Here is a 72,089-nt window from a genome sequence, read left to right on the forward strand (position 1 = left end):
AGTATGTGAAGTCAAGCAATTGTTATAACTATTACATGGCATACTGAAAGTGTTTCTTGTTTCATATCAGTATGATAGTATGCTCATAATTCAGAAGATGGCTCAATTGAAATCTGTGAGAAATGTATCGTATTCTTATAATATGAATCATGTCTAAACTGTTCTCTCTGCTAGAGTTGGAAGGTAAAAGACCACAGATAATGCATGATTAGAAGACGATTTAGACCTGGAGTATCATTTATAAAACGTCCTCGGTTACTAACGTAACCTCGGTTCTCTCTAGAAGAGGGAACGAGTACTGCGTTTTTATCAAAACGCTACGGGAAAAGTCTCTTTTCACGAAATACTGAAGCAAAAAATTATCCTTAATTTTCATACATGTAAAGCGCGTTGCAGCAGTAGTCAGCTATGGCGAGACGGCTTGCTCGCTCATTGGCTGCTCTGCGGCAACTGCATAAGCCTATCGAGCGAGGCCTGAGGTGACGTCAGGCCAATGAGGGCGCTTCGCGCCCTCCTTGCCATTTCCCGCCGAGACGGGTGTGGCTAACCTCTATAAAAGGAGCTCGAAAAGGCTGATTCACTTGATTTTCATCGCCGAAGCGAACCAGAGTGAACCGTACGCACGGCAGAGAACGCAGTACTCGTTCCCTCTTCTAGAGAGAACCGAGGTTACGTTAGTAACCGAGTACGTTCTCTTACGAGAGTCCTCTCGTACTGCGTTTTTATCAAAACGCTACGGGAACCCCTTGTAAAACGCCGTGCGTGCTGGGATAAAAAAACACCGATCACTGGAAGCTAAGCCAGATGTACAGTGCATAATCACCAGATAGACTCACAAAGAATCCGGGAATAAGGGATGGGGGACCTTAATTCCCTAAACTGTAACGTCCGCAGACGTAAACATGACCTCACAGAGAGAGTCTAGAGACAAGAGGGGATTCCCTCCGTCCTTATATGGTCGCGCCAGCAGACGCGAATATGACATCACATAGACAGGGTGGGGAACCTGAACTGAATGTGGGAAATGTGGGTCTTACACAATTCTGCCCATAAGACAGTCGGTAGCGCGTTGCGCATGCCATTTCAGTGTTCTAGTTAGACAGCTGAATCGACTACACCGATAGTAGCTTAGCCTGCAAGGCGGGAACTTCTAGGTTGTAAAACCTGATAAATGTAGACGGCGAGGCCCAGCCTGCCGCCGTACATATATCCTGTAAGGAAATCCCGCTGGACCAAGCCCACAAGGAGGCAACGCCCCTCGTGGAGTGCGCTCTGACTCCCAACGGGCACTGAATGCCCTTGACAGTATAAGCCAGCGCTATGGCGTCAACTATCCATCTGGATAAGCTCTGTTTCGAAACAGCCATTCCCTTGGAACGTCCACTGAACGAGACAAAGAGCTGCTCAGTCTGTCTGAAGACAGTGGAGCGGGACACGTAAGCTCTTAAAGCCCTAACAGGGCAAAGAAAACTTGAGTCCCCTTCCTCACTTGACCCCGGCAGGGCAGACAGGGAGATAACCTGAGCCCGAAACGGCGTGTTGAGGGACTTTGGCACATAGCCATGCTTAGGTTTGAGTATGACTTAGAGTCATTAGGTCCAAACTCTAAGCACGCTGGGCTCACGGAGAGCGCGTGCAGGTCGCCTATGCGCTTCACCGAAGCGAGAGCCATCAAAAACACTGTTTTGAAAGACAAATGTTTGAGGCTAATAGATTGGATAGGCTCGAAAGGGGCACCTTTCACGGCCGCCAAGACTGTAGAAAGGTCCCACATAGGAACTGAAGGAGGTCTGGGTGAATTCAGCCTCCTAGCTCCCCTGAGGAAGCGGATGACTAAATCGTTCCTTCCTAGTGACTGACCCAGCGTTGTTCCGGAGAACGCTGTAATAGCCGCCACGTAAACTTTGAGCGTGGAAGGGGATCTGCCCTTATCCAACAGCTCCTGTAGGAAGGAGAGAACCTCCGTCACCTCACAATCGAGAGGTGATAGACTCCGAGCTGTACACCAGCCGGAGAAAACCGACCACTTTGAGGCATAAAGCCGCCGAGTCGACGGCGCTCTGGCCTGAGTGATGGTATTTATCACACCCTCTGCGAGGTCAACGGATATCCGTTGAGCGCCCACGCATGAAGGGACCACAGCTCCGGGTGTGGGTGCCAAATCGAGCCCCCGGCCTGCGAGAGGAGATCTCTCCTCAATGGCACTGGCCATGGAGCGAAGTCTGCTAGCTGCATCAGGACTGGAAACCATGCTTGGTTCCTCCAGAACGGTGCTACAAGCAGCACTGGGCATTCTGTTTCCCTGACCCGCTCTAACACCTGTGGCAGGAGGGGGGGAAAGCGTATAGCGGGCAGCGCGGCCACATCTAGGACAGCGCGCTGTCGTTCTTGGAAAAGAACAAGGGGCAATGAGCGTTTTCGCGGGACGCGAATAGGTCCACCTCCGCTCTGCCGAATCTCTCCCACAACAGCCGGACTGTTTGTGGGTGTAGAGACCATTCGCCCAGGGGAATGTTGTTCCTGGACAGTCTGTCTGGGCCCACATTCTGGAGCCCAGGCACATGCACTGCCCTCAGCGAGCGCAAATTGTGCTGAGCCCATATTAGGAGGCGTTTCGCCAGCCTGTACAGGGATGTGGATTTCAGACCGCCCTGGCGATTTATATAGGACACCACGGCCGTGTTGTCCAAACGGACTACGACGTGTTGGTCCTTGATATGGGGACAAAAACGCGTCAGCGCGTTGTGCACTGCCAGCATTTCCAGGCAGTTGATGTGTTGGAGCTTTTCTCGTTCCGACCACAGGCCGAAGAACGGTCTGCCCTCGAGCAGCGCTCCCCATCCCGAGGTGGATGCGTCTGTCGACACCATCCTCACTCTCGAGGAAGTCCCCAGGCTTACACCTGATTGGTACCAGCCGTCCGCCAACCAAGGTATCAGGGCTGTCACACAGCTTTGATTGACCTTGAGGCGTAACCGGCCGGACACCCACGCTCCGCGCGGTACTCGCGCTTTCAACCAGAACTGCAGCGGGCGCATGCGGAGCAAGCCCAGCTGGAGAACTGATGATGCTGAGGCCATGAGACCCAGCATCCTTTGAAACTTCCTGAGCGGGGTGAAAACGCCGCGGCGGAAAGACCTCGCCGCACGCTGAATGTGCAGCACGCGCTGTGGCGACAGCCGCGCCTTCATAGACTGCGAGTCCAGAACGATACCCAGAAACGAAATCGTTTGACTGGGGTTCAGTGAACTCTTCGCCCAATTGACCGTGATACCAAGATTCTCGAGGTGATCGAGTAAAATGGTTCTGTGCTCCACGAGCTGAGATCGTGATTGAGCTAGGATCAACCAGTCGTCCAAATAGTTCAGCACTCGCATGCCTCTGAGTCTGAGAGGAGCGAGCACTGCGTCCATGCATTTCGTAAATGTACGAGGTGCCAGGGACAAGCCGAAGGGCAGGACTGTATACTGGTATGTCTGACCCTCGAAGGCGAATCTCAAGTATCGCCTGTGATATGACGCTATCTGTATTTGAAAATACGCGTCCTTCAGATCTATCGACATGAACCAGTCTTCTCGGCGAACATGCGCGAGAATTTTGCTGGTCGTGAGCATTTTGAAACTGCGTTTCACTAATGCTCTGTTCAGCCGTCTTAGATCCAGTATTTCTCTGATACCACCGTCCTTTTTGGGAACAAGAAAGTATCTGCTGTATAGCCCCCCTTCACTTTGAGCTTGGGATACATGCTCTATCGCCCCTTTGCTCATCAGTTTTGATATTTCGGCGCGAAGTAGGTGTGCTACTCCTAAAGTCACCGTAGTTTCGACGCGCGCTGTGAAGCGGGGAGGGCGTCGACAAAACTGTAGCGAGAAGCCTCTGTTTATAATGTCTAGCACCCAGTCCGAAACCCCTGGAAGCGCTGCCCATGCCTCTGCATGGCTGGCTAAATAACATAGGCGTTACGCCTGTGACATTCGAGGCGGGGAGCGCGCTTATTACAGCGGGCAGAACGCTCGTCCTCGACCCTACTACAGTGCTTAACTGAGTGAGGGAGGGCTGAGAAAGTCTCGTGGGACTCATGCTGTCTGCGAGTAAATGTGGGCGGGAAACGGGCACATTCACTGCTTTGGACGCGCTGCCTGCCTGCCAGTCTCCCGTTTTTACAGAGAGCCTGTGATCTGTGAGACATAGTGTTCGTGGGCACTGGGAAGTGGGCACTTTTACTATGTTGGAAGCGCAATCGACCTGAGTCGATTTTATGTGCGCGAGCCCTAGGGGGAAGCGCGCTGATCACAGTGGACAGAATGCCTGCGCTCGACCCCGCTGCGGTGTTTAACCGAGCAAAGGAGGGCTGGGCGAGTCCCGTAGGACATATAATGGCCGTGAGTAAGTGTGGGCGCGGGAGAGCGGGCACAGTTACTGCAACGAGTGCACTGTCTGCCTGAGCAGAGTGAATGCACACAGGTTTCGTCTTTACAGAAACCACAAGGCATGCAGAACATAGTGTTTGTGGGCACTAGGCAGTGGGCACGTTCACTATGTTGTGTGCGTGATCGACCCGAGTCGAATATATGAGCGCGGGCTCTGTGTGAAGGGCTGTGCTAGTGTGTAGGGATGGGCACTAGGCAGTGGGCATCTTCTCTACACATATAGCATCATCGGCCGTGGCCGGGACTTCGGTAGAAGTCTGGCCATGTGCCAGGTGCTCGTGGGCTGCAAAAAACACGTCTGCAGTTGCCTCTCGGGGAACAAACAGAGTGATTTGCATTCGGCGGCATAAATATTTTCTGCCGGCAGACCTGGGATTCGAACTCGGATCCCCGCGCCTAAGAATCTACCACTGGACCACAGTGACAATACATAGACAAAGTCAGCGCGAGCATATCCACACTGGCGTTTGCTTGCAGGCATGTACCACGTGCTCGTGGGCAGCAAAAAACACGTCTGCAGTTGCCTCTCGGGGAACAATCAGAGTGATTTGCATTCGGCGGCATAAATATTTTCTGCCGGTAGACCCGGGATTCGAACTCGGATCCCCCGCGCGAAAGCCTAAGAATCTACCACTGGACCACAGTGAAGATACATAGACAAAGTCAGCGCGAGTATTATCCACACTGGCTTTTGCTTGCAGGAATGTACCACGTGCTCGTGGGCAGCAAAAAACACGTCTGCAGTTGCCTCTCGGGGAACAATCAGAGTGATTTGCATTCGGCGGCATAAATATTTTCTGCCGGTAGACCCGGGATTCGACTCGGATCCCCCGCGCGAAAGCCTAAGAATCTACCACTGGACCACAGTGAAGATACATAGACAAAGTCAGCGCGAGTATTATCCACACTGGCGTTTGCTTGCAGGCATGTACCACGTGCTCGTGGGCAGCAAAAAACACGTCTGCAGTTGCCTCTCGGGGAACAAACAGAGTGATTTGCATTTTCAGACGCCTGCAAAATGCCAGAATGTGAGAAGAGTGGATATCGGCCAGCTTCAGCGGGGCTGAAAACACTCCATTCTCCTTTCGCCAGTGACGCACGGGAACCGTAGAAACGGTGTTCGGTTGCAGGCAAGCGGGTACTACGCGCTCGCTGGCTGCAAAATGCATCTCTGCAGTCGCCTTCAGGGGACTGACAGAGCAAAGCATTGGCGGCATAAATATATATGCTGCTAGACCGGGATTCGAACTCCGGTCTCCCATGTGGAAAACCTATAATTCCACCACTGAGCCACAGGGGGATACAGGCTTTTGAAAGCGGCGTCAACATGTATTCTTCGGCGTTTGCTGGCAGGCAAGCGTGTTATAACAGACTCACTTGCTGCAATAATATTTCCAGTCGCCGAACAGGGAACTGAGAAATGTGAGAGAAAAGAGGTCAGACCGACCAACGGTGGGACTAAGAACGCTCTTTTCTCCTTCGCCGGTGAATGACGCGTGTAGAGGCAGGGTAGCTTTTCTTGTAACGTAAAGAAAAACTAATCCCGCCATCCGCTTCCAGGAAGGGCAGCCTCGGAAAGGATGCCCGGCGAGTCCTCAGAGTCACCGTAGGCAATTGGCTCGGAGTGAAGGCGTTTCGCCGTCAGCGAGCGCGAGCGCTGCATTTGAAGGCATCTTGAAAAAGACGCAGCTCTTTTAGGGGTGAGTGTTGCAAAGCGAACACACACACACACACACACAAGAACAAGAATGTAAAGGATATGGCGTCGGAAAGCGCAGCAGGTACGGCGGTAGAAGGCGGCGTTGGCCAGCTGCTTCGAGGGCTCGTCCCTCTGAAGTGCTTGCATCAGACGACGCGTGCTTCCTCGTGATCCAGCGATGCGTGAGCTTCGCTGAAGAGATGAAAAATCAAGTGAATCAGCCTTTTCGAGCTCCTTTTATAGAGGTTAGCCACACCCGTCTCGGCGGGAAATGGCAAGGAGGGCGCGAAGCGCCCTCATTGGCCTGACGTCACCTCAGGCCTCGCTCGATAGGCTTATGCAGTTGCCGCAGAGCAGCCAATGAGCGAGCAAGCCGTCTCGCCATAGCTGACTACTGCTGCAACGCGCTTTACATGTATGAAAATTAAGGATAATTTTTTGCTTCAGTATTTCGTGAAAAGAGACTTTTCCCGTAGCGTTTTGATAAAAACGCAGTACGAGAGGACTCTCGTAAGAGAACTGTGCGTAGGATCCTTACTAAACTTTAAATCCTTACTAAACTTTATAAATCCCAGTCAGTGGAATAAAGTGCGCACACGCATCTCCTCCCCAAAATAACCATATATGGAGCTTACAACGCCTAGTTTTACTATGCATAACCTCATCTGCACACATTTGCATATGATATGACCATTCATCCACGTGATACCATGTTTAACGGTACAAACTATTAGGAAAATATGAAATATGGATGTGCCGACACATTACATTGATAAAAATCATGTGTTAGCCTCTATCCTCCCCTTGTTTTAAAAAAAAAAAAAAAAAATATTGTAAAATACATTTCATAGAAGTTTTTCTCAATCTTCTCCACTGGACAAATTGTATTTTTAAAGGGGTGGATGATTATGATTCCACTTTTTTAACTTAAAGGTATAATGGAGGATTTTTTACTTCCGGGTGGATCACCTATACTATTGGTCCTCCTAATTGTCAATCATTCTGGTGAATCAATCAAACTTATTCAAAAAGTGGAGAGGGCGGGTCTTATCTAAAATTCGGAAAGATCCTCCACTATACCTTTAAGTTAGTGTGTAATGTCGCTGTTTGAGCATAAACAACATCAGCAAAGTTCAAAGTAAAGGGAGATATTTGCTTTTACAGAAAGCATTTTTTAAGGACTACAGCAAATGGCTGGTAGGGACTACACAACATTCCTTATGGGTTAGTGACATCACAAACACAAAAATTTACATAAACGCCGCCCCCGGAAACGCGATTTATAGATTATCGTGACAGAATATGCTAATCAATGACTTGAAGATAACTACACAAAAGCTACATAAATTCATCAACTAACCATTCAGAAATATCCTGTTGTTTCTACATGTTGACACTTCTTCTTAAGTCTCTATATCTTTGTCTCACATATTGGCGGAAGTGAGAGAATTGAATGCTCATATCTTCTAAATGCAAATTTTATCATTGTTTTGATGCACACTAGCTTATAGACATTAGTAAGGCTAACATATTTACACTAAAGCAGTAAGCCCAGTAAAGTTGTGGTTTACAGTGAATTTATAACAGCTAATAAATCATGGCTTCACGGGGCTTTTTGCGTTTAAAAACGGTTATACCATATACATTGCAAGGTTTCATAAAATAAAACAAAATGTAAACATATTAGTAAAAATATTATACTTCGATCCACCAAACAATGTAGTTCCTCTGTTATAAGATCAGATACAATAAGAACAAAAACAAGAACAATCAAATGGTCAAATAAATTCAATAAATATACAATAAAACAAAAATACAAAAGAAATAGTTTAATTTCAGAAAGGTCTATTAACATTACTGTTCAGGTAATATGGCCAACTGAAGTAAACAAAGTGTAATCCAGGGCTCTCAAGTGTCACGCATTGAGCGTGACAGTCACTCATTTCGGTCTTTTGTCACGCACTCCCGCCACACATTGTATTTTTGTATTTCTCACGCAGAAAAACTATTTATAATATATTTAATATGCCGCAGTGGCCAAAATTTCTCTGGCCGCGCCGCTCTCACTAGTATGAAACCAGTCTTAGTCGAGCCTGCCACTTGTCAGCCAATCAAAAAAAGAAAGTGGCTACACAATAGCCAATCAGAAAATAGCAGAAAATAACTGTTTTAATGTTACAACAAATTCACAACTGGTTTGACACAAACAGTGACAACTTGACCGCTGTTAGAGAATGTTTCCCCAGATAATTAGCATCAGCTTTTCATGAGTGTCTGTAACTCAGCCAACAGTTTTACAGCCTGTTCACTGACAACACCTGCTCAGAAGTAGTCTAGGCCTAGTCATATTTTCGTTATCACACGATGATTGACATATTGTCACATTATAAACATCTCTCTCTCCAAATAGGCTTAATCATTTTATTAGCACTAAATAAATGAAAGTGTATTGCATAGTCAATGTTTTAGGTCACTTTTAAAACCATGTCATATTTCATAATTATATCCTGGCCATGGATGCATGAATCATTGCATCTGTCTTTCAAAGATGTCAGGTAAAAAGCAATTAAGCATCTTCTCATTTGCCCTGAGAGGAAAGTCCCCTAAAAAGGCCAGGTTAGAGGATGCTGGCCCAGAGAAGGTGGCGAAAGTGTAGGCCCATTAGAGGAGGAGACAGAGGAAGAGACAGTGCAGGTGGAAGGCAACAAGTCCAAAAAGGCAACAAACACTTACAATAAACAACACCAGTCATAATCTTCTCTCTCTCTCTCTCTCTCTCTCTCTCTCTCTCTCTCTCTCTCTCTCTCTCTCTCTCTCTCTCTCTCTCTCTCTCTCTCACAAACACACACACACACAAACAAACACAAACACACGCGGAAATTGAATAAATGCTTTGTATTTGAGCAATTATTAATAACAAAAACACTAATAATAATATTATTAATGAAACACCCCCACTCCCGCGACCTGTCCAAAAAATTTACTCTGAGTGGCTTTATACATTCGGCCCAAGGTTTTATTTAAGTTATCCTTACATCCCTGTCGGACATTTTGAAAAGTTCATTTACTTGTTCATGATACAGCTTGGTGTTTTCGAGTTTATTGTTAAAAAAATAACTAATTACATTGTTGTAAACTATTTTGAGAAATGTCCAAAATGTTGGTAACAGTTGCAAAAAATTTGAGAAGCAGATATAAAATAAATGTAAAATGAAAAAGCTCAAATAATTAGTTTCAACTGATGTTGACAACCAAGATGAAAGTTTCTCAAATCTCCCTTTACTGATCATTTGTTGAAAACAGACAAACACGTTTTTAACATGAATGTTCTTCAGCATCATGAATGAATGAAGAATAAACACTAACCTCTTTGTTCTTCAGGATCTTCAGTGTGTTTCATTCTGCAGGGTTCTGGATCACTCATGTTCTCACTGTCCTCTTTAATAAACTCAGTCTTTACAGACATCATCTCTTCCTGATGCATTGTGCTCATCTTCACTTGTAGCCGATGGGAATATTCCAGCATTCCACACTGATGATAAAATGCAGTGAGAGGAGCTGATCGGACAAAATCAAAAAATAAGTTTGCTTTTATATTTCTGGAGAACAATATAAATAATGTAATCTCAATTCGTCCAAAAAAAAAAAAATCTCAGAGTCGAAGTTCCAGGTCTCAGAAGAATTTCATCTGACTTGCAGTGGTCAGTCTTCAGCCGCCTTTTTCTTATCGCTAGATACCCAATGGGCATCTGTACATTTATCTTTTCCTTCTTGCTCCTCCTCGGGATGCCGCCATCATTAAAACATTCTCCCCGAGGCCTTCTTTCTATTGGTGGAGAATCTCTGACCATACCATTTTTAAAAAAAACATATTGTAACATGTTTTTCAGTACCGTTACTGCTGTTCACCATACACATTTTCCCATAAGATAAATGTACAGATTTCTCAGGGTACTTTCCATTCTCACAAACCCTGTGACCTAGTTTCTGCTTGGCATTATAGTATACAGACTTTAGCATGAGACAAAAGAAATTCCCCAACAAATACCTCAGTGTGTTGACAACAATGAAATGAGCTTTACGTGGAAATGTACCGGGGATCAGAAGACATCAGCATAATAAATTGGGTAAAAACTGAAACTTCTGACAAAATATACAGCACAGGACTTCAGACTAACATTTAAGTATAAATAAAATGGCAACAGCAACACTTGAGATCGATTCCCATCAATTCTCCTCACAGATCTCAAACTTTAACTTTTGACTTGACATTCAGTAACAGTTCTCACTCCAAACATCGAGACAATCACACAAACGAACACAAAATCGCTCAAGTCTGAATGAACTCCACATATTCTCCTCATGCTCGCTGCTGCTGCACTAAATGTTTATTTCATTGGGAAGACGCCAGAACAGTGTGTGATGGTTGTGTAAATATGAGAAATACTGTGAACTGCTCTTCTCAGAAGACTCCTCTTCTTCTTCTTTTATTGGCAACCGCTCTAAACAGTGCATTACTGCCATCATCAGGTAGCTTGGCTCAGAAACATTTTCCTATTCATCTGAACACTTTCTAACCATCCCCACTACAAATAATAATAATAAAAAAATACTGGCGCTGTGTGTTCAGCTCCTCCAGTTTCCACCCTTTTAACTCCCAATAATTCACTATATCCTTGTTTTCCTTCAGATATTCTTTCCTTTACCTGTACATCATCATCTTATCCGCACCCTCTACCTCTCTTATATATACACTTCTCCTACATTCTCTTAATTAATCCTGTGTTATTCAGAAAATGAAACAACACCTTTACCGTACCATTTCCTATATCTGAGTATATTCTTTAATGTTAACTCTTTTCCTTCATTCTTCCATATTTCTTCTCTTAGCACTTCTATTTATTCATAATCCTTACAATTTATGATCACATGTTCTACAGTTTCACTCTGTCCACATTTCTCACACATTCCCGTTGGATGTTTAGATATTAGATGTACTGTTTTATTAAAACCTGTATGTGCCTTAATCTTGTAATTATATGTTCGTCCCCCCATTTCCCCCACTCTTTCTACCTTTTCCCACTTTCTTTTGTATTGCATATAAATGTCTAATTTAGTCTCATTATCCCAAACTGTTGCCACTTTTTAATCACTTTCTCTTTTATCACTGATTGTATTTCTCTTAAACTATGTGGTAGTTCAATTTCTACCATTTCGTCATCTACTTGCTTGGCTAATTTATCTGCTTCTTCATTTCCTTTAATCTCCACATGGGCTGGAATCCACATAAACTGTAGGCCTACTTCTATCCTACCTTGGTTTAACTCAAAGAGCTTTTGACATATTTCCATTACTATGTCTGGCCTTGATTCTGCCTTTTGGTTATCAATACTGACTATTGCTGAATATGAATCTGGACATATGATCGCATTTTGTTTTTCTATTTCCCTGATTATTTGTATTGCTAGCAGAATAGCCATCAGTTCACCTGTATATGCTGACAGTTGATCACTTATTCTAGCTTTTTTCTTTATAATTTAGACTCATTTATTTTTCAATTGCAAATGAAGGTTACAGACATTAACAGTGAGATAAACAAGAAAAAAAAAAGAAAAAAACAAGGGGGATGTATTCGGACATCATAAGAGACTGAATTAGGCAACACAACACAAATCAATACAATATTTACATTTGTTAGACACTTTTATCCAAAGCGACTTACATTGCATTTCAAAGTACACATTTACATTCATACCAGTTCTAACTTTCTCTGGGAATCAAACCCATTACTTGGCGTTGCAAGCGCCAACACTCTCCTGTTTGAGCTACAGGAAGGCTTATATTACATTTCCTCAATATGAAAAATGAAAGGTTCCTTATAGACTCAAGGATATTATGGCCGTTTCTCAATACCAAGTACGCAAACTTCGGACTTGCGTCCTTGGTAGTTCGGACTTGCCAAGTTCGATTCAGGAGAACGAACTCCCGAGGACGGGAGGACGCAAGTCCGGTTATTCTGCAAATGGAACAGCAGCGTACTTGATAGCGTCACTCAACTCGCTCTGGCTACTCCGGTTAGGCCTATATCTCTTTATATATATTTAGGCTACAATAAAACAAAATATGTTTTAAACCACTACTCTGCCTCTTTTCATTTTCATTTAAAAAAATATATTAATGGCCTCACAAATGTGGTTCAGGCAACGCAATTGATTATCTTCACTGCATAACAACACGAAATATAAGACACAAACCTGACTCTTTTTGTTTTCATTTTAAAAATATGATGCATAAAAAACATAATATTGATCATTAAAACTGACATTTAGCAAAAAGAGACCGGGTTGTCATTTTATTTTATTATATATAGGCCTACAGTGAAGAGAATGTAGGCAACATGTATAACAAAATATTGTGTGTAGGCCTATATATATATATATATATATATATATATATATATATATATATATATATATATATATATATATATATATATATATATATATATATATAATACCATGACATAACCTTTTTTGTTAAATTACAGTTTTAATGATCAATAATAGCCATTATAAAAGTATAAGTAGCCTAAAAGAAGCTAGCAAACGATTCAGTCAAACATAAGTCAGCTCTCTAGGCTACAACGTTAAAGTTAAATAGACTAAATATATAAAAGCTATGAAACTTCACTTTGACCTCAACCAAAACGTTTTGCCAGGGAACAGATTATAGATTAATGAGACAAATAAAATAAATACATAAATAAATCGCCCGTTAGATATACACAAGATGATTTATATATCATGTTAAACCACTAGACTAGAGACATCTGAGCCAGCGGCAAAACGTCAGCAGCACTAGCCGAGGAAAGGCTGTTCTCGGCGGGGTACATGAGCGCCGAGCGTCCGATTGCCTGGATCTCACAACTCCGAAAACGTCAGATCAAATTTTCAAATAGGCGCTATCTTTATAAATAAACCAAAGATTTGAGCTTTAAACAACTACATTCTCGCCTACATACTCTTAAAACTACATTTTGTGACACAATAACAGCAGTATTTTTAAATTACGCGGGGTTTCTCTTCTGTTATTGACGCTTGCTGGTTGGTGTGAGATGCATTCTGGGATACCTGGCTGTCTCAAGTCCGCACAAGTCACCTCTCGATGCATCCTCGGTAAAAGGGGCGGATCAAGAACACATCCGGGGATTTGAACTGGACTTGGCTAGATGTGAACAGCGACTGATGACGTTTGACAAGTCCACAAGAACACAAGAACACAAGTACAGACAAGAACGCATATTGAGAAACGGCCTATATGTTTTTGAAAACTTTGAGTTTAAAGGTTTGGACATTTTCTTAGAGGGGTGGTATAATGCACAAGATGTAAAATAAATCTCTGATGTCCCCAGAGAGTGTGTGTGTGTGTGTGTGTGCGTGTGTGTGTGTGTGAGTGTGAAGTTTTAGCTCAAAATACCCCACAGATAGTTTTATAGCATATTAAAGTTGTCATTTTTTTGAGAGTTAGCAAAAACCCACTGTTTTGTGGAAAGCAAAAAGGGAATTTATGTCAGATTAGAATATTCTAAAATCAGGATTACATTGAATGGTTTTGGCATTATAAAGATGAAACAAAAAAAATAAAATAAAAATAGATTCTGACATTTTACCAATTTGTTACAACAGCAGAAAACTAACAAGAAAACGTTTGACCAAAAGGATTTAGAGAACGGGCACCGATAGAATTGATTATTCTTCAATATTGCAAAAGGATCATAAATATGATACAATCTCAGAACAACCACAGAAAAATACATTTCAAGGGTAATATCATGATATGATATGATATTCAATATGAACAATTTTGAAATTTACACAGAAAGGAACACAAAATAAAAGCAAGCAAAATGAAAACAGTTATAAAAGGAATTAAACAATATATATGATACAGTTATAAAAGGAATTAAAAGAGTAAACCGATGATACATCTGGCAAAACACTGGAGTATCACGACGGTGTTTCACAACTCACAGTACATTGTACGAAAACATAAAAGATCACAATCTCGATGATTCAACTGAAAAGTAGTTCGTCTTCAAGATCACAATATAAAATTGTCAGAACGCCCACCCCTACAATCTGTCCTGTCCAGGGCCTGAAATTAACACCCGACCACGCGCCAAATGCGGGTGAATTTTGCAATTGGCGGGTAAAACTGTCAATCTACCTGCCACATTGGCGGGTAGCCAATGAGAATTGAGTGATTCATTAGTTGTTGGTTTTTTTTGCGTCTGTTTTTTAATTTATTTATTTTTTAAGTTTTTAAGAGATAAAGCAAAGCTGACGTTGGTTATGGTACAATGACAGTAACACAGATGTGTGTGCGTGTGTATGTTGAGTTGGGAACCAGTGAGAAAATGTCCGGTACCCGGTAACTTTACCAGTAATATTAATATTAATTTAGTTATGCTTAACGGTTCAATTGACTTTGATTAATATGCGCGAGTGAGAGAGCGCAAGACAGCGCTCGACGTGTTGTTTGAAGACGTGAGAGTGCGCGCGCGCGGCCGGGGCTCTCTCTGCTCGTTATCGCCCTGTCAGGCGCAGCAGTCATTCTATTCTACATCACTTACCGATCAAATAAGGCTTTGGCGGGACAAAAATCGAGACGGCTTTGGCGGGACAAAAATCTTCGGCCGCCCAAAAAATGTAAATGCAGGAAAACTCCTGACGAGCGTTTGCTGCGCTGTTTCTTACCTTGCTTTACGTTGACTTTACTAGTTCCAGCTTCACCGTCACCGCTTTTTTTTTTTTTTTTTTTTTTTTTGAAAACCTCTATTTTCTTCTTCTCTTTTCTTTCCTCTTCTGAGCACCGGACTTGTGCTGACCGGACATTTTGAGCGTACTGAACTTCAAATTAAATGACAATATCAAATTTTGATCAGTGGCCAAACCATTTTTGTCTTGGGTGTGGGGGGCCCCAGTTCTGGTGGGGGTGGGGACATGTCAAGGAGACCAGACCTCATGAAGATGCAGCAGCGGTGGAGGAAGAGGAGTGCATCTGCTCCTTTTTTGTGGACTCAGATTAGCAGCAGTCAGTGAATATGACATATGACTATGTCTGTGACACAGCAAATCAATGAATAAAAAGATGCAGCACTTAAATGTGTATTCTTACAAGTTAAAGAACAATGTTTGTGTGATTTCTATTTTTCACCTTTATGAAAAAAAAAAAAAAAAAAAAAAAACTGGCTGGTAAAAAGTTACTGTGGCAGGTGAATTTTTAAATCCACCTGCCACAGTGGCTGGTGGTCAAAAAAGTTAACTTAAGGCCCTGGTCCTGTCACTCATCATGGCTGTTAGGAAACTAATTGGTTTCTCCACTGTGTTAGGGGTTAACAGTTTAGGACCCAAGGACCTGGGGCCTCATTTATAAAACTTTGTGTAGGATTTGCGTCAGAAGTGGCGTACGGATGAAACATAGGACGTGCGTACGCACAGAAATATTCGGATTTATAAAACTGTGCGCACGCACATCCTACGCAGTTTTCCCTTAATAAATCACAATCAGTTCTAAATGTAGCGCAGCTTTTACGGCTTCATGTCACGCCCATAGTTGCTTATAAATAGTTCGTGAAACGCCCACAAGTTCATATTCATCGATTGTGAAATCATGGCAAACACCAAGAAACCAAAGAGAGAAAACCCAAGAAACGTAACGTAACTTCACTCAATGTGAAGTAGAAATTATCGTTGGCGAGGTGGAAAAGAGGAGTAAAATGTTGTTTGGAGGGCACAGTGTGGGCATTACTAATGCCAAAAAGGCACTTGAGTGGCAAAAGGTTGCAGATTACACGGCGCGTTAATGCTGCAGCCTCACAACCTCGGACCGTGGCCGAAATAAAAAAGAAATGGTCGGACATCAAAGTCGATGCGAAAAAGCGTCTAGCGCATTGTGATGGCATCATGGCATTTTATTACCATCCATTTGATTGCATCTGACAAGCTACAGATGTGTTATGAGGAGGAATTGCATAACATGCCAATATTATTGCAGAACATATTTTGTTGTAATCTTTGTTTGATTTTGTTTGTTTTACACTGCAGATCGATCAAAGGGTGTTTGTGTAGGCTGTTAATTGTAAGACTTGCTTTGTGAAGTCTTCATGTTATTTATGAGAGGCAATATTGCCATTTCTTTTACACAACGGTCTACAGTTTCACACACTTTCACGTGTTTCTTCCATCTGCCGACAGTGTCGCTATTTCTCATTTCATCCATTTTTGTGCGTACGCCTGGGTCAGAGTTTGCGTGAAGGACCGCAGATTTTCCCGTCAAGTTTGCTTTTTATAAATACCAATTATTGCGTAGAGAGCGGCGTACTCCTTCTTTTGTGCGTACGCAACGTTTATAAATGAGGCCCCAGATGTTTGAAAGAAGACCCGGAGTCAGAATTATAAAAAAATTGAAGAAAAGTTTTACTGAAGATAGTTTGCAGTTTCATCAGCAGAAGTCAGCTTCAAGACTCACACAGGAGTTCGTAGGCCGCCCCGCTTACAGTTACAAAGATCACAGCAGTTTATACCATTTCCAAGGTCTAAGCTACGTCATTGCTTACAGGTTGAATGATTCTCATTGGCCAAGAAATTGATAAACATAGTAATTTTCCACACATATACATATAGACTGAAGTATATCTCCATAGATTATGCAGCTGACACTCAGACCCTGAAGTTAGGCACGTCGTGATCTTCCAAGTCACAGATTTGGGTTGCTGGGCGCCAGCATGTCTCGAACAACAACTCACACACTGACACACATCTTTTCCAAGGTTGGATTTGGCCAGGCTCTAACTATAAACAGGACAGGAGTCTCTTCTCAAAACATCAAGATAACAAATTCTTTCTCTCAGGATAGGACACTTTAGTCTAAATGGAAAATATAGGCTTTAACTGACAAATGGTCCCTTAAACTATTCATACTTTGCAGTCACGTGACTACCATGGATATCTGGCGGGTAACAAATGGGTATTTTCAAGGTAGAGTCCTGTAGTTCCAGGTCTTTCTAGTAGCTATCAAGTCTGTTACCGAGCTAGCTGCATAACTATGGACTAGGGTTAACTCCAAGGTAGCTAAATTGTGTAAAGCAGACAAGGTTTTTTTATGATAATAGAGCAGTAATAATTCCTCCGTAAATAATCTAGCTCTACTGTTGGGTCATCTCTGGTTTTCATTGAAAACCATAGATATCACAAACCTTAAAACAACACTTTTGTTGTTGTTAGCAAAAGACGTCAACTGTTACTGTGCGTTCACACCGCCACCGGCGAGAGCGTCAAAGTACCCGGAAGTCATTCATTTTCAATGAATCTTGCCGCTCTCGCTGGTGGTGGTGTGAACGTAGTTAGCTTAGTTACACAAACAGCTGACTCGCCGAACCAGCTGGTGGGGTTGATTGACGAAACTACAGGGTAACTTAAAGACACAATTACATGATCAATCATACACCCATTGTATTCAAACAAATGTTGAAATTACCTTTGATGGAGTGATGGAATGATCACTGCACAGACGTGTATACTGTGAAGGTTGTTTATCTCATCTGCGGTTAGTGCATCCAATCGCACAACAACAACGTCCTGGCAAAATCCTTGATTAGTTTACTGGGTTTTGTTGCTGGAGAATGACGTTCTTGCCCCCCAGACAGTACTTGTGACGCCACGTGCAAAGTATGAATAGACTTCAATGACCCCTATATGTTTTAACATGTTGAAGACCTTTCTAAAACACAAAACATGTCCACATTTCATTTCTAGAAGCCGGGATAAATAAGCAAGCTGCATCCAGATATCAAATACTGAAATTAAAGAATACACGAAAAGAATATTTCAGTAATCACACGGGTAACTTCTATAACAAAATAAAATCTTCAGAGAAGTTATTCAACCCATGTGATATTTAGAAGGAAAATATTGATTAATACCTTGATTATAATCACTCATTACATTGAAGCAGCAGTGGATTCCAATCCACTCCCTTCAACTGCATGGATCTTCTTGTGTCGTTTCAGGTGACTTTTAATAGAGAAACTCTTTCCACACTGATCACACGTGTACGGCTTCTCGCTTCTGTGGATCCTCTCATGGGCTTTCAGATGTTCTGATCGACTGCATCTCTTGTCACAGTGTGAACACTTGTAAGGTTTTTCTCCAGTGTGGATCCTCTCATGTCTTTTCAGATTTGATGACGTATTGAATCTCTTGTCACAGTGTGAACACTTGTAAGGTTTTTCTCCAGTGTGAATTCTCTCGTGTTGTTCTAAACTTTTTGATGTAGTAAAAGTCTTCTCACACTCAAAGCACACGTACTCTCTCACATCAGTGTGAATTTTCTGATGTGCATGTAAACTTTGCAGCTGTGAAAAACTCTTTCCACACACAGAACATGAATGCGGCTTCTCCTTGGTATGAACTGTCAGGTGTTCCTTTAGGTTTGATGACCTAAGAAATGTTTTTCCACACTGATCACATGTGAACGGCTTCTTTCCTGTGTAGATCCTCATGTGACTCTTAAGGTGTGATGAATTCGTGAATCTCTTCTCACATTTATCGCATGCATATGGCTTCTCTCCAGTGTGGATCATCATGTGACTCTTAAGGTGTGATGAATTCGTGAAACTCTTCCCACATTGAGCGCATGCGTACGGCTTCTCTCCAGTGTGGATCCTCATGTGAACCGTAAGGTGTATTTTTTGTGTGAAACTCTTTCCACACTGATCACATGAGAACGGCTTCTCTCCGGTGTGAACTCGCATGTGAGCATCAAGATGATTGGATGTGAAACACTTTCCACACTGAGTGCAGGTTGTAGATTTCTTGCCTCTTCTTTTCTTTAAAAATGTCTTTTTAGTCTTTGAGCGACTCAAAGGTTTTTCTCCAGGTTTGACATGATGTTCCTCCTTCACTTCACTCTCCTCCTTCACTTCACTCAGTTCTTCACTCTCCTCCTTCACTTCACTCAGTTCTTTACTCTCCTCCTTCACTTCCATCAGGTCTGAAATGAAAGAGAAAAAAAAGATTAATTTCATTTTCAGTACATCAACATAATTCAAATAGAGAAATATGAAGTGACAGGACAAAAGTGAACTCTGATGTAATAGACAAGTGCTATAAAATACTACAATCCTTTTGATCAAATAAGTATCTTTGCATGAATGAGGTACATTGATCTTGATTTGGGATTTATCAACTAATCAACTAAACTTTATTTTTCTTGCAGAATTAACATTAATGCTTGTGAAAACTAATGGCTCGTTTCCACTGAGCAGTACAGTACGGTACGGTACAGTACGGTACGGTTCGGGTCTGTTAACCATGGTTTGGCTAGCGTTTCCACTGCCAACAGTACCCTTACATGATAGGCGTGGTGTTTCGATCGACGTCATTTTCGCGCGAAGAAGAACTTAGTAAACTACAATGGATGACATATACAGCAGATCTTGTTCTTGCTCCTCGACATGTTTGTCACAAGAAGACAAGCGCCGACATTAGGCTTTTCTCAATATTAAGTACGCAAAGTTTGTACTTGCCATGTGCGACTCACTCCTACATGCACATGGTACAGCGCGTTCTTAAAAGCGTCACTCAGCTCGCTCTGCTACTCCGGTTATCTCTGTTACTCTGTATGTACATTTTAAGCAACAATAAAACGAAATATGTTATAAAACACTACTCTGCCTCTTTTCGTTTTCATTTAAATAAATTAAACATTATAGGGACACAAATGTGGTTCATGCGCAACGCATATTGATTATTCACTGCACGTTATACGTTATTCTATTTATAACAAAACGAAATTTAAACCACAACCCTAACGTTAACTGTTACCTCTTTTCGTTTAAATAATAAAAAAAAATTACACATATTACAGGCAATATATGCATTTGTACAAATGTTGCAATAAACATCAGTGATAATCTTGTAATAAGAAAATGACAAGAAACCATATTTCTTTTTGTAGAATTTCAGTTTTATCAATAATAGCCAATATAAAAGTTTAAGTAAAAGGTACAAGAAGCTATACAATAGAAATAAAGCAAACAATTCAGTCAAATGCCCAAATGCTGCGCTCTAGTCTAACATTACAACAGTAAAGTTAAATACAAATAGCCTATAATATGAAACTAAACTTAGCCCTCAGCCAAAACGATTGACAGGGAACGAATTATATATTCACTAGACCAAAGATCGCCCGTTAGGTCTGCACAAGACGAATTATATCTCATGTTTAACCACTACCGTCGGAGTCATCGGCGAACGTCAGAAGAACTAACGTTAACTTAGCCGAGGAAAGGCTCATCCAGCCGGGAAACATGAGCGCCGAGCGCCCGCTGATTGCATGGATCTCACAACCGGGGAAAAACAAATCATCTTTATAAATAAACCACAGATTTGATCTTTAAACAACTACATTCTCGCCTGAAAAACTCTTAAAATTACATTACGTGACACAGTAACAGTAGTATTATATTAAACTGTATATTAAAAAATGGCGCTTCTTATGTTGTCATTCCCCTCGTAGCACGCGCAAGTGACGATTCTCTGTCAACCAATCAACGTCCTGCAGTGAGTCTAGCTCCACCTTTTAGTACCGTACCACTGTGCTAGGTACCCCAACGGAAGGGTACCCAAAAAGTGGTACGGTACGGTTCGGCTTTTTGGTACCATTCTCAACTTTTGGCAGTGGAAACGCAAATAAAAGGGTACCGACCCGTACCGTACCGTACCGTACCGCTCGGTGGAAACGCGCCATAAATGTCTCCAACACAGGACAAAGTATGTCTGAATCATGTCTTTATTTCTTATTTAATTAAATACTACTTTTTTCACTTTAAGACCGGGGTAAAGCAAGGAAAACTACAATTTACCTCAACATGGCGACATAATGAACAACACTTGTCTCATTTGTGACATGCAAGATTTATTGTATTAAAATTTAAATGAAAAAGAAAAGGCATGAGAGTCGGCTGTTTTTGTCCATTTTAAAGTTTTAATTTAAAATGTTTGCGATTTAGCCTAATATAAGGCCTACATGGTTAAATATTTGACCACTTGCTTAAGCAACTTAATACAAGTAGAAGTTATGCATTGAATAATAGGCTGACGCTGTTTCCTTAATCACTCTTTGGGGTCAAAATGACCCCAATGGACTTTTCCTTCATTTTTTAAAAATGTTACCTTCATCTCAGGGGCATGAAACTCTGTGACTTTTCCTAAATAATCTATCTAAACATGCACAAAAAAACTGGGCTTGATTTGGTTGTTCTAAAGGTGTGTAAAATTTGTTTTACCTTTTAAGGTCTTTGGGGTCAAAATGACCCCACATTGAAAAAATGACTTTTTATTATTTTGTTTGTCAAAAAAAATAACAGTAAATCCATTATAAATCTGAAAAATTCTACAAATAAACCAAGGTCTGGTCCTAGAGCATAAATAAAAAGTAGAACGAACTTTCTATCTCATACACACACATACACACACACATACACACACAGATGTATGTGACTGCAACAGAGAGCATTTTCACAGAAATTGGCAATTAAAATAAACAAAACTGGCATAAATCTAAAAAAAATTACATTTAAATGAAGGTCTGGTCCTAGAGCATAAACCCAAAGTGGAACGAACTTTCTATCTCATACACACACACACAAACACACACATGTATGTCACTGGAACAGAGAGCATTTTTATAGAAATTGGCAAATAAAATCAACTAAACTGGCATAAATCTGAAAAATGTCACATATGCAACATGGAGCTTGTTCCCACACACACACACACACACACACACACACACACACACACACACACACATTACAGTCATGTCATAGTGGTGACTTGTAATGTTTCTGCAAATGTATGTATAATAATTTGCAAAAGCAGATCATTCAAAATATATCAGAAAACAACAACAAATTCTAACTCTGACAAAACTACATATTTTTTATGTATTTCAAAATGTTTGAATAAATATTCACAAAATATATATCATAAAGTTGTGAGGAGAAGTTGAAGCATCAAGAACAATGAAGTGAAAATGAATGAGTCTCTATGGCCCTCTATTGGATATATGTGGTCATTGCACTTTCTTTCTTTAATTATAATGTCTAAAGTTTTTCCACAAACCAGCAGATGTCAGTATTCTATCCCTAACACTTAGAGCAATGTCCAAAAACTATTTAGATTTAATTAAGATCATCATTTAAGTGATTTTTTCTTTAAAAAATAATTTTTCATGAGCCAATTTATGGCCTAGTTATGTAATTGTGCAGTAAATAGGTAAAAAACTTCAAAATTTCCACAAAAACACAGCATAAATGTATAGTTGAGAAGTAAATAAAAAAAATGATATATAGTTTTCCATATAAAAAATGTATATTTCCTTATGCAATCGCTCTTTAAAAGTTTGGGGTCAAAATGACCCCAAAGACCTTAAGTGTTGTCCTTTTTTAGGAGTGATTAAGGGTTTTAAATTGTGTTTAAACGTGCAGTCTATTAAAGAGTGTATGTGTACAAAGAGAATCGCAATGCTGAGACGTTAAGACCGGGGTAAATCAAGGGAAAAAACTATTTACTTCAACAAGGCAACAACACTCGTCTCATTCGTGGAGGTGGAAAAACAAGTTATTTGTGACATGCAATATTTATTGTATAAAGATTTAAATTATGCAAAAGAAAGGGTATGAGTCTGCTGTTTTTGTCAATTTTATGTTTTAATTTAAAATGTAGGCTATGCGATTTTAATATAAGTACATGGTAAAATATTTCACCACTTGCTTGAGCAACTTAAAAAAACATGTAGCTTCTTTGCATGTTGTATACCTACATTGAAAAAAAATGCATCCAATTGTTTTATGCCATACTGTAGAACATTCCAGACAGGGAGAGTGTGGGGTTGTTGTTGTGAACTGGGTTGTTGTTGTGTATGGAGAGAGAATTGTGTCTTTATTACATGCGAGAAAATAAATGATCTGAGAGAGAAAAAAAAGTTTGAGAGAAAAAGTTATCACACTGATAGCAAAAAAGCATTTCATGAGAGAAAAAAAATATTTGAGAGAAAAAGATATCATACCAATAGCAAAAAATAATAATATTTGAGACTAAAAAAAGTTGAGAGAAAGTATTTTCTCATAGAACAAAAAAAATAAAAATTTGAATTTTTTAAAATTATTTCTGAGAAAAAAAAAATCTCTCTCAAAATACTTTGAAAAAAACTCTCAAATATATATTTTTTGCTATCAGTGTGAAAACATTTTCTCTCTCAAAAAAAAAAAAGTGTTTCTCTCAAAACGCTTTTCTTTGCTCTGGATGCAATTTCTTGCTCTCGTGTCAGGATTCTGTAGCCTGGGTGCCAGCCCGAACCCCGCCCACAACATTTTTTGGTCGGGAAGTTCGGTCTGTACTCGCTCCGTTGAGGAGCTATTATGCCCGAACAAAAATTGTTCGGACCAATCAAATTGTCAGGGCGGGCTTTATACGATGATGGACAGATGAGCAACGGTAACGTAATCATCCACGTCACCAAAGAGCGCTTGATTTGAATTAGTTTACAACAAAGACGACTGCTGCTGGAGAATTGAGATTTCACGAGTTCACATTTACAAACAAGTCAGATAGAATAAATGCGTATATAAGATTTCACACAAATAAGTCCATCCATCCATCCATCCATCCATCTTCTACCGCTTATCCGGGGCCGGGTCGCGGGGGCAGCAGTCTAAGCAGGGATGCCCAGACTTCCCTCTCCCTAGACACTTCCTCCAGCTCTTCCGGGGGGACACCGAGGCGTTCCCAGGCCAGCCGGGAGACATAGTCTCTCCAGCGTGTCCTAGGTCTTCCCCGGGGTCTCCTCCCGGTGGGACATGCCCGGAACACCTTCCCGGGAAGGCGTCCAGGAGGCATCCGGAAAAGATGCCCGAGCCACCTCAACTGGCCCCTCTCGATGTGGAGGAGCAGCGGCTCTACTCTGAGCTCCTCCCGAGTGACCGAGCTTCTCACCCTATCTCTAAGGGATCGCCCAGCCACCCTGCGGAGAAAGCTCATTTCGGCCGCTTGTATCCGGGATCTTGTCCATAGGTGAGAGTAGGAACGTAGATTGACTGGTAAATCGAGAGCTTCGCCTTGCGGCTCAGCTCCTTCACCACGACAGACCGGTACAGGGACCACATTACTGCAGAAGCTGCACCGATCCGCCTGTCAATCTCCCGTTCCATCCTTCCCTCACTCGTGAACAAGACCCCAAGATACTTAAACTCCTCCACTTGAGGCAGGAGCTCTCCACCAACCTGAAGCGGGCAAACCACCCTTTTCCGACTGAGAACCATGGCCTCGGATTTGGAGGTGCTGATTTTCATCCCAGCCGCTTCACACTCGGTTGCAAACCGTCCCAGTGCATGCTGGAGGTCCTGGCTTGATGAGGCCAACACGACAACATCATCCGCAAAGAGCAGAGATGAAATCGTGTGGTCCCCAAACCTGACCCCCTCCGGCCCCTGGCTGCGCCTAGAAATTCTGTCCATAAAAATTATGAACAGAACCGGCGACAAAGGGCAGCCCTGCCGGAGTCCAACATGCACCGGGAACAAGTCTGACTTACTGCTGGCAATACGAACCAAGCTCCTGCTCCGGTCGTACAGGGACCGGATAGCCCTTAGCAAAGGGCCCCGGACCCCATACTCCCGGAGCACCCTCCACAGGCCGCCGCGAGGGACACAGTCGAATGCCTTCTCCAAATCCACAAAGCACATGTGGATTGGTTGGGCAAACTCCCATGAGCCCTCCAGCACCCTGTAGAGGGTATAGAGCTGGTCCAGTGTTCCACGACCGGGATGAAAACCACACTGTTCCTCCTGAATCCGAGGTTCTACTATCGGCCGGATTCTCCTCTCCAGTACCCTGGCATAGACTTTCCCAGGGAGGCTGAGAAGTGTGATCCCCCTATAGTTGGAGCACACCCTCCGATCCCCCTTCTTGAAAAGAGGGACAACCACCCCGGTCTGCCAGTCCAAAGGTACTGTCCTCGACCGCCACGCGATGTTGCAGAGGCGTGTCAGCCAAGACAGCCCCACAACATCCAGAGACTTGAAGTACTCAGGGCGGATCTCATCCACCCCCGGTGTCTTGCCACCGAGGAGTTTCTTGACTACCTCGGTGACTTCAGCTTGAGTGATGGACGAGTCCGCCTCCGAGCCCTCAGCCTCTGCTTCCTCAATGGAAGACGTGACGGCGGGATTGAGGAGATCCTCGAAGTATTCCTTCCACCGTCCGGTGATATCCCCAGTCGAGGTCAACAGCTGCCCACCTCCACTGTAAACAGCGTTGGTAGGGCACTGCTTCCCCCTCCTGAGGCGCCGGACGGTTTGCCAGAATCTCTTCGAGGCCGACCGATAGTCCTTCTCCATGGCCTCACCGAACTCCTCCCAGGCCCGAGTTTTTGCCTCCACAACCACCCGGGCTGCAGTCCGCTTGGCCCGTCGGTACCCATCAGCTGCCTCAGGAGTCCCACAAGCCAACCAGGCCCGATAGGACTCCTTCTTCAGCTTGACGGCATCCCTTACTTCCGGTGTCCACCACCGGGTTCGGGGATTGCCGCCTCGACAGGCACCGGAGACCTTACGGCCACAGCTCCGAGTGGCCGCGTTGACAATGGAGGTGGAGAACATGGTCCACTCGGACTCAATATCTCCAGACTCCCTCGGGATCTGGTCGAAGCTCTGCCGGAGGTGGGAGTTGAAGATCTCTCTGACAGGAGATTCGGCCAGACGTTCCCAACAGACCCTCACAGTACGTTTGGGTCTGCCGAGACTGTCCAGCTTCCTCCCCCGACATCGGATCCAACTCACCACCAGGTGGTGATCAGTTGACAGCTCCGCCCCTCTCTTCACCCGAGTGTCCAAGACATATGGCCGGAGGTCGGATGAAACGACCACAAAGTCGATCATCGACCTCCGGCCTAGGGTGTCCTGGTGCCATGTGCACTGATGGACACCCTTATGCTTGAACATGGTGTTCGTTATGGACAAGCTGTAACTAGCACAGAAGTCCAATAACAGAACACCACTCGGGTTCAGATCAGGGGGGCCGTTCCTCCCAATCACGCCCCTCCAGGTGTCACTGTCGCTGCCCACGTGGGCGTTGAAGTCCCCCAGTAGAACGACGGAGTCCCCAGTCGGAGCACTTTCCAGCACCCTTCCCAGAGACTCCAAGAAGGCCGGGTACTCTGCACTGCCGTTCGGCCCGTAAGCACAAACGACAGTGAGAGACCTATCCCCGACCCGAAGGCATAGGGAAGCGACCCTCTCGTTCACCGGGGTGAACTCCAACACATGGCGGCTGAGCTGGGGGGCTATAAGCAAACCCACACCAGCCCGCCGCCTCTCACCATGGGCAACTCCAGAGTGGTGAAGAGTCCATCCTCTCTCGAGGAGTGTGGTTCCAGAGCCCAAGCCGTGCGTAGAGGTGATCCCAACTATCTCTAGTCGGAATCTCTGAACCTCACGCACAACCTCAGGCTCCTTCCCTGCCAGAGAGGTGACATTCCATGTCCCTAGAGCTAGATTCCACGTCCAGGGATCGGGTTGTCTAGGCCCCCGCCTTCGACTGCCACCCGATCCACTTAGCACCGGCCCCTTACGGTCCCTCCTGTAGGTGGTGGGTCCACGGGAGGGTGGCCCCACGTCGCTCCTTCGGGCTGAGCCCGACCGGACCCCATGGGGGGAGGCCCGACCACCAGGCGCTTGCATACGAGCCCCAACCCCGGGCCTGGCTCCAGGGTGGGGCCCCGGCTGCCTCATTTTTTTGTCATCATAAGGGTTGTTGAACCGCTCTTAGTCTGACCCGTCGCCTAGGACCTGTTTGCCTTGGGAGACCCTACCAGGGGCATATAGCCCCAGACAACATAGCTCCTAGGTTCATTCGGGTACTCAAACCCCTCCACCACGGTAAGGTGGCAGTTCAAGGAGGGGCACAAATAAGTCGATAGAATAAATGCGTATATGACGTGCTGTCCGAGGAGAGGGCTGTGGGCTCGGTAGCCATACTCCCCGTATTCCTGGTTGTGAGAGAACAAGACAAGAGTGAGGATTCGGGGTGGTGGAGGGATGCTGAAAAACTGTCAAGGAGTGTTAGGTAAGTTGACAGAGTGAATATGCTTCCTCATGCTGATAGATAGGGTAACGTTAGACATGGTATTGTTTGATGACAAGTTGATATTGGATTGATTATTGTACATGCTCCTCCCGAACTTTGTTTATGAAACATCATGTGTAGATTCCGCCATTGCGTCTGTTATAGAAGATATCCACAGCGCATTCATTTTAAAAGAGGAACAGAGAGCCGCGACATTTTGTTGGTTGAAAATAAGAATGAAGAACATGCGTCATTTACTCCGTTGCTCTGATTGGTTGTAGGTCTATCCAATTGAGTGCAGAGGGTTTTTTTTTCCTGGTTCGGTTGAGACACACCCCATAATCAAATCTCTATGGAGCAGTATCAGACTCACATTCTGACTAGAATCTGAGTATGACGACGTCAGGCTAAGGATTCTGCTTTCACTGTGAAAATTGTGTCATGGGCGGGGCCACATTCCTATTGGCCAGTCCGGTGAGCATCGTCTTGCCTTGGGAGTCGAACTGAATCATTATACCATTGTTCGGTTCACCGGCATAGATGCCGCCTCTGCCTTAGTTGAGCACAGACACTCCAATGTTTGGGTAAGATGATTCACAGTGATCACATGCCTGATTCAGATTACAAGAATGTTGTGTCTGTTACGATAGTCACGGTGTCAGATTACACGATTTTGACTCCTAAAAATCTTGTCATGTCGTGGATGGACAAGAAATATGTCAGACTACACGTTGCTTTCCGACCAGTCACCGCGAGCCGTCTCACGCACACATTCACTCACACATACATGCACACACACACACTGTAGCTCGCTCGCTCACTCACTCGCGCACACACACACACACACACACACACACACACACTGTACCTCGCTCACTCACTCACTCGCACACACACAAGTGCTCTCGCACGCACGCACACACACACTCACTGCCGTTCACTCGCGCACACACACACACACACTCGCTGTTGCTCGCCCTCTCACACACTCACTCTCGTTCACATAGTCACTCTTAGTCTCGCGTAGCCAGACCTTCAGACTGAGGGCTGAAGGTCTGGAATTCATAGCAGCTTTCTTTGGCCAAGGCCCGCCCATAAGGCCGTTTGACCGACATGTCAAACAACCAATTACAGTTCGTTTCGTTCAGCGTCACGTTTCGGGGCGTGGAAATGTCCCCACAACAACAGACCGGCGTGCAACAAGTCAGTCAGCATAGAAAATCAAAGAAAGAGAAGAAAACAAGCAGCAAGTCATTTAGTCTCAGCCTCAGACGTCACGCCCACGGAATGTTGGCTAAACGTCTGATGCATATGGTACACTTAACTGAAAACGCGGCTGATATCCCCTTCTCAGTTAGGTACTTCACTTGATCTTCCATAATAGATAGGAGGGGACACACAACTAGTAAAATTGGATCTGCTGGGAATCCTTCTAAATGCTGACAAAGGGTCGGCCAGGCTTGGAAAATAATACTCTTCCCAAATCCCGTCGGCAAACAGGCTAAAATAACTCTTTTTGTCTCCACTAAGTGCCTCAAACAAAACTCCTGGACATCTCTTAAAGAGTCTATGCCGTGAACCTCGCATACTTTTGAGAATCCTACGTTTAGCTGATCTTGATAAATGCTCATTGTCACTCATGTAAAAACAACAGTTTTTCTTCCGCAATCACACGTCTGCGCTTTGTTTCCCGGCTGACCGAAAATAAACGCGACACTCGCGCCCCCCCCGGAAATCCGATAAAATTCAACCAATCAGATGACGACTTCGACATTCCTGAAGTGTTACCAGTTAAGTGTACCATATGCAACAGACGTTTAGCCAACGTTCCGTGGGCGTGACGTCTGAGGCTGAGACTAAGTCACTCTTGGCGGAACCCGTCGCCCGGAACTGAGCAAGGACTGTTAAGCCGGGGTTTCGCCTGGAAAGCTCTATAGAAATCTGGCACTCTGTTGAACGATGTTAAACTGAGAGAGCGTGACGTTCACAGACACCAGAATGAACGAGCTTACAGTAACGTTCATCAGGCAGTAATACAGTAGGCTACTTTCAGTTCACGTTCACTCAAAATATGAACGAGTACATGAACTATCGTTCAATGAACCGTTCAGGCACAACACTGATAGTGCTCTATAGCCTACCTATAGTGAGACATACAGATGCTAAACACATGAATAAAAATCATTTTAGGTTATAGTTAAGTTATAGGTTCAAACAGGAAATGTATCATTGACCTTAAAACAAAATTGTTTATTCTGAGTCCGAGTAACTGTACAGGAGGTTGTATATGATGAACTAGGGCTGGGCCTGGGCAATATATCGGATGACATTGTTATGCGCATCTCGTCAGTAAAGCCGGTTCCTTGATTAGTAGTAAATCGCTATCTCCTGCCTTCAGATGAAGCGGCATTAACACAGAGCCGTAGTTCACTGACAAGCTGAGCAATATCGCATTAATTATCGCAGGCAATACGTCCGTGATCATCTAAGATCACCATGAATCATCTTACCCAAACATTGGAGTGTCCGTGACATAGACTGTAACAAATAGGTCCGTGCTCAACTAAGGCAGAGGCGGCATCTATGCCGGTCAACCGAACAATGGTATAATGATTCAGTTCGACTCCCCAAGACAAGACGATGCTCACCCGACTGGCCAATAGGAACGTGGCCCCGCCCATGACACAATTTTCACAGTGAAAGCAGAATCCTGACAGAGAGCAAGAAATTGCATCGAGAGCAAAGAAAAGCGTTTTGAGAGAAACACTTTTTTTTTGAGAAAATGTTTGTTTTCACACTGATAGCAAAAAATATATATTTGAGAGTTTTTTTCAAAGTATTTTGAGAGAGTTTTTTTTTTTTCAGAAATAATTAAAAAAAATTCTAATTTATATATTTTTTTGTTCTATGAGAAAATACTTTCTCTCAAAACTTTTTTTTAGTCTCAAATATTATAATTTTTTGCTATTGGTATGAAAACTTTTTCTCTCAAATATTTTTTTTTCTCTCATGAAATGCTTTTTTGCTATCAGTGTGATAACTTTTTTTTCTCTCTCAGATCATTTATTTTCTCGCATGTAATAAAGACACAATTCTCTCTCCATAGTTGTGCGCCTGGCACTTAAACTTTGTTAAAAAAAGTTTTCAAAGGTTTCAAACTTTGTTTGAAAAAAAAGCATCCAGTTGTTTACAACTATTTTGATGGCTGTTAAATAAATTTTGCAAAAGTGATATTTTCTCTCATCTTTTCTCAAGATGTATTTGAGATTTTCCCACAATATAACTTAATTATTAAACCATAAAAATACAGCATATTATGAATAGATTTTATGTATAATATACAGAACATCTCCATTTAAAATGCAAAGTTTTACTGTTTTTTTTACCAGTTTAAATTAGCTTTTTGTTTGATATTTCCCTGTTAATGTTATAATTTATTGATGCACAATAAGCAATTATTACATGTAAAAAATATAGGAAATGGTCTATTTATATACAACACAGTTATGCAAAATAAACACTTTTTTTGTAGACTTAACAGATTTTTAATGTGATTCAGCCGTCATTTCATTTACTGTAAATCAATTTGCATATTTCGTCCGTAAAGTTTTCTACGGTGCTGCTGTATTTTTTACAGGAATTCTCTGGTAACCACAGCTTGTCAGCGCTTTTCTGTAAAAACAATTTTTTTATTATTTTTTTTATATACAGTGTAGAGTAGACAACTGCTATAAAATACTACAATCATTTTGATCAAATAAGTATCTTTCCATGAATGAGGTACATTTATCTTGATCTGAATTCAACAATCAGGGGTGCGAAGTAACAAATTACAAATACTCACATTACTGTAATTAAGTAGTTTTTATCAGAAATTGTACTTTTTTTGGGTAGTTTAAAAAATGTGCACTTTTACTCCGCTATTTTCCCTCTGTTTGTGATCGTTACATGCTTGTTTTAATTTTATTTTTATTCATCAAAGTGATTGGATCGAGTAAAATAAAAGTCAAATAAAGGTGCTAGAGACCTAGAAGCTAAAGAAGGTATAGGCTACAAGAGAACATCAGGAGGAATGAATTATTTTTTTTTTTTTTTTTTCTGAAATAGTGTAGTAGATTTTTTATTTTAGTAGTAGATTTTTAACCTATGGCCATGAAAAGAAATAGTGTCATGTAAAAGGTGTTAAAAGCTAAACTTTTTTTTTATTTTTTTATAGTATTCTATTGTTGCGGGCCAAACATTGAATGGAAAGGATGTATTACTTTATGTATTAAAGTACAATAACATGATGGCAAGGTTATGAATGCATTTGTTAAGTATTTTTTTATGCATTCATTCACCCCCAACCACGTCCCCATCCCTTAACCACACCTCTCCAAACCCCGGTCCTCTTTTCTGAAAACTAAAATATGGTCACCCTAGGCTAGCCTATCTACAGGGTCTGACATTTGGTGTGAGGTTGGGGGTATTGCGTACAGTGTTAACTCCCTCAAGTCCCACGTTCATAAGGCGACTAATTCCCGAACCCATTTAGCCTACTTGAGACGGCCGCGATCTGTTCACTGCTGTGCAAATGTCACCACCACAGCCCAAAGTGTGTCTAAATCATGTCGGAGTTTGACAAAGGGGAAATTAAAATTAAACTAGACCGATGTCTAAATCTATCATTTCTAGGGATGCACCGAAATGACAATGATTTGTGTGCCAATCCACTAAATCTGAACAGCACACACACCTGGACAGAGTATGAATGAACACAGGACTTCACTTCAGCACCTGAATGGACATGCGGTTGACATATCACACAAGGACAATGATAACACCACTCCGCCACAACAACCTCTGCTCACGGACTCAATCTCAGCTGAGCCCTGCCCACAGAGCTCACCACAGACAGACACATTAGAACTGCTTCAAGATTCAGCACCCAAGGACGACTTCCTGGAAAACAGCCAGGGAAGCCAGGACAGCATATTACAGCCTCTGATAACACCTGAACAACAGCCCCTTTCACCAGACATGTTATCCCTCTCTCCAGCATCTCCACTTCTGTGCTTCTCACAGATGTAGGGTTATCCGTGAACAGGCCATTTCATTAAATGAACCCAACACTGCATTCCACAGTTCGGAACGATTCCCCATCGAACCATTAGTAAGTCATAAAACACAGTCATGGTGCCGAGATGGCTAAAGGAGATGTCACCCCCCTTTACCTTTTTGTACCTGTCTTATCTCACACCAGCGATGCCAGGACAGCAGGAAAAGATTTCTCTTTGTTCCCCAAACCTAAGACCAAATGGCCAAGAAACCCTGTGGTGACCCCAATGCATAAATCCACAGCCTTATCAGGAAACGAAGGATGCTAAGGCATTCCTATGGCCCAGAATCACCACAAACCTTAAACCAGGGGACACCTCCTTCCTGCAGCAGTAAATTCCAGAGACGTTTGTCTCCAAAACCAATAGACTGAAATGAACCCACTTGTGGGTCTATACAAACAGCGGTCTCAAAATTGCTTCCAATAAGCTGAATTGATCACCAGTATTTACCTCACATATATCTTAAAGTATCATGTATGTTTTATATAACCTGTGGAGTTCTTTCTGTGTGTTTAACTTTTATTACAGCCTATTCGTAGGGTTTTCTACCTCAATTATAGAAACTAATCACCAGAAGTTGCCTCATACATGTGTATCCTCTGTATAATGTGTGCTTTATTTTACTCTAGTTAATTTTGTGTGTTGAACACTTATCACAGCTAAATCCTTATTTACTTCCACCTCAACTATGGGAAATATATTAAGTTTAGTACCTACTTGATGGGTAAGTGATTTCTAGAATTTTGAGATAAAGCAGATGTGTGTAGGATGCACCATATTTAAACTATTAAATTGGCTTATTAAAACGTTTAACTAAACTCTCAGGAGTTTGGGCACACGCGATCACGTGGACATTACGCTAATTACAAGCAAGAACCGGAGAACGGGGCGTAGGTCCCGCCCAAGACAATATCTGATTGGCTGTCGCACTCGGAAGGACGGGTCGGATGGACACACTTATAACCCAATGACAAGCAGCTATGCTTTGCTTTTTGCCTTGCTTTTGCAGTGACTTTTGCTCTTGTGTATGTTTGTGCTGACCTTTCCATCGTCCAGCGTGTATGCTTACATACTCTTCAAACCACCAAGAGCTCACTCAAAACTCATCAACTCTTCCATAAGATCCTTCGTTGAACTTCGTCAAAGAAAACCCTCTCAGAGTCGCTCCAGCAGCTCCTCCAGACTCAGAGGAAACTCCGTTGCATAGCAACCCGCAATCCAGGAAATCCCGCGAACGAAGCGCCACCCGGCAAAGCCAACCAACCACTCACCAGCGAGTGCTGTCCCTCAGAACGACCGACTGCCAGCCAATCAGCGCCGAAGAGATTCCCTCTCCAGCAACTTCGTCACAGAATGTAACGCAAGGGCATCCAAACGCAAGTACACACTCTCCTAATTCTGGCTGAACTGGTGCAAATCTTATTAAGAAAACAAACTAAGATTAAAGTGCTAGTAGACTGATTCTCTCAGGTTGCGGTCAAGAAATAGTGTCTAACGCTAGACATTGGGACTCCATTCACCCTCCGTTAATAACATCACTTTTCTCTGTCATTGTTTGAATAAATGTTTGTGTGTTTTTCGTTAGTTTAGTTTGTGTATTATTAATACTATTATTAATAATTTAATACTGTGAAGCTGCTTTGATACAATCTGTATTGTGAAAAGCGCTATACAAATATACTTGACTTGTATTAGAGTAGGCTAGTTCAATAAAGTCTTGGTTGATTTTACATACAAGCGTCTTGTGCTGTGTGCTTACAAGTTACTGCCTTAAACTGTAGATTTTGTTACCTTGCTCATAATCGGTTATCATTATTTTATGATATTATTACCGTAGGCCACGGGATAATATTCTGTCCAGAATTGATAAAATACCCTAATCTCAACTTACCGGTGGACGAATAGTTGATAAAGTGTTAAATATTAATTCTGAATAATTTGCATATTAATCTGGTTCTTATTCACTGTAATTCAATCCCCTTTGAGTTATATTGATCTTAATTCCCTTATTAATCTTACACAGAAAATGGAAGAACTGGTGTATGCTGGAACCAAACTGCCCAGATACAAACCAAAAAACGGCAGGCACCGCAACCACCAAAGCCTGCAAGCCCAGCTCGCCCTCCCCCTCCTGTGAGAGCTCTTCGGCCTCTGCCACAACGGCAGGGCCCACACCCTCCTCCATCGGCTCGAGGTGAACCAAAAACAACTGATACCAGCTCTCAGTGATATGTGTTGGGTCCCCGCTATGATAACAGTAACTTTCTCAAATGTTTACAGAACAAGCGGGAACCCAGTGTGCCTGTATCTTTCTCTATTGATGTTCTATTACAAGATAGAAAGTCTAAGGCCTTAAATAGCCGTACAGCAACACATCTAATCTTTATATTATCGTTCCTTTGTCATCACATGCGCTTTCATTTAGGGCTGAATGATTAATCGCAATAAAAGCGCACGCGATTTAGCAAAGGCAGCGTTTATTTTATGCGCAGCTTGTCAGTGGAGTGCGGCAATGCAAACACGATAAATATGCCCCGCCGCAGAAGTACAATAATGCGCATCCTTCCAGGAAATCCCTATCGCTGTAGCTGAATAAACAGAAGATTGAAACGCTTTGATTAAACATGATTTATAATAGGGCTGGATGATTAATCGAAAAGTAACCGAAACCGAAATTCAGAGCCTGTAACCGACGTAATTTTACCAAGTCGGTTATTTCGGTTTTTTAATCCTATTAATATTTCCGCCTACTGTGTGTGTACTTTCCCCTTAAAACATATTACCGCGTGTGTAGTCACTTGACTCCGCCCCGTCCCTGAACGCGCGTCTATTTCGCTTCAAACGCTCGCTTACGCGCGTCCTATATTCGCTTTGGACGCGCGAATGGATTCAAAATGTTTAAGCGTAGAACTAGACGCGATAGACGCGAATTGGACGCTCTATTCGCGTTTGCTGTGAACGCAGCATAATGAACAGGCTGCGATGTCAAGATTGCAATGCTGGAATGTGTGTGTCAGAGAGAGAGAGGCACGGGCGCGATCGAACAGTGGAAACATAAACACATCATTCGTCATTATAACATCAACGTCAATTTGTTCATACAGGACATCATTAAAACTGCAAAGTGTTCAGCCTACTTATATTGGTGTAAAACATTGTGCTTTTGTCAAACTGTAAACTCTTGTCAAACTGTAACCTACAACTGTCACCCAACCAAAATCACACACACACACTGTGTACATTTTTTTAAAACAAATTATCAAAAAGCAAAAATGATCTCATCTTTTGGACATTCATCATATTGCATTGGTTTTCATTTCTTGTCCTAAAACAGAGCACTAATCTTTTTATTTTTAAGTTACACATTCTACATTGATTAAAAAATAAAATCAAATGTTTTTAATGGTAGTATTATTTTATACAGAAATAAATTATTTATAATTCAGATGAGAAGTTAAAGTTAATTAAAATTTTAAGGAAACAAATATATTGATCTGAAATATAGCAAATTAATTTTAAATTCATTCAGGTTACCAAACATATCTCAAGGCCTTTTGAATAAAGGGTGGCAGTCTTTCATTATCAACTGTTGTTGTGGATATACTGGAGAAGTATTTGTTCTCCATTTGAGTGAGATGTTTTTATGTGGATAATTGAGGAAAGTGCTTCCATATATTTTATTATTAGTAGTATTAGTTCAAGAATAAAATAAAGATATCGGATTGATATCGGTATCGGCAAATAGCCAAAGCTGCGGCATCGGTATCGTATCGGAAGTGAAAAAGTGGTATCGGGACATCCCTAACTCTTTCATTAGAAAAAATAACCGTGAACGTATTTACAGTATAAGCCTTGCCAGTGACATAGGATTTTTTTTTTTAAATAATCGTTCAATAATCGTAATCGAGGTAACTTGTTTGATTAATTGCGATTATGATTTTAGCCAAAATCGACCAGCCCTAATTTATAAATACACCACTGCCTTATAGGGTTGGGCGATGTCCCCTAAATTGGCAGTTGACGATGTTTACAGTAAAACATCGCGATGGACGATGATATCGTCGGGGGTCGAGGGGCTGACCATAACGAAGAGAGAGAGAGTACACTTCTACTGTGTTTACGCCACGGGAATACTCGGCTTGGCATTTTGAAATATTTAGCCTATATGTTTATTTGGCCGTTTAGGCTCGCAACCGAAGACAAAGACTATTCTTGTCCGTGTTGCGCTCGGAGCGCGCGCACAGCATCCTGTCAGTACAATTCAGTTCTCTTTCGCGACTTATCGCGCTTTTAATGTTTATTTTCAATATAAAGCACATCCTGCTCTTTTCTTTCTCATTCATTCATGTTTTATTATTAATAACTTTAAACAGAATCGTTAACTGAAATCTGCGCGGATTATCAACAATACGACACATTTATAGGACATAAAGGGTCTCTGCGGCTAAAGTGAAAGTAGGCCTACCAGCGGCCAGCGGGTGAAATGTTTCGAAATGTCTCTTTGAACAGTAAAGCACCCGTTTCAATAAAAGGATATATTAAAGTTTATATAGCCTACTTTTACATTTTCTGTGCTGTTCTAAAATGATTTTCGCCATCACCTTAAACAAGCAGCGGCTGCTTGAATCCCAGTGCAGGAGCTGTTAGGTTACCACAGAAACGTAAGCGGTTAGTTGATTGCTGTGGTGACTCGTGACACTCGCGAACAGCACTGAACACGCACGTCTTAATTTTTTTATCGTTCGTTGGTAAAGGGTGAGAGACCTTGCGAGCCACATGATTTTTGCCTAAGAGCCAGGTTCCCAACACTGGTGTACACACGAACTGCCGTGAGACTGGGCTGGTCTGACAGGGTGGGGGGCGTGGCATCACGATGGTAGCTCACCATCGTGATGTCGGTCAGCCATCACGATGGACGATGATATCGTCCATCGGCACAACCCTACTGCCTTATTCTGTGTAATAAGGCACATCATCTCACAGAAGGATGAGCTCAACTGTCATTATGAAGGGAGTTTGGAGTAAATGCATGTTACTAAATGTTGTCTGTTATTGGACAAGAGGTTCACATAAATGCTTCTCATGTTTGGAAAGATGTTTGATGCGTGTTGCTTTTTCAAATGCACGTTATAAGTGACTCAAAACTCAAAGTGCTTTCAGATGGAGCAGCGTTTACAGAGCCGAACATCAATGACAAGCTGCACATGAAAAAATAATCGCAGCCTTTGCGATTTTAAAATCGCAATAAGTCATCTCGATTTAAGTGCGATTACATGTAAAGTGCGATTAATCGTTCAGCCCTACTTTCATTGTTGTCGTCTAGGAACAGATGAAATGTCTATAAAATAAATATATGCAGTGTCATTATTGTAACTGGTGTCATTGTTGTTAGGCCATATACTGCAAAAGCAAATGGATGCAATTAAAGTTAGACAGATCAAAAACTTTTTGCAGGATAACCAATATCCTGATATTATATAGGCTAAAGAGGAGATGTGAAAATTTCACAATGAAGGGTTATGGTGTGTTAAATTGGCCTTACCAAAACAGGTATTAATACAACTGCGACATTTATTTACTAATATTACATGATTACATTAGATGGAGAGCAGCATAGCATTCTTTATCTGTGTCACTCCATTACCTGTAATGAATGCTTGTTGAACATTCCCCTAAATAAAAGCTGTGGGTAATTCACTGGATCCTACCTGTATGTCACTAATTCTAAAATTACATTTGCATAGGCATAGCTATGGCTTATCACTTTTCATTGCTCTTTAGGAACATTTATGGAGTGTCCTGCACGCTTCATGCTTTATCAACTCATTCCTCAGCAACATTAAAATAAATAAATAATAAATAAATGCTTGACATGTCCCTTTAACCACAGCAGTATTGCTGCTCATTTTAAATAAAGCCACAGATTGGCATCCTTAAAATAATCTGCGAATACACACGCAACTGCAAAGACAAAATGCTTTTTTGCTATCAGTGTGATAACTTTTTTTTCTCTCTCAGATCATTTATTTTCTCGCATGTAATAAAGACACAATTCTCTCTCCATAGTTGTGCGCCTGGCACTTAAACTTTGTTAAAAAAAGTTTTCAAAGGTTTCAAACTTTGTTTGAAAAAAAAGCATCCAGTTGTTTACAACTATTTTGATGGCTGTTAAATAAATTTTGCAAAAGTGATATTTTCTCTCATCTTTTCTCAAGATGTATTTGAGATTTTCCCACAATATAACTTAATTATTAAACCATAAAAATACAGCATATTATGAATAGATTTTATGTATAATATACAGAACATCTCCATTTAAAATGCAAAGTTTTACTGTTTTTTTTACCAGTTTAAATTAGCTTTTTGTTTGATATTTCCCTGTTAATGTTATAATTTATTGATGCACAATAAGCAATTATTACATGTAAAAAATATAGGAAATGGTCTATTTATATACAACACAGTTATGCAAAATAAACACTTTTTTTGTAGACTTAACAGATTTTTAATGTGATTCAGCCGTCATTTCATTTACTGTAAATCAATTTGCATATTTCGTCCGTAAAGTTTTCTACGGTGCTGCTGTATTTTTTACAGGAATTCTCTGGTAACCACAGCTTGTCAGCGCTTTTCTGTAAAAACAATTTTTTTATTATTTTTTTTATATACAGTGTAGAGTAGACAACTGCTATAAAATACTACAATCATTTTGATCAAATAAGTATCTTTCCATGAATGAGGTACATTTATCTTGATCTGAATTCAACAATCAGGGGTGCGAAGTAACAAATTACAAATACTCACATTACTGTAATTAAGTAGTTTTTATCAGAAATTGTACTTTTTTTGGGTAGTTTAAAAAATGTGCACTTTTACTCCGCTATTTTCCCTCTGTTTGTGATCGTTACATGCTTGTTTTAATTTTATTTTTATTCATCAAAGTGATTGGATCGAGTAAAATAAAAGTCAAATAAAGGTGCTAGAGACCTAGAAGCTAAAGAAGGTATAGGCTACAAGAGAACATCAGGAGGAATGAATTATTTTTTTTTTATTTTTTTCTGAAATAGTGTAGTAGATTTTTTATTTTAGTAGTAGATTTTTAACCTATGGCCATGAAAAGAAATAGTGTCATGTAAAAGGTGTTAAAAGCTAAACTTTTTTTTTATTTTTTTATAGTATTCTATTGTTGCGGGCCAAACATTGAATGGAAAGGATGTATTACTTTATGTATTAAAGTACAATAACATGATGGCAAGGTTATGAATGCATTTGTTAAGTATTTTTTTATGCATTCATTCACCCCCAACCACGTCCCCATCCCTTAACCACACCTCTCCAAACCCCGGTCCTCTTTTCTGAAAACTAAAATATGGTCACCCTAGGCTAGCCTATCTACAGGGTCTGACATTTGGTGTGAGGTTGGGGGTATTGCGTACAGTGTTAACTCCCTCAAGTCCCACGTTCATAAGGCGACTAATTCCCGAACCCATTTAGCCTACTTGAGACGGCCGCGATCTGTTCACTGCTGTGCAAATGTCACCACCACAGCCCAAAGTGTGTCTAAATCATGTCGGAGTTTGACAAAGGGGAAATTAAAATTAAACTAGACCGATGTCTAAATCTATCATTTCTAGGGATGCACCGAAATGACAATGATTTGTGTGCCAATCCACTAAATCTGAACAGCACACACACCTGGACAGAGTATGAATGAACACAGGACTTCACTTCAGCACCTGAATGGACATGCGGTTGACATATCACACAAGGACAATGATAACACCACTCCGCCACAACAACCTCTGCTCACGGACTCAATCTCAGCTGAGCCCTGCCCACAGAGCTCACCACAGACAGACACATTAGAACTGCTTCAAGATTCAGCACCCAAGGACGACTTCCTGGAAAACAGCCAGGGAAGCCAGGACAGCATATTACAGCCTCTGATAACACCTGAACAACAGCCCCTTTCACCAGACATGTTATCCCTCTCTCCAGCATCTCCACTTCTGTGCTTCTCACAGATGTAGGGTTATCCGTGAACAGGCCATTTCATTAAATGAACCCAACACTGCATTCCACAGTTCGGAACGATTCCCCATCGAACCATTAGTAAGTCATAAAACACAGTCATGGTGCCGAGATGGCTAAAGGAGATGTCACCCCCCTTTACCTTTTTGTACCTGTCTTATCTCACACCAGCGATGCCAGGACAGCAGGAAAAGATTTCTCTTTGTTCCCCAAACCTAAGACCAAATGGCCAAGAAACCCTGTGGTGACCCCAATGCATAAATCCACAGCCTTATCAGGAAACGAAGGATGCTAAGGCATTCCTATGGCCCAGAATCACCACAAACCTTAAACCAGGGGACACCTCCTTCCTGCAGCAGTAAATTCCAGAGACGTTTGTCTCCAAAACCAATAGACTGAAATGAACCCACTTGTGGGTCTATACAAACAGCGGTCTCAAAATTGCTTCCAATAAGCTGAATTGATCACCAGTATTTACCTCACATATATCTTAAAGTATCATGTATGTTTTATATAACCTGTGGAGTTCTTTCTGTGTGTTTAACTTTTATTACAGCCTATTCGTAGGGTTTTCTACCTCAATTATAGAAACTAATCACCAGAAGTTGCCTCATACATGTGTATCCTCTGTATAATGTGTGCTTTATTTTACTCTAGTTAATTTTGTGTGTTGAACACTTATCACAGCTAAATCCTTATTTACTTCCACCTCAACTATGGGAAATATATTAAGTTTAGTACCTACTTGATGGGTAAGTGATTTCTAGAATTTTGAGATAAAGCAGATGTGTGTAGGATGCACCATATTTAAACTATTAAATTGGCTTATTAAAACGTTTAACTAAACTCTCAGGAGTTTGGGCACACGCGATCACGTGGACATTACGCTAATTACAAGCAAGAACCGGAGAACGGGGCGTAGGTCCCGCCCAAGACAATATCTGATTGGCTGTCGCACTCGGAAGGACGGGTCGGATGGACACACTTATAACCCAATGACAAGCAGCTATGCTTTGCTTTTTGCCTTGCTTTTGCAGTGACTTTTGCTCTTGTGTATGTTTGTGCTGACCTTTCCATCGTCCAGCGTGTATGCTTACATACTCTTCAAACCACCAAGAGCTCACTCAAAACTCATCAACTCTTCCATAAGATCCTTCGTTGAACTTCGTCAAAGAAAACCCTCTCAGAGTCGCTCCAGCAGCTCCTCCAGACTCAGAGGAAACTCCGTTGCATAGCAACCCGCAATCCAGGAAATCCCGCGAACGAAGCGCCACCCGGCAAAGCCAACCAACCACTCACCAGCGAGTGCTGTCCCTCAGAACGACCGACTGCCAGCCAATCAGCGCCGAAGAGATTCCCTCTCCAGCAACTTCGTCACAGAATGTAACGCAAGGGCATCCAAACGCAAGTACACACTCTCCTAATTCTGGCTGAACTGGTGCAAATCTTATTAAGAAAACAAACTAAGATTAAAGTGCTAGTAGACTGATTCTCTCAGGTTGCGGTCAAGAAATAGTGTCTAACGCTAGACATTGGGACTCCATTCACCCTCCGTTAATAACATCACTTTTCTCTGTCATTGTTTGAATAAATGTTTGTGTGTTTTTCGTTAGTTTAGTTTGTGTATTATTAATACTATTATTAATAATTTAATACTGTGAAGCTGCTTTGATACAATCTGTATTGTGAAAAGCGCTATACAAATATACTTGACTTGTATTAGAGTAGGCTAGTTCAATAAAGTCTTGGTTGATTTTACATACAAGCGTCTTGTGCTGTGTGCTTACAAGTTACTGCCTTAAACTGTAGATTTTGTTACCTTGCTCATAATCGGTTATCATTATTTTATGATATTATTACCGTAGGCCACGGGATAATATTCTGTCCAGAATTGATAAAATACCCTAATCTCAACTTACCGGTGGACGAATAGTTGATAAAGTGTTAAATATTAATTCTGAATAATTTGCATATTAATCTGGTTCTTATTCACTGTAATTCAATCCCCTTTGAGTTATATTGATCTTAATTCCCTTATTAATCTTACACAGAAAATGGAAGAACTGGTGTATGCTGGAACCAAACTGCCCAGATACAAACCAAAAAACGGCAGGCACCGCAACCACCAAAGCCTGCAAGCCCAGCTCGCCCTCCCCCTCCTGTGAGAGCTCTTCGGCCTCTGCCACAACGGCAGGGCCCACACCCTCCTCCATCGGCTCGAGGTGAACCAAAAACAACTGATACCAGCTCTCAGTGATATGTGTTGGGTCCCCGCTATGATAACAGTAACTTTCTCAAATGTTTACAGAACAAGCGGGAACCCAGTGTGCCTGTATCTTTCTCTATTGATGTTCTATTACAAGATAGAAAGTCTAAGGCCTTAAATAGCCGTACAGCAACACATCTAATCTTTATATTATCGTTCCTTTGTCATCACATGTGCTTTCATTTAGGGCTGAATGATTAATCGCAATAAAAGCGCACGCGATTTAGCAAAGGCAGCGTTTATTTTATGCGCAGCTTGTCAGTGGAGTGCGGCAATGCAAACACGATAAATATGCCCCGCCGCAGAAGTACAATAATGCGCATCCTTCCAGGAAATCCCTATCGCTGTAGCTGAATAAACAGAAGATTGAAACGCTTTGATTAAACATGATTTATAATAGGGCTGGATGATTAATCGAAAAGTAACCGAAACCGAAATTCAGAGCCTGTAACCGACGTAATTTTACCAAGTCGGTTATTTCGGTTTTTTAATCCTATTAATATTTCCGCCTACTGTGTGTGTACTTTCCCCTTAAAACATATTACCGCGTGTGTAGTCACTTGACTCCGCCCCGTCCCTGAACGCGCGTCTATTTCGCTTCAAACGCTCGCTTACGCGCGTCCTATATTCGCTTTGGACGCGCGAATGGATTCAAAATGTTTAAGCGTAGAACTAGACGCGATAGACGCGAATTGGACGCTCTATTCGCGTTTGCTGTGAACGCAGCATAATGAACAGGCTGCGATGTCAAGATTGCAATGCTGGAATGTGTGTGTCAGAGAGAGAGAGGCACGGGCGCGATCGAACAGTGGAAACATAAACACATCATTCGTCATTATAACATCAACGTCAATTTGTTCATACAGGACATCATTAAAACTGCAAAGTGTTCAGCCTACTTATATTGGTGTAAAACATTGTGCTTTTGTCAAACTGTAAACTCTTGTCAAACTGTAACCTACAACTGTCACCCAACCAAAATCACACACACACACTGTGTACATTTTTTTAAAACAAATTATCAAAAAGCAAAAATGATCTCATCTTTTGGACATTCATCATATTGCATTGGTTTTCATTTCTTGTCCTAAAACAGAGCACTAATCTTTTTATTTTTAAGTTACACATTCTACATTGATTAAAAAATAAAATCAAATGTTTTTAATGGTAGTATTATTTTATACAGAAATAAATTATTTATAATTCAGATGAGAAGTTAAAGTTAATTAAAATTTTAAGGAAACAAATATATTGATCTGAAATATAGCAAATTAATTTTAAATTCATTCAGGTTACCAAACATATCTCAAGGCCTTTTGAATAAAGGGTGGCAGTCTTTCATTATCAACTGTTGTTGTGGATATACTGGAGAAGTATTTGTTCTCCATTTGAGTGAGATGTTTTTATGTGGATAATTGAGGAAAGTGCTTCCATATATTTTATTATTAGTAGTATTAGTTCAAGAATAAAATAAAGATATCGGATTGATATCGGTATCGGCAAATAGCCAAAGCTGCGGCATCGGTATCGTATCGGAAGTGAAAAAGTGGTATCGGGACATCCCTAACTCTTTCATTAGAAAAAATAACCGTGAACGTATTTACAGTATAAGCCTTGCCAGTGACATAGGATTTTTTTTTTTAAATAATCGTTCAATAATCGTAATCGAGGTAACTTGTTTGATTAATTGCGATTATGATTTTAGCCAAAATCGACCAGCCCTAATTTATAAATACACCACTGCCTTATAGGGTTGGGCGATGTCCCCTAAATTGGCAGTTGACGATGTTTACAGTAAAACATCGCGATGGACGATGATATCGTCGGGGGTCGAGGGGCTGACCATAACGAAGAGAGAGAGAGTACACTTCTACTGTGTTTACGCCACGGGAATACTCGGCTTGGCATTTTGAAATATTTAGCCTATATGTTTATTTGGCCGTTTAGGCTCGCAACCGAAGACAAAGACTATTCTTGTCCGTGTTGCGCTCGGAGCGCGCGCACAGCATCCTGTCAGTACAATTCAGTTCTCTTTCGCGACTTATCGCGCTTTTAATGTTTATTTTCAATATAAAGCACATCCTGCTCTTTTCTTTCTCATTCATTCATGTTTTATTATTAATAACTTTAAACAGAATCGTTAACTGAAATCTGCGCGGATTATCAACAATACGACACATTTATAGGACATAAAGGGTCTCTGCGGCTAAAGTGAAAGTAGGCCTACCAGCGGCCAGCGGGTGAAATGTTTCGAAATGTCTCTTTGAACAGTAAAGCACCCGTTTCAATAAAAGGATATATTAAAGTTTATATAGCCTACTTTTACATTTTCTGTGCTGTTCTAAAATGATTTTCGCCATCACCTTAAACAAGCAGCGGCTGCTTGAATCCCAGTGCAGGAGCTGTTAGGTTACCACAGAAACGTAAGCGGTTAGTTGATTGCTGTGGTGACTCGTGACACTCGCGAACAGCACTGAACACGCACGTCTTAATTTTTTTATCGTTCGTTGGTAAAGGGTGAGAGACCTTGCGAGCCACATGATTTTTGCCTAAGAGCCAGGTTCCCAACACTGGTGTACACACGAACTGCCGTGAGACTGGGCTGGTCTGACAGGGTGGGGGGCGTGGCATCACGATGGTAGCTCACCATCGTGATGTCGGTCAGCCATCACGATGGACGATGATATCGTCCATCGGCACAACCCTACTGCCTTATTCTGTGTAATAAGGCACATCATCTCACAGAAGGATGAGCTCAACTGTCATTATGAAGGGAGTTTGGAGTAAATGCATGTTACTAAATGTTGTCTGTTATTGGACAAGAGGTTCACATAAATGCTTCTCATGTTTGGAAAGATGTTTGATGCGTGTTGCTTTTTCAAATGCACGTTATAAGTGACTCAAAACTCAAAGTGCTTTCAGATGGAGCAGCGTTTACAGAGCCGAACATCAATGACAAGCTGCACATGAAAAAATAATCGCAGCCTTTGCGATTTTAAAATCGCAATAAGTCATCTCGATTTAAGTGCGATTACATGTAAAGTGCGATTAATCGTTCAGCCCTACTTTCATTGTTGTCGTCTAGGAACAGATGAAATGTCTATAAAATAAATATATGCAGTGTCATTATTGTAACTGGTGTCATTGTTGTTAGGCCATATACTGCAAAAGCAAATGGATGCAATTAAAGTTAGACAGATCAAAAACTTTTTGCAGGATAACCAATATCCTGATATTATATAGGCTAAAGAGGAGATGTGAAAATTTCACAATGAAGGGTTATGGTGTGTTAAATTGGCCTTACCAAAACAGGTATTAATACAACTGCGACATTTATTTACTAATATTACATGATTACATTAGATGGAGAGCAGCATAGCATTCTTTATCTGTGTCACTCCATTACCTGTAATGAATGCTTGTTGAACATTCCCCTAAATAAAAGCTGTGGGTAATTCACTGGATCCTACCTGTATGTCACTAATTCTAAAATTACATTTGCATAGGCATAGCTATGGCTTATCACTTTTCATTGCTCTTTAGGAACATTTATGGAGTGTCCTGCACGCTTCATGCTTTATCAACTCATTCCTCAGCAACATTAAAATAAATAAATAATAAATAAATGCTTGACATGTCCCTTTAACCACAGCAGTATTGCTGCTCATTTTAAATAAAGCCACAGATTGGCATCCTTAAAATAATCTGCGAATACACACGCAACTGCAAAGACACAATGTTAAATAGCATACTTTATTTAATGTACTAACAATTGTCATCAGATACGAATTTCATTTAAACAAATATGAAACAAAATAATGTGGGCGTGGTCTGTGTCACAAAATTAAAACTTTCCTTAAAGGAGTCTGTAACATACAGAGGAGCAGCGACAGAGGAAACTATAGAGCCCTAATATGATAAACATTTACTACCGATAATGTGGAAAGCTTTTAAATCTGCTCAGTGAAAAATTCGCTGTGACGAATCTTTTGCCGTCTAACATCTGCTGGAAATCCAGGTAAAACTATCTGATCCCCAGTAGATCCGAAACACCGGTGCAAAATAAAATAGCAATTTCACAACAATTATAAAGAGTTTATTATGAGATGTGTTTTTAGTCTAGATTTAAACTGACAGTGTCTGCTTCCCAAACCATGTTAGGAAGACTGTTCCAGAGTTTAGGTGCTAAATAGGAAAAGGATATTTATAAATATCCTTTCTGCTCCATTCAAAACCATTTAGTGCATTGTAAGAAATTAGTAAGATATTAAAATGTAGGCTATAATGTTTAATAGGGAGCCAATGTAGTGTTGACAGAACAGGGCTAATATGGTTATATTCTATTTTATCTGTGATGTTAGTGCCTATTATTAAAGACAAAGCTAGCAAAATAAATAGCATGGATAATTAGTTTATAACCAATATGGCACAGATGTGTATTTCTGCTTTTCTAGACTTTACTATCAAGATTCTAGATGTACAACAGGCATAATTATACAATTTGTAGGCCTATGTGTTTTATTGATGCCTCTAAAGCCTTTGATCGGGTAAATCACGAAAAATTATTTTATAAGTTGCACAACAGAGGACTTCCAAAATATCTAGTGAGAATTATGGCTTTTTCAGTTAAATGTTTTGTTTCAGTCAGATTCTCCTCCAGTATGTGGATGTGGAACCATTGGCGTTTTAGCCTATATGTAACATATTGTGTTTTTCTTTTTTTCGTGTATTTGTCTGTTATTTGTTGTGTTTTGTTACTGTTAGAGTTTTGGACAATATATGTCCTTTATAAAGCTTTGATATATGATACAACCTGGTTCTAGTAAGAACTTTTTCCGCGGATACCTCGTGTCTAAAGCTCTGTTAGCTAAAGTACCACAACAGTCATTAAAGAAAAAACCTAGAATAGACACCAACCTGCTTTTTCCTCGTGTTTTATCCTCCAGGGTTTTGGTTTACTCGAGTCCTCCTCAATCTCCTCTTTAACAAACACCATCTTCTCCTCAGTTCAGTTGCAGTAACTCCAGATATTCCTGCTCGATTCAAAACTTCTATTTACGACTATGAGGATGAGAATATTACTGTCATTTAATGGCCCGACTCAAATCTGGTATCTTTTTATAGACTTAATGTACAGTTATAACAGTTTGTATCATACCAGTAGCACAACATCACACCAGAGATTGAGATGAAAACAAACCTTCTTCCTCTGAGGTCTAAAGTCCGCGTGAACCGGAAGTTGCAAACGACTTTTCTCCAGTGCTGTGACGTATTTCCCAGTGAAAAGGAATTTTGAACAGAGGGCAGGGTTTTACTCTAGCGCTCCTCCTCTCCATCTCTCGCTCTCCCCATAGTCCCACTCCGATCATATTTATGAGCTATTTTTAAACATTCTCAGTGGTCTTTAAATGATGATTATGCCGTTTTTAGCCAAAATCACAAAACCTGTGCCGTTTTCTGGGACTTCTCTTCAGCAGAGCGGCAGTAGCTCATTAGCAATTCGCCTCTGCGTTGTGGGCGGAGCCGTTGGCTGAAGCGAGATACATAGGCAGCAACAGCCTCTTTCTGTCTTTCTTTCTTTCTGTCAACACAGAAAACATTTCATCACTGGATAGTTTTTTTCGTTTAATTAAAGTGTTGTTTTATGTCAGCTGAATGTCCGGAACGCTTTTCAGAGAAGATAAGGCAACTTATTTAGCACAATTCACACCCAGCGGCAATTCAGAAAAAGAAAAAAAAATCTCCGAATGCTCCACATGAAACTTTGGTCTTCCGACCTTTTACCGCCGTGTCGATTTATTTTGATTAATATGTGCGAGGGAGAGAGAGCAAGACAGCGCTTAGTTTGGAGACGGTGAGGTCTTGTTTACATTTTCGCCTGACTCCGAAGACAGAGAGTGCGCGCGCGCGCGTCCGGGTCTCTCTCTCTGCTCGTTCTTTCAGTTATAAACATGTCCTGTCACAAGCGCAGCAGTTCATCTACATTACTCACCGATCAAATAAGACTTTGGCGGGACAAAAATTCACTTTGGCGGGCGCTAAAACAAGTTCAATGCAGGAAAATTCATGCGTGAATTTAACTGAGTAGTACATGACCATGCACTCGCACAAATGCGACCACATAAAATTTTAACTCGCACATTCTCAAAAAATGGTCGCAGTCTGGAACCCTGGAACGTAATCCATTCATCTCTCACAGCAACATGTTTTGGTAAAGCATGAAAGCTAATACCAATATCTCTCCTCTTAGCATTGCAACCCGCTACCGCACATAGGTATTGATCCGCCATCGTCTTCTCTCTACTCCTGAACCTGACCGGGCGGGCCCCGCCCAGTGGAGTTACTACGTCACAACTCCAGTCTATTTTAGCCGGCATTTTAGCGTCTGCTACTGATTCACAGCCATTTGAATGCAGAAATACTCAGAAATACAACTTTGAGCTTATTTTTCTCAAGATATGTCCTCTAGCATAAGAAAAATGCCACAAGAACATGTTAACACCTAGAAAAACATGATTTTCATCGGAGTGGGTCTTTAAGCGTTTCCCAAACCAAGCCGTCAAACCTACGTCATCAGGCAGGTCCTCCAATGCAGAGGGAGGGGCATTTTCAGATTTTGATTAAAGATTACGAAGCCAAAAAAATGTTTTCTGTGTTTTAACTCGCACGGATTAATTGTTCATCACAAGACTAGTAATATGCGCTAACAAAGTAAATAGGGTCCATTTTTATTTCAGTTGGACTTTAAAGGCGGTCGGCAGACAAAAGATTGTGACTTACCGCCTCACACTGGACTGGAGAGTGAAATGTGTAGTGAGCGTGAAACGAGCGGTAGCCTACAAGACTTTGACTAAGTTTTTTGCAACTTTTCCTAAGTCTGCCACCTGAACACACACAAATGCATTGCATTGAAAGCCATTGAATGAGCCAATAATAGAGCGTTTTATTTTATTTTATTTTATTTTATTTTATGAAATTCAAAAAGTCAAACACACATACATATAACTGAATGAGTCAATAACAGCAATTAAAAATAATAATAATAAAAAAAAAAAAAAAAAAAAATATATATATATATATATATATATATATATATATATATATGTATGTATATATATATATATATATATATATATATATATATATATATATATATATATGTGCAAGATTTGTTGATGCCATCATTGTACATTGTTTATTCTTATCTGTTTGTTACAATTCACTTTTATTGAGTTATTGTGAGGTTTATTGTTTATTCTTACCCGTTTTGAGTTATGCCTATATACAGCCACTGAGAGCTAAAGCCATCTAGTATAGTGGCTATTGATATTTCATGTAATAGTTTTTAGATGTGACCAAAGTAATGCCAACTTGTGAGGTTGTGGCTTCTTCCACATACTGCAATGAACATTTCATGAATACTTTTAACTAGGCTATGTTAAATATAACATTAAATTAGCATATTTGACACAAAAAAATTAGGGTACAATAGGGTTAAAGGCACATCAGCTCATACTAGTAGTGAAAAAACTAAATTCTATTGCGGAAATACAAAATGTTTTTATTGAACATTGATGAGGCAACATATTTTGTGTGAAAATAAATTATAAAAGTGGTTGGTCTATTTGTTTGTTTGTTTGTTTGTTTGTTTAAAAATCTTCTAAAATGATGAAGTGTTATGGTGGGCCTTTGACCCCACATAAATATAAATAAACAATAAATAGAATTAAATAATAATTAAACATTTTATTAATATATATAACATAACATAAAAATAACATAAAATAATTTTTACAAAAGTAAAGATCAAAAAGTAATGAGCGAAATAAGCAAGCTGACATTCAGTACAACCTGTGTCTTTTATTTAGAATACATACAAATGTCATTTACGTCTTTTAGTTTGTCAAGTGATTTAATGTGTGTGTAAGGGAACTCAGATAAATATAACTCAAATGTGATTGAATTATAGTGAATAAGAACCGAATAATTATGCAAATGATTCAAAATTATTATTGAACACTTTATCAAATATTCATCCATGATAAATTGAGATTATAGTATTTTATCAATTCTGGACAGAATATTCCCGTGGCCTATGGTAATAATATCATAAAATTATGATCACTGAATATAAGCAAGGTAACAAAATCTACAGTTTAAGGCAGTAACTTGTAAGCACACAGCACAAACACTTGTATATATGTAAAATCAAGCAAGACTTTATTGAAGTACTCTAATACACACAAACTAATCAAACGAAAAACACACAAACATTCATTCAAACAGTGACAGGGAAAATATATGATATTAACGGGTGATGAATGAGACCCAGATGTCAAGCGTTAGACATGATTACTTTGACCACGCAACCTGAGTCAATATACTAGTAATTCAAGCTTTGTAGGCTATAGTTTTTCTCCATTGCTAAAACACATTTCTTGAAACCATCACTCACTTTCTCAAAACCTTAAACACAAAACCAAATTTTCAAACCACATTCAGAAAACCTTTTTAACCTCAAAATCAAACAATTGCCTAAAAAACTATTTATCTGTGCTCAAACAATGATTTCAGATCACACATCAGTCAATATTATAAACACTACAGATCATTCATTAGACACTACATCCAAAAAATGGAGAACAGAATCCAGAGTATACAGTTACTGGAAAAAAGTATATGGTGACAAAGTAAACTAATTTTGCAATTACGTAAAAAAAGTAAAGTAATGACAACTTAGTGTAGTAATGTGAAAAAAAATGTATAGGCTACACAGTAAAATCCCCAGTGTTAAATCAACACTGCTCAGAGCACATATGGTCCCACTCTACAGAGTGTTAAAATTAACACTGAAGCAGTGTTGAAGTTAATGAGATAATTAAGTGATTAATTAAGTGATGATTGGCAATTAGTGGTGACACCTGATGTTAATAAGCAGAATAACTGAAGGAAAGACAAACAAGAACAGAAAAAAGAGAAACACAAGACCTACAACTGACTTAAAGTCATTACACATTGTTGCATTTATTATTACCAGTTTGACTTTATTTCTGTCATACATCGACAAAAGTTCTTGAGATTCAACAGAAGTTTAGACGGTAATGTTTAATGGACTGTTACCATTTTGGTGGTAAGTGTTTGCATTAGTTGGGCTCTTGACTCTTTTCATTTTGTTAATATTAGTTTTTCTCTGACTGTTCCATCATTGTGTTTATAAAGCACATTTGTTACTGCAAGCGAAAACATGACCTGCTCACAATATGTTTTGATGATAAATATCATCATGTAGTGTCCTGATTCACTGATGTCATTCAGAGTCTAAATCTTTGACTATATGCTTGATGACTCATTATAGTATTGGTGATTGTAGCTCTGAGATTCTACAGTTTGAGATCCAACAGCAATATGAAAAATATTGAACATATTTTGTGCAAAGAAGGTTTTTGTGTTAAAACACACAGACATAGAATCTCAACAATGGTGACAATAAACAATATATAGCCCCATTGACTCCCATTCAGTATGCACTCGTCCGCGATCACCTCCAGTGGAATTCTAATGGTACTGCAACCAACCATCTATACAATGGGGCTAATAGGAAGTGCCAAGGCTCTCCGTAGATGGGCTCTGGTGATGGTGTGTGATAACCACGAGAGAGCTGCAATACGTTTAACTCCTGTTTTGCAGGTAAGGTGGTGAATAGTTTGTGAGACTTGTGTATTAATGGTTACGTGTATATTCCCGAAGTGTTTGCATAGACTGTGAATCATATGTTATATTAACCCTGCTATGAGTTGATTAGTGAGTTGGCACGGGTGTTATGAGTTCATATGGCCATTTATACGAGTGTTGTTTATAGGGAACATATCAGAGATGTAGTTACAATTATTTCATGCTGAACTATAAGAGGATATTTGCATGTTTACAATGTAATGTTTAAAAAGTGTTGTGTAAAGTCTCGCGTGAGTTAGAGAGCGAGACTTCCCTGTGAGTGATGGTGTGTGATAACCATGAGAGCTGCAACTAAAACGTTTAACTCCTGTTTTGCAGAATAAATACACTTTAAATGTGCAAACCCCTGTGTGAATTCTTCATTATACACTGGGAAGTGTTGCATATACCCAAATTATAAAATGGTGTTTAACAGGTGTCACTGAGTCATTAACTTATCATTCACAAAACACAAACAAACAAACACAATTAACCATCTTTAAAACACATTTATTACCTCCATTGAACATTTCTAAAGGAAAGTAAATGAGTCAAAGTAGCTTGTTTCTTCTACATTGATTTTTTCTCATGCTGGTTTAATAGCACACACAAACGGTATCTTTGCAGAACAATCGAAATCATACCAGTTGATATCTATTGCAAGATAGAACAAAATATTTGTTTTAATAATTTGTATATTATGAAAAAAAGTGTATTTAGTTTATTTAGATAGTTTATGAGCATTAACAGCAGTAACTTACTTAAGTGCGTCATAAGGCAGTTCTGTTTTCCTCCACTGTTACTGGGCTCTCCAGACTGCCATATTTTATAGTTCATTTGGGATCCATCACTCCAGAGCCATTGTCCCTCCTGTGAACAGAGTTGTGTTTATGTCCACAGCTTACAAAGCTGAATTTAATCTTTATTCATCTAAAATATGATTCCTCATTAACCCTAACCGCATCTCCAGTTTAAAAATTTCAGAAATTAATAGAAATTATTTCACAGAAAGGGTATCAGTAAAGAACATGTGAAAAATATTTAAGGCAATATTTATGACAATATCTAAATTACTCAATTATCATATCAGCATCTATTCATCCATCAAGTTTCGCAATACAAACACTCGAGTATGTCATGATCATGGTGAGCGGTGCCCATCTCATGGTTGCCAATGCCCTAAACTAACTATTCAGAGGACCAAAAATAAATAAATAAATATATAAAACACATCTATCTTCATGCATTTTGAAAAATGTTTTAATGTAAAATTTGTTTTAATGTAAATGTAACTGTTAATGCCAAGTAGCACAAAAAGCATGATAAAAAAAATAAATAATTGCATACCTGAACAGCATCATGGCCTCCGAGCCAAAACCAGGTGTAGACATTTTGGGATTTAATCAGGTTCTGTATAAACGTGTGCTCCCCAAGGCTGTGCACAGAAGCAAGGTTCCCATCAAAGTGAAAACAGAATTTCTGTAGAGGCAGAGACATTAACAAACACCACTATTTATAAAAATAGTAATAATTTATTTTCCAAAATCTGTGACATGCTTTCAAATGTATTATTTTACCCATGAAGTCTAAAATCTGCCTATATATATATATATATATATATATATATATATATATATATATATATATATATATATAAATATATATATTATTTTACTGCGCTTATTGACAGTTGTCAGCCAAGAATATACTTACATGATTTTTTTGTCATATTAGAAGATGAATGTATCATACCTCGGCATCAATCCATGTGTGAGCGTTATTGAAAAACCTGAAGCATCTGCATCCATAGGCAGACCATTTTGCCGGACAGACTGTTAAAGGCAAGTTTTGTGTGTTATTATTTTTTATTTCTTTTTTACCATTAATGACCTTTCATGTAATTAAATTAATCATTTTAAGGTACAGTATGTAACTTTTGTCCTTTTACCGGTTAGAACACAAAAAGGCATGCGACATTGTTGTGGTCGTGTTTCGGCTTTGCGTGACAGTGCAGATGAAGGCGACGCTACACAATAGATGCTTTACAGTGAACTCTGTTAGACAGTCTATCTGTTCAATAAAACACCTTTGAGTAATAAAAACACCATCATCTCCACTTCGCAATTCCCCTTGAAAACCATTCCGACAGGTCTAAAATATAAACACTTATAACATGCTTACTATAGTGAATCAGTGAATCATGTTTTGTAAGAAGGATTGATAATGTATAGACATGGCAAAGTAAACATTTTTTTTAAAGAGAAACATCATGATGTGAAAAGACATTTAAGATTTTGTACTAATCAAATACGTATTTTTTAGTTTTTGTTTACATTAATCATGCAAACCTGTTTTTCAGTCAAATTTTCTTGTTTCCAAGATGCTCTTTAGGACATTTTTAAAGCATGCTGGAGAACATGATCATCAGGTATCACACACACTTGTTGAGATAGAGAAATGCAAAGGTTTTGGACTTTTGGACTGTATACACACTGAAGTAGAAGTCAAGAGAAGCCTTACCGGGACAACCTTTACTTCCAACAGAACGTCTATTTTGAACAGGTTTCGCTTCCACTTAAAAAGAAAGAAATATTACATTTTTAAAACAGAACTGCTATTGGCAGCAGCAGTAGTAGTGGTACTGCTATTCTAATACTACTACTACTACTAATAATAAATATACTACAGATTTAACATGCGTATTTTTGTTGTTTTTTATTGTCAACAATAAAAATATACAATACATTAATATGAATCAATAACTTTAGCTGATATAATTGTTGTTTTATTGTCTAAATGCTATCCTAATAAAGAAACAAACTCAGGTTTACTTTAGTGCACATACTGTATTAGATCATTCTTCTGATTAGTCATTACAGAGTCCCAGGTGTGCTACAATTCATGTTAAAATAACAGTAATAATGTGAAACGTTGAATAATGCTCTTACCTGAAGCTCTCAAAGCTATGAGAAGACAGAGAGACAGGTAGACAGTCCAGACCGCCATTGTTCCTCAACGAATACTGAAATTATAATAATAATTAATAATAATTATTATTCAGAATTAATTATTACAAAGTTTTTTTTTTTTTTTTGTGACACAAACCAGTTCAGTAGATCAATATCAACCTCTGGATATTGCGTTGTGGAGCGGAGCCCTGGTTTATCTGTTTATATACTGGAGGGGAGGGGGGGGGGGGGGGGGGGGGTTTATCAGCATCATCCATCACATGCTCATGTTCTCACTTCCTGTACAAACAATGTTTTTGTATAGTTTGTACTTGAGCCACTTCTGTTATAATACCATTATTGTTTTACGTGTATTCTATGAATAAATGTTTATTGTTCATCTACTCAGTAGTGTAATTTTGTAATTGCATTAGTGTGCATGTTTTATGTACATGGTTTATACATTTCTCACAGTCTTCATAAGATGCTCTTTGTTCACCTGGAATGAATGGAGGATTGTTGCGGTCATCAGCAAATATGCACACTGTAAAACCTTGCTGTAAAAAAAACGGGCAAATTCTGACCGTAACATACCATTCTCCCTAGATACCCTAGAAAACAATGAATTCTGGGTAATATTTGTTGTTTTCGAGAAAGTAGCCTACTGGAATATACTGTGAATGGTAACACTTTTGAATACTGTTCCTTCATTAATGAATAACTACACTGCAACAAACGAGTGATGCACTATTAACATTCTAGTAACTACCCTAAGCAAAATGATGTTCAAAAGACGTCTTTTCTATGTCTTTGTCACAAAAGCGTACGTTGAAGAGACGTCCACTGAGGAGCCAGAATAAACGTTTTTATGACGTCTTTTTTTGACGTGTTCTGCACGTCTGATATAGACGTGATGATGAACAAGGAATGTTGACCGTACGCTTTTGTGACTCATACGTTGAAAAGATGTATTTTGAACATAATTTTGCTTAGTGGCTCCAAATAGCTATTACAGTTTTTTTTTATTCGCTTTGGTACTATTTTCACAAGTAAGGTCTTAGTACAAAAATCCAAACTGATCACACTAGTAACACAGCTAGTCATTCTTTCAAAACCTGATGTAATGCTTTCAGTCAGTTGCACATGTTTTCAGTCCACATAATCATTGTTTCAAACACAAGATTATTGTAATATGTAATGAGAACATTTGGTTTAATCACAGAAACACAACAGTATGATCTTCTTTCAATTTAGTACTTTTAACAATCAGCTCATTCAACAGCAAACAATGCAAGATACATATTTCAAATCACTGTTTTTGCTGAATTAATTACAGTAATACAGGCTATGCCACATTAGAAAATACACGTGCATAACCTAACTTATGTAATTTTATCCATGTTTGTAATAGTATCTATCCAGTGTGTTATCAAAAGGTGTGATGAAGCACAGCCATGAGGTTCTGTGCTAGAACAGAGTTTGCTGGCAATGAATACAGTAAATGATTTTGACTATTTGACTGAATATACTGTAGTGGACCTTTACAGATGAAGGTTGAGTTACAGCAATCTAACTACCATGTCTCTACCATGTTTACAGTATCACATGGCATACATACTGTAATGTAAAATGCTGTATTTGATGCCATCTGTCTCCCTTCTACTGATGCATCTCTGATCAATCTAATGTTTTACAGTCATTGACTGTCTCCTCTCCCTTATACTCTATTCTGCTTTACAGTATTTGCACAAATGGCAAATTTCTCTGTATCTTTCTCTCTCTCTCACACACACACACACACACACACACACACACACACACACACACACACACACACACACACACACACACACACACACACACACACACACGTGTTCACACTCTTTGAACATGATGGAGGTTATTATCTATAAATCACTTATGTAAAAATAATTCATTACATTTGGTTTTCCATATCAGAAATTGCAAACAAGTTCTATAGAAACTGTATTATAGAATCAATATCTATTGAAATCTATAGGTGTACCAAATGATTCATTGATTAACCATTAAGATCAGTTGGATTAAATAATAGACAAATGTATTAAACTGAACAAGAAGAGATGCAAATCAAAAGTTTGGTAGTAAGATCTTTATGAAAGGCAGTTACTGTGAATGAAACATGTATGTAGATGAAACACTTATTTTGTGTTGTGGAAAGGATACTTTGTGATTTTGTGTATTGTACTAACACAATTGAAAACATGATGAAATGTTTGAAAAAAGTGCACTTTTGATGATCTGTTGTGATATTAGCACTAAGAGTTTGGAAAATGTACACCTAACTTGTGAAAATAGTACCAAAGCGAATAAAAGAAACTGTAACCTATTTAATCCCAAATTTTTCCCAGACTCAGAAATATCCAAATTATGTGTCATTACTATCCCTTTGAAACAATCGATCATAATTTTCATGGAAAAGTGTGTTTACTGGGATACTGTGTTATATCAACCATTGGACAGACTGAATATAGGTCTATTTGACCTGTGCAGTGTTTCTGTGTGTGTGTGTGTGTGTGTGTGTGTGTGTGTACCTGTTTTTCTATCCCGGTGGGGACTTCAACCTGAATGCACACAGACTCATGGGGACTCGTGTCACAGTGGGGACCTAAATAGAGGTCCCCATGGGTAAACAAGCTTATAAATCATACAGAATGAGGTTTTTTTGGAAATGTAAAAATGCAGAAAGTGTTCTGTGATGGGTAGGTTTAGGGGTAGGGTTAGTGTAAGGAGATAGAATATACTGTTTGTACAGGATAAAAACCATTAAGTCTATGGAGAGTCCCCACAAAGATAGTAAACCAGACATCTTTATGTTAACACACTTTACTAACATATTCTTTGGGAGCTTTCTTGCTGCCATCTTCTTCTCTTGGCACAAACAGGAAGTAAACAGCTCTGGTCATGTGACAATTTACAGTAAACATGCGACACTGCACATATTTCATTGAGACCCTTTATTATTTCAATATCTGCTGGAAATGCATTGATAGATCATTCAGTAACATTTTTATGGCCTTAGAAATTAAACTTTTTTATGGTCACTATTGTGACCGGTGGGATTAACAAGAAACTCTGTTCACTATTAGCTAACAAAGATGGTCAGGTGATACATCACTCATCATCATAAAGAAAAATTTACTAATGTGATCAAAAGTGATCGCTTGTTATTATTAGATTTTCACCAGCAATGCTTTCTTGCCAGATATCAAACATTCTGAATTTAATTTAAAATACATTCTTCTATGATATTACTTCATAGAAGAAGTTTTGAAAGATAAGTTCTTGAACTTAATGTTTTGTAATCAACCACAGAGATTATCAAGAGGATAACATGGGCGTGAAGAGAACGTGTTGAACAGTGAACCGCTTATTAAGCATGATTTGCAGAAACCTTAACTCACCTCAAGAAGTTTTCTCTTAGGACAGAAGACAAAATTACCAATCCAGTTTATTCCAGTTTGGCAAACCAGCCGATACTTATACTAATACCAGCAGTTGGTTATTATAACCCAACTGGGTACACTGTCAGAAATAGGGGTACAGCAGGAGTCCATTTCTGTCCCCCAAGGTACATATATGTACCTTTTTGAGGGTCAAAAGGGTTCATATATGTCCCCAAGCATTAAAATCTACAAATATATACCATTTATTTTAAAGGTTAATACCCAGGGGGCTAAGGTACAGGCTAAAGTTAAACGTACAGTATGGGATTTTTTTCTCCACTAGGGGTCGCTAACCTATTTACAATAACAAAGGCGTGGTTTGATGACGCAACATTTGCTAAGAATTATGGATGTTGTCGTCAACGTCAAGCCGACCGATCTAATAATGTTTATGGATGACTGAATACATCAATGTTTTTATCATGACTGTGATATAAAGCAGTTCGGGATTGCTAAGAGACAGCTATCAGCTCCACACGCGACGCGAGTCCCGCGGATATAAAAGGAATATGGACATTTCATTCTACCGAACTACACGCAGAATCACTACTCACAGGTCAGTTTGTTAGCCAAATTAAACTTGTGAGGTAACGCAGCGCTGTTTCACTTGGTCTAACATTACACTAGCACACTAAACTGCATTTGAATGTGTTGAAATGTAACTTATGTGTTAGTTTGTCTGTATGAGACTAACGTTAGCAGTAACGTTAAGCTAGATCAACATTAGAATAACATACAGATCATATTCTGACATTTTATCATTGTTGAACTATATAACATTGATTAGTTTTATGTAAATGTGCTCACCTGTTTAATAAGTACATGTAGGAGCGGTCGAAGTCTCGGACGTGGAGCTCTCGTTTATATACTGTCTATGGGAGCTCTCGGCATCTCGAAAACACAGCGCTGATATTGATTCTCGTTTTAGTTCTCCTTTTTTATCCAAAGTCTGCTTGCCATGGTCCATAATGTTTGAACGAAACAACAACAGCGTGCAAATCATGGGCGGATCTACAGGGGGGCAAGGTGGGGCAGGTGCCCCCCTACTCTAGAGCCTTGCCCCCCCAGCTGCCCCCCTAACTTTGGTGATCCAAAAACTGTACTTACAAAAACAACCCACCACTATGTCCAATACATTTACCAAAAGTGAACAATTTAATTTTTTATTTTAAATGTATTATTCGCCCCTCCCCCCTGCACCTCAAATACTTGCGTCCCTGATTCAAACGTGCAGAGCGGCGTTCGCTCAGTCTGGCTCACACACACAGCAAGTCTGCAAGGTGGTCCTGCAACCCGACTAGACTGAGCTGCCCCTGACAGAGCCTCTGAAGGTGAAGTGAGTTTCCCCAGGTGTAAACACACCACGTTTAACTTAAAGTTACATTTGTAATGAATTTATTGTATGCTAAAGACGATTCAGCATCAGCAAAAACAGCGAGTCAAGCCAAAATCAGCGGTCAAATCGCTCCCTCGTGATTTGTAAGAGCACTCTTCCCTTTGATTAGCCTAATTTTGATTTTAGTAAAGACAAGAACAGCTTAATAAAAAATATAAAATATTGAGGGGCAGCGCTAGGGCTGGGCTAAGGGGGCTTAAGCCCCGAATGTTTTTAGTAAAGCCCCGAATATTTTGTTCAATTGTCTTTCTCACAGAGCAAAGCAATTAATCAGAAAAACAAATGTGAATAAGATTACAGCGGCCACGATTACCTAATCATGAACAGTGCATATTACATTTTTATTTATATTTTTCCCTTTGCATTGAAGGTACTTTTGACGTGCTTTTGCAGTGTTGAGCATTGTAGCCAATCACAGACATGTCTGTTGATCACATCAGCCAATCAGAGGCGTTTAAATGAGTCGCTGTGCTGAAGATGTGTTTTGCGCGAGCTCACCGAGTTCACGTTCGCAAACCTGTCATTATTATTGGCAATAAACTTAAGATGCAAATAAGAGATTCACTTGATATTATTATTGATGCTGCTCTGATGCACTACATTACGCAACGCTCTGTTTGTTGTTAGGAAGACTAAAAGTTCAGCGGTCTAGCTCATCAATGTCAAAATGATTAAATAAGTTAACGAAAGGAGAACTCCGGTCAATTTTAACATTGAGCTCATTTTTTTGTACATTTGGAGTGCTGTCAGTACAGAGAACAACGACAAAAATCGGTGTTGCCTACACCGAGTTATTCTATTTTTAAAATTTGCACCCTATTGACTTCAATGGGGCAAGTAGTAAGCCTGCTTTTTAGCCTCTTAACATCCTTTAAGTGTCATTACAAGTGCACAGAAAATGTGAGTGATTCCTTCCGAGTGAACACGGGTGGATCTGACTGCAGTAGATGTTAGAGATATTAATAAAAATGAAGTTAATTCAGCCAGCGCTCATACCTTTGTTTACATCCTGTTTTCGGTGGAAGGCCATAGTAATCGATTGTCGAGTTAAAAAAAATCCTCTGTGTGTTCAACATCTGATTCGGATGAACTATCCATCAGATCTGATATTCTCAGAACACCACACAGCACCGTCATCGGCTGGGCTGACAGTCTGAGTCTCCACTGTTGCTTAGTTACCTATGATCACGCGCGTGAACTCGACAATCGATTACTATGGCCTTCCACCGAAAACAGGATGTAAACAAAGGTATGAGCGCTGGCTGAATTAACTTCATTTTTATTAATATCTCTAACATCTACTGCAGTCAGATCCACCCGTGTTCACTCGGAAGGAATCACTCACATTTTCTGTGCACTTGTAATGACACTTAAAGGATGTTAAGAGGCTAAAAAGCAGGCTTACTACTTGCCCCATTGAAGTCAATAGGGTGCAAATTTTAAAAATAGAATAACTCGGTGTAGGCAACACCGATTTTTGTCGTTGTTCTCTGTATTGACAGCACTCCAAATTTACAAAAAAATGAGCTCAATGTTAAAATTGACCGGAGTTCTCCTTTAACGAATGCCTGGTAAAATTTTACAATAGAAAAGTTCAACTACTGAGACAAGCAACGTATAGTTTGGGCTTCGTGTGCACAGCTAAACGATCAAATATGTCAAAATGGCTGTCTTGGAGATTCACTTAAACAGTTTATTCACTTAAATACAGTTTATGTCTTAAATGGGCGTTAATAGTTGGGAGAAAATATGATGCGTAATAATGATTAGATCTGCATTTGGTCTTCAAGGGGCAGCAGTCTAATAAACCTGCTGACGATTGCTCCATTAATGTGAATCAAACAACAAAAGCCAAAGAGAAAATCAGTCGCAGCTCTTGAATAAATAATTTTGGCTTTTATAACTTTAATCTATGATAAACTATGCAGTGTTATTTTAAATCTGACTTTATTAGATGTCTTTTTAGCCCATATTACTCCTGAACAGTAATGCCGACATTACTGAAATTAAAGCACTGGGTATATAATTTGTATATTTGTTTAATTGTGTACTTTTTTTGTTTGACCATGTGTTTGTACTTTGTTTTTGGTGTCCTATGTCTTCTGAATATAAAACACAAAAGCCTGCACCCTTCTGCAACATTCTGCATGCATGTTTTATTTGTTTTGTTAAAGCATTGCTTTTTCTTTTGCTATAGATATTTATTTTACATTTCAAAATATAAAGCAATATTAAATGTGTTCATGATAGTTTTTTCCCCCTTTTTTTTTATATAACAAAAAGAACCGATATAGAAGGTAAAGTACCGGATCGATAAGGAGTATTGGTAAGAGTAGTAATACCGTTAAAACCTTAACGATACCCATCCCTATTGGCAGCAACGAATTAAAAGTTATGGCCAATTTAACTGTGATTAAATTCAGTATATATACTTCTGCCATATCGTGAGCTTAGAATTATAAGGTTCTATCTCCGTTTAGGGTAGTTCTGAGATATTGAGCATCAAAGTTTTTACATCCCAGCTGGCAAAACTGTTATGTAGTATAATCTACTATTATAGCTCAACAAGACCATCACCCTACAGGTACTTTGAGGATAGAATATCAAAATCCTGGCACATTTGGAAATGGGATTTTTTAAGATGGCCCAAATGGAGATAGAACCTTATAATTCTGAGAGCTCTGATTCTGTTTGGAATTATAAGGTTCTATCTCCACTTTTACAAATAAAACCCCACATTTCAAAGAATAAATGTATATAACCATTGATTTTAATCAATTTATATATTTATAATACAAGCACACAGCTTGATTGGATTTTTGATTTTGATTGGATATTGAATCTACTGGAGATAGAACCTTATAATCCCAACTCGGTTTATGTTTTTGTGAGATGGAACCTTTTTATTTGATTAATTATTAATAACTACTACAATTTTTTTTTTTTTACAAAGATAACACCACACAGGCATTAATAAACACCTAATGGATCAGATTATGTCAAAAACTTAATTTCGACCAAAAGTGGAGATAGAACCTTATAATTCTAAGCTCACGATATGTTGCCACCCCTCAAAAATTCCTGCCCCCCTCTCGCCACTCCATAAATATTTTTCTAGATCCGCCCCTGGTGCAAATAGACATTGCGAACAGTGGTCCACGTCTGTCGCCTTGGTTACTTTCAGAGGGCTCTGGTTCATAGCTCTGGTTACCATGGCAGCACGAGCGGAAACCAGGGACAACGCGGATATGACGCCATTGACTGCGACATAATGGAAATAAAGACACGGTCCGTGTCTTCGAATTAAAATATTAATTTCTCTGGATTTAGAAGTTAATCGGGATAATGTAAATACACAACTTTAAAAAATATATAACATAGATATAGTGATTTTTTATATTTTTAAAGCAAAAAAAAATACATATTGTGCCTTTAAGGTACAATATCAAAAGACAGCCTCGAAGTTTTTTTTTTTTTTTTTGTAAAAAAAAAAAAAGTAGTTTTTTTTAAGGTTTTAATAATACCTTAATCATTTAAGGTAGATGTTAACTTATCACTATATTTGAGTAGCCTTGAAATAAAGGAAATAAAAGTTTTGTAAGTCAATTTACTGATATTAAATCATTATAACACAGCAGAAACTCCAGTGTTAAATGAACTCTCCTGGGAGTTTATTTGGCTCCAGACTCAAAGGTGTTAAAGTGTTAAAATGTGAGTGTTAAATTAACAATCAAGAGTGTTGAAGTTAATGAGATAATTAAGTGATTCATTGAGTGATGATTGAGCATTATTGAAGACACCTGATGTTAACAAGCAGAATCACTGAAGGAGAACATCTAATTTTTAAGACACCGTTATGGTGATCAGTGTTTTCTTTAGTTGGGCTCTTGACCCTTAAACTGTTAACTTTATATTTTGTTTGGCTGTTGTATCTGAGTTATAACTGCTAGATGAACAAAGAGAAAAGCAGATCAGGTGGTGTTGGTTATGTTTTGACATAATCATAATTTGACCTGAATCACTGAATTAATTTAAAGTCTAATCTCTGACTTAAATGTATATTGTTGATTACAGCATCACTGTGATTCTACAGCATAAGATCCAGAATTGTTTAAATAATCTAAAGGATTTCTTAAAAGTTGTTCTGATAAAACAAATCTTTCTTTTAGGCACACACAGACATCAAGAATCAGTGTATGAATCTCAACAACGGTGACAAACAGAATATTCAATTAGGGAAAGGAAATTAGTAAGACAATTCAGATCATAATTTATTCATACCGCAATGCATGATGGGAGCCATGAATGAGTTTTGATTGGTGGCACCCAGAATGCACTGCAACATGCTTTATTATTGACACCATTGTTGAGAGAAAAGCAGCATTGTTAGATCCAAGATGGCGCCGCGGATGGCTGCCTCGGTGTTGAGCTCTCCAGTTGTTACACTGTTTTTGTTAGTTTGTCCTGTTTTATGTTTGTCATTCGCTATCAGTTATACCAGGGACGAACTGCTGAACATTCGGCAGTGCACACCAACTGATCACCAACCAGTTTTTGATTCTTCTGGCGTTTTGCGGAACATTGTCGTCGGTTGCGCCGCTGCACTGTGGAAACAGTATAAGACGCGCAGGCGTGGGAAGCGAGCCGGCACACTCGTTAAGCTCAGGCAGCGCGGATTCAGAACGGCGCTGCCTAGCATCCATCTGGCGAATGTCCGCTCTCTCCCTAACAAAATGGACGAACTACTTCTGCTCTCACGCAAAAACAAGGACTTTACCAACTCTGCTGCTCTGTGTTTCACGGAAACCTGGCTGAACGAAGCCATTCCGGACAGCGCGTTACATCTACCGGACTTTCAGCTGTTCAGAGCGGATCGCGATATGGAGTCAACGGGGAAAACGCGCGGTGGTGGGACATGCTTTTACATCAACAGAAGGTGGTGTACTGATGTAACTGTGTTAAGGAAGATGTGCTGTCCTGATGTGGAAGTGCTTTTCATTAACTGTAAGCCGTTCTACTCGCCGCGGGAGTTTTCCTCGCTCGTTCTCATCAGTGTTTACATTCCACCGCAAGCACACGTGAGTACGGCGCTGCAACAGCTGGCTGATCTGATCACAGAAACAGAACAACAACACCCGGACTCTGTTCTTATCATTCTCGGAGACTTTAATCAGGCAAAACTCACACGTGAACTGCCTAAATTCAAACAGCACATTACATGCCCCACCAGAGACAATAATATTTTGGACCATTGCTACACCACAACAAAGGATGCATATCGCTCCGTCGCCAGAGCAGCTCTAGGACTTTCCGATCACTGCCTGGTTCATCTTCTACCAACTTACAGGCAAAAACTTAAAACTGCTAAGCCAGTAATAAGGACTGTAAAGAGATGGACCAACGACACAGAGCAGGTCTTACAAGCCTGTTTTGAATGCACTGACTGGAGTGTTTTTGAAGCTGCTGCCAGCGATCTGGACGAGCTCACAGAGACTGTAACATCATACATCAGTTTCTGTGAGGATTTATGCATCCCTACCAGGACTTACTTATCATTCAACAATGATAAACCATGGTTCACACCAAAACTCAGACAGCTTCGTCAGGTCAAAGAAGATGCCTACAGGAGTGGGGATAGGATCTTGTATAATCAGGCCAGGAACACATTGACAAAGGAGATTGAAGTGGCTAAGAAGAGCTATGCCAAAAAGCTGGAAAACCAGTTTTCCTCCAACGACCCTGCATCAGTGTGGAAAGGCCTGAAAGACATTACCAACTACAAGACACCATCCCCCAGCATCGACAGCAACAAGCATCTTGCGAACGAGCTGAATGTCTTTTACTGTAGATTTGAGACCCCCGATCAGACACCCCATACCCGCCCTGACCATCTCTCTACACAGCCATCAACACCTCCAGCCATCCCCCTCCCCTCCCCCCCTGCACTTCAGATCAGTGAGGATAATGTGCGTCAGATCTTCAGGAAACAGAAGAGAAGGAAAGCACCAGGCCCAGACGGTGTTTCACCAGCCTGTCTGAAAACCTGCGCTGACCAGCTGGCCTCTATCTTCTCACTGATCTTCAACAGATCACTGGAGCAGTGCAAAGTCCCTTTCTGCTTTAAACGCTCCACCATCATCCCAATCCCGAAGAAACCAAAGATCACAGGACTCAATGACTACAGACCTGTTGCCTTAACATCTGTGGCCATGAAGTCATTCGAAAGACTGGTGTTAGCATATCTGAAGGACATCACTGGACCCTTGCTGGACCCCCTGCAGTTTGCCTACAGAGCAAACCGGTCTGTGGATGATGTGGTCAATATGGGACTGCATTACACCCTACAACATCTGGACAAACCAGGGACCTATGCAAGGATTCTGTTCGTGGACTTTAGTTCTGCCTTCAACACCATCGTCCCATCACTGCTCCAGACCAAACTGACCCAGCTCTCTGTCCCTAGCTCCATCTGTCAATGGATCACCAGCTTTCTGACAGACAGACAACAGCTAGTCAAAATGGGCAAAATCACGTCCGACAGCCGCACCATCAGCACCGGTGCTCCACAGGGATGTGTTCTCTCACCACTGCTCTTCTCCCTGTACACAAATGACTGCACCTCTAAAGACACCTCTGTCAAGCTCCTGAAGTTTGCGGACGACACTACTGTTATCGGACTCATCCGGAACGGTGACGAGTCTGCGTACAGACAGGAGGTGGAGCAGCTGGCTCTTTGGTGCAGTTATAACAACCTGGAGCTGAACACGCTCAAAACAGTGGAGATGATCGTGGACTTCAGGAGAAACCCCCCTGCACTCCCTGCACTCACCATCATGGACAGCACTGTGACTGCAGTAGAGTCATTCAGGTTCCTGGGCACCACCATCTCTCAGGATCTGAAGTGGGACACTCACATAGACTCTATTGTGAAGAAAGCCCAACAGAGACTGTACTTCCTGCGTCAGCTGAGGAAATTCAACCTGCCACAGGAGCTGCTCGTACAGTTCTACTCAGCTGTCATCCAGTCCATCCTCTGCACTTCCATCACCGTCTGGTTCGGCTCTGCTACCAAAACCGACCTCCGTAGACTACAGCGGATAGTTCGGACTGCTGAGCGAATCACTGGCACTACCCTTCCCACACTCAAAGTACTGCACTCATCCAGAGTGAGTAAAAGGGCTCGCAAAATCACTCTGGACCCGTCACACCCAGCACACTTTCTGTTTGAACTGTTACCGTCTGGTCGACGCTACAGAGCACCGAGCACAAAAACAACCAGACACAGGAAAAGTTTCTTTCCCCAGGCCATCTACCTCATGAACACTTAAATGTTCCCCTACTGTGGAACAAACATGTGCAATACTTCCCTCAGACATTTCATTATAGCACCTTATAACTTTATATATATTTATAATTTATAATCTTTTATTTTAATTTTATTTTATTTTTTTCTATTTTTTATTTATACCTATGTTACTTGTCACTTGTCTTGTCACTTTGTATTGTTATGTGTACTGGAAGCTACTGTCACCAAGACAAATTCCTCGTATGCGCAAGCATACTTGGCAATAAAGCTCTTTCTGATTCTGATTCTGATTCTGATTCTGAGATTCACAGGCAGATTATTGATGTCAGTGTTTCTTCAAAAATTATTTTGAAAAGTCTTTTGATCAGAACAACTTTTACAAATTTTTGGATTATATTGAAAATGCTGAAAATATTTTGCTGTAGAATTACAGTGTTCCTGTAATCAACAATATACATTTAAGTCAGAGATTAGATTCTAAAAGAATTCAGTGATTCAGGTCAAATTATGATTATGATAAAACATTACCAGCACCACCTGATCAACTTTTCTCTTTGTTCATCTGAGAGTTATAACTCAGATACAACAGCCAAACAAAATCTTAAGTTAATGATTTAAGGGTCAAGAGCCCAACTCAAGCAGACACTGATCACCATAACGGTGTCTTAAAAATAATATTTTTCTCCTTCAGTGATTCTTCTTGTTAACATCAGTTGTCTTCAATAATGGTCAATCATCACTCAATGAATCACTTAATTATCTCATTACATTTAACACTCTTGAGTCTGGAGTCATATAAACTCCCAGGAGAGTTCAATTAACACTGGAGTTTTTGCTGTTGGACCTCAAGGTATATTTATTTAACTTTTTGAGGATCAAATTAGCATTAAAGTTACATATATGTACCGTTTCTTTTGAAGTTTAAGGTACAATATTGTACCCTTGAGGGTACAGCCCCAGTGACAAGCCATTGTACCCCTAAAGGTACAATTATGTACTTTATTTTCTGAGAGTGTAGTTTATGAGAGGGCGCATCACTTCTACTGTCAGTGAAATTTAACACAGTGTTCATATGTATTTATTATTTAATATATTTAATCCCTTATCAGTCTCAATGTCACCTTCGCTCCTCTCAGAACATGCTTCTAACCGTCCCATGGTCTCACTTGAGGCGTACTGGCGATCACACTTTTTCTGTTGCGGCTCCTGCACTTTGGAATGTGGAATCTTTTAAAATCCATGTCAGGCATTGATATTATTAAAAAAGAATTGAAGACTTATTTATTTGATCAAGCTTTTGGCGTTTGAGTACACTGTAAAAAATCCAACTTAAGTTTTGTATGACAAACTCAGTTTTTAAAGTTTATTCAACTATTTAACATGAAAAAAGTTGAGAAAAGTTGAGATAACTCAAACACTTAAGTTGAGAAAACTCAAAAATGTCCTGCAGCTGGTTGCCTTAAACTTTTAAGTTTTCTCAACTTTTTTTTTTTTTTTACAGTGTAGGTCTGAGAACTGTGAGTGATTTGTTGTTTGATTCTCTTGGTGTCATGTTTTAATTTAATTTTATGTTTCTATGTATTTTGTAAATGAATTATTTACTACTTATGGACAGCACTTTGGTCCATTTTAATGGTTTTAAAAGTGATTTATAAATAAAAGTTGTGTTGAGCTGAGTTAAATTTCACTGACAGTAGAAATGATGCACCCTCTCATAAACTACCCAGTTGGGTTATAATAACCAACTGCTGGTTTGCCAAACTGGAATAAACTGGATTGGTAATTTTGTCTTCTGTCCTAAGAGAAAACTTATTGAGGTGAGTTAAGGTTTCTGCAAATCATGCTTAATAAGCTGGATGTCCTTCCTCTGTCGTTTATGCTGATGTCTTCTTCTAGCACTTTTGCTCTTCTTCACTGTAGTATTTGTCTATCTCATCTCTTTCAACACATTCTCTTCACGCCCATGTTATCCTCTTGATAATCTCTGTGGTTGATTACAAAGAATTAAGTTCAAGAACCTAACTTTAAAAATGTTTGCTCATCTCATCCTGCTCTACAAAAAAGAGGAAGTCAAATACATTAACTCCATTTAAAGTAATGCACGATCTTTCCAAGCGTGTATATTTGAGTAGCCTTGAAATAAAGGATATAAAAGTTTTGTAAGTCAATTTACTGATATTAAATCATTATAACACAGCAGAAACTCCAGTGTTAACCCTCTGGTCCGTCTGGGCTGTTTTTGGGGCCCTTGAGATGTTCTGACATGCCCTGACATTTGTGCTTTTTTCAGTTGCTTATAAACATATTAATGGCAAAGGTGTAAATTCACTCTATAAAGCACAAACAGGGCTACCATAATATGTGAGCCACGTGTATGTACATGTTTTCATTTTTGAGAGAATAATGTTTATGCATGGTTATTGAAAAAAATAAAATTTCTGAAATAAGGCCACAAAACACATAGTAAATATGTGTCAATAAGACCTTTGAATAATGGATGTCCTCACCTAGTGTTTTTTCTTCAAAATTATGTGAAAATAGTCTTGCTTTATCGTTCACATAAAACCATACATTGATTTAAATTGATGTAAAACAGGTTTTGCTTGGAAAGCCAATATGCGAGGGGGGCGTGAACGAGGAGTGGTTTACACCTTAGATTACAATGTCCCACCCACTCTGCATAATGACTCTGCATAATTAGCCATTCATTCAGGTGTGACACTGACTGAGCCACAATGCAAGGACAAAAGATATATTTAGAAGAAGACTTATATTGACCATTTAAGATTTTACTTACATCTATCTTGTAAATATGTTTTGCCATTTTATTAAAAAGGTTACAATTACAACAATATTACAATTTCAACAATATTTCAAGTGTACTCTTTCTTTGTAAAAAAAAAATGATTATAGGCCTACATTTTATCTATGTATTCATTACTTTCATATTTCGCCTGACTGTAACGTTGTTTTCATGAAATATTAGGGCATATTGTTAATTTGCAGATTAATACGTTGCTTATACAAATAGCCTACATTTTATTTCAGCATATTTCAGTCGATTTTTACTCATCTCAGTATAGCAATACAGCTTGCTGAAACATCATCATTCATTCACACACGCGATTTAAATTTAAACTGTCTTTGCCAGCTGTGGTAAACAGCGCGCATCTCTGCCGTTCATTCATTCATAAACAGAAACCCACGTGAAGAAATTCACGTGATAAGGAAAAAACTTACTAGTATTCCTCAGCACTCCTCGATATACCCGCACTTCTGAGGGACATTTTCCATTATTATTATTATTCCTCACAGCGCTGCAAGACGGTGTGAACAAGTAATGATCTGAATAAACTTGTTTTTTCTCGAGCTGATATGGGGGCGTTCACAGGATTGCGCGGATTGCCTCAGACATTTGCGTTTGAATAGCGCGCGCTCTCCGTGGGCGGAGTCACATTACATCTGAATCAGATGTAATTAGCTCGACTGGAATCGCTCTCTTTTAATACAGATTTCACAAGATGAGAATATTTGTTTTTTATATAAATTACTTCATTAAAAAGAAGAGAATTCAAGCTTCATGCCTGTGCGTCTGTATGCCTGTTTGACTGAGTATTCGCTGAGTTATTGTTCATTTTCGGACGCGTTTCAGAATGGACTACACGGACAGAGAGGAGGCAGAACTCGCCTCGTGTTTATTTTTCTTTATTTGGCAAAAAGCACAACACTTTGTTTTTATTGTGAGTATACACAAAAATAATACACATTTAACAGAATCGACTGATGTATGAAACTTGTTTTGTAAAATCAAAGTCAAAAGAGTATTTCGGGTCTCAATTCAACTCATAAGGGGGTGGTGTGGCGCAATGGATAAGACACATGCCTTTGGTGTGAGAGACCCGGATTCGAATCCACTGTGAGACACCAATGTGTCCCTGAGCAAGACACTTAACCCCTAGTTGCTCCAGAGGTGTGCGACCTCTGACATATATAGCAATTGTAAGTCGCTTTGGATAAAAGCGTCAGCTAAATGAATAAATGTAAATAAGGAAAAAAGCGAGCAGATCACGCCGGCGTGATTGCCGACCTCTGAGGGTTAAATGAACTCTCCTGGGAGTTTATTTGGCTCCAGACTCAAAGGTGTTAAAGTGTTAAAATGTGAGTGTTAAATTAACAATCAAGATTGTTCAAGTTAATGAGCTAATTAAGTGATTCATTGAGTGATGATTGAGCATTATTGAAGACACCTGATGTTAACAAGCAGAATCACTGAAGGAGAAAATCAAATTTTTAAGACACCGTTATGGTGATCAGTGTTTTCTTTAGTTGGGCTCTTGACCCTTAAACTGTTAACTTTATATTTTGTTTGGCTGTTGTATCTGAGTTATAACTGCTAGATCAGGGGTCGGGAACCTTTTTTGACCAAAGAGCCATTTTTTCATTTTTTGGATAATGCATTTTTCCAAAAGAGCCACAGTAGAAAATATATATATATATTATTAAAGACGTGCTTTTTTTCAATAAAAAATT

The 72,089-nt window shown here is 40.0% G+C and overlaps 2 protein-coding genes across 6 annotated transcripts; both read right to left on the reverse strand.

Annotated features, from left to right (window-relative positions):
• Positions 1-15,474: 15,474 nt before the first annotated feature.
• Positions 15,475-47,963, reverse strand: LOC309501496 (uncharacterized protein). Of its 4 annotated transcripts, none has more exons than XM_082173654.1 (4): positions 47,872-47,925; positions 47,631-47,774; positions 18,113-19,182; positions 15,475-17,910 (listed from the first exon to the last, which is right to left on the reverse strand). In XM_082173654.1, the coding sequence occupies exons 2-3, from the start codon at positions 47,707-47,709 to the stop codon at positions 18,131-18,133; spliced, it is 1,131 nt and encodes a 376-aa protein (XP_082029780.1). In that variant the 5' UTR covers positions 47,710-47,774; positions 47,872-47,925; the 3' UTR covers positions 15,475-17,910; positions 18,113-18,130. The 4 variants fall into 4 exon arrangements, with proteins under 4 accessions (XP_082029780.1, XP_082029779.1, XP_082029778.1 ...); XM_082173653.1 differs by having other exon boundaries at positions 15,475-17,986; XM_082173652.1 differs by having other exon boundaries at positions 15,475-19,182; positions 47,914-47,963.
• A 4,955-nt stretch (positions 47,964-52,918) lies between these two features.
• On the reverse strand, positions 52,919-55,597 carry LOC309502686 (ladderlectin-like). Of its 2 annotated transcripts, XM_082175152.1 has the most exons (7): positions 55,530-55,597; positions 55,373-55,446; positions 54,945-54,998; positions 54,177-54,256; positions 53,772-53,903; positions 53,186-53,294; positions 52,919-53,078 (listed from the first exon to the last, which is right to left on the reverse strand). In XM_082175152.1, the coding sequence occupies exons 2-7, from the start codon at positions 55,428-55,430 to the stop codon at positions 53,011-53,013; spliced, it is 501 nt and encodes a 166-aa protein (XP_082031278.1). In that variant the 5' UTR covers positions 55,431-55,446; positions 55,530-55,597; the 3' UTR covers positions 52,919-53,010. The 2 variants fall into 2 exon arrangements, with proteins under 2 accessions (XP_082031278.1, XP_082031279.1); XM_082175153.1 differs by lacking the exon at positions 55,530-55,597 and having other exon boundaries at positions 55,373-55,523.
• Between the last annotated feature and the right edge of the window lie 16,492 nt (positions 55,598-72,089).

This window comes from Leuciscus leuciscus (assembly GCF_965113295.1).
Source record: "Leuciscus leuciscus genome assembly, chromosome: 1".
In the NCBI taxonomy this organism is placed as follows: Eukaryota; Metazoa; Chordata; class Actinopteri; order Cypriniformes; family Leuciscidae; genus Leuciscus; species Leuciscus leuciscus.

Bases quoted from the DNA above. Each gene is read 5' to 3' on its own strand.
- LOC309502686 (XM_082175152.1), bottom strand. From the start codon at position 55,430: ATGGCGGTCTGGACTGTCTACCTGTCTCTCTGTCTTCTCATAGCTTTG. The intron at 53,295-53,771 runs GTATGCAATTAT...CTCTGTTCACAG, and splicing joins GAGGCCATGATGCTGTTCAG to GAGGGACAATGGCTCTGGAG. The intron at 53,079-53,185 runs GTAAGTTACTGC...ATCTTGCAATAG, and splicing joins CTGCCTTATGACGCACTTAA to ATATCAACTGGTATGATTTC.
- LOC309501496 (XM_082173652.1), bottom strand. From the start codon at position 47,709: ATGGTGTTTGTTAAAGAGGAGATTGAGGAGGACTCGAGTAAACCAAAA. The intron at 19,183-47,630 runs GTTGGTGTCTAT...CTTTCATTTCAG, and splicing joins AAAACACGAGGAAAAAGCAG to ACCTGATGGAAGTGAAGGAG.